The sequence below is a fragment of the Aquarana catesbeiana genome, linkage group LG05 (assembly GCF_042186555.1).
Source record: "Aquarana catesbeiana isolate 2022-GZ linkage group LG05, ASM4218655v1, whole genome shotgun sequence".
Classification (NCBI taxonomy): Eukaryota; Metazoa; Chordata; class Amphibia; order Anura; family Ranidae; genus Aquarana; species Aquarana catesbeiana.
The window spans coordinates 22,626,826-22,698,914 of NC_133328.1; positions in this window are offsets into that span (position 1 = coordinate 22,626,826).

Genomic DNA, 72,089 nt, shown 5'->3' on the forward strand with positions numbered 1-72,089 from the left:
TGATGTTGGATGAGAAGGCCTGGCTCGTAGTCTCTGCTCTAATTCATCTAAAAGGTGTTCTATCGGGTTGAAGTCAGGACTCTGTGCAGGCTAGTCAAGTTCCTACACCCCAAACTCACTCATCCATGTCCTTATGGACCTTGCTTCGTTCACTGGTGCGCAGACATGTTGGAACAGGAAGAGGCCATCCCCCAATGTCTTGGTGTGCTGACGCCTTAAGAGTTCCCTTCACTCTTACTAAGGGGCCAAGCCCAACCCCCTGAAAAACAACCCCCACACCATAATCCCCCCTCCAGCAAATGATTTGGAGGGGTGGCCCAATACTTTTAGCAATATAGCGTGGATGAGTGAGGAACTTGACTGGCCTGCACGGAGTCCTGACCTCAACCCGATAGAACACCTTTGGGATGAATTAGAGCGCAGACTGTGAGCCAGGCCTTCTCGTCCAATATCAGTGCCTGACCTCACAAATGCGATTCTGGAAGAATGGTCAAACATTGCCATAGACACACTCCTAAACCTTGTGGACAGCCTTCCCAGAAGAGTTGAAGCTGTTATAGCTGTAAAGGGTGGGCCAACTCAATATTGAACCCTACGGACTAAGACTGGGATGCCATGAAAGTTCATCTGCGTCAGGCATCCCTATACCTTTGGCAATATGGTGTATATGATCATCTTGTATAAATATATATATTGAAGTTGGGATGTCCAGAATGGAATGTTTATTTTTGCTCCGAAATTTCTGTTAAAGTTGAGTTTTGCCAATTTAGTGAAATGCATTGTAGTCGATAGGGAAGTCCAAATTAAAGGATAAGTTCACCTTTGGAACCGTATTTAGGGTGGACCATGTAACATGTTCCAGCTTCTGCCTCCTCTCCATCTGATCCCCCTCCCCCCATGACAGCAAGTAGGGGTTCTTCTCCCCGCACCTCCTGTCACTTTTTAAACACAGCGTGGCTTTGTGGGGCTCCACCCACATAGACGTGTCATTCATTCACAAATTCCTGTGAATAAATAAACTACAAGTACCATCTTGCACAGCATCCACAGCAGATGGCTTGTTATTCTTAATGGGCCGTGGGGGCGCTGATGAGTGCTCTTGTAGTACACTGACAGGTCCTCCAGCTTTCAAACAGAAAGCCCAACCAGAGGTCATGTCTGCAGGAGCCCACATTGCAAACGTTATCTACCGATCACGGCTGCAATGCTCTCCAGGCTCCTGTAGGGAAAAAAAAGTTGATCTTTTATCCCAAACTAGTAGTATATAAATATAGTTCATGCCTGGAATGGGGCTTTATGAAGATTTCTTTCTCTGGGCATCAAAATTTCCTGAAGGATCATGGCTTAATACCCGTGCCCTCACCAGAAAGGCAGGATTCCAGTTCATGCATGTGACCTCTAAAGTTCTCACACTACACACTACACAGGTAGATCCTTTCTTCTTTACAAACTCCACAGAACTCCTCCTTCATCCAGCAATCAGCAATCTTTCTACTGAATGGAGTAACCACCTTTCCTCCAATGATAGAACAAGACTTTATCCACACAATTGGGAGGCTGGGGAAAATGTGATGGGAAAGGGGCCAACAATCTGTAAGCACCTCTTACTTCCATAATAGTTTTTTGGCTCTGCCCAGGTGCTACAAATTAAATTGACCAGGTTAGGTTACAAACAATTCAAAGTCAAAGGTCTCTGCAAGAGAAGAGCTTCTAAAATAATTGTGAAAAGTTAAACTGAGGCTGCATGGAAGGATCAGTTTAACTTTTCGGCATTTGTCATTTCCTATCCTTAATGTGACCTGTGGTGACATAGGGGTGAGAGTATGAAGCCATAGTACCTGGCAGGATACCCAGTCTCCTAACATTCCTGGAAAGAAGTCAAGGGCCACTGGTAAAGGTGTGCGGACAGAGTGTGCCGAGTGTGCCTGGGCACACCCTGCTCACCCCGTGCGCTGCCGATTCCCTCTGCTTTCTGGCCAGTAGTGTATTTAGGTTTTGTGATGCCCTAGGCCTGACTAAACTCGCGCACCCCCTAATTAAAATACGACCCACCCCTTCCTGTCAAGGCCACACCCCTTGCTGTTTAAGACCTGCCCTGACATTTTCAAGTGGGGACACTAGTTCTGAGGGCCTGGGGGGGGGGGGTCAATGGATTCCCTTAATTTGCATAGATTTCCTCTCACTTCCTGTTTGGCTATGGGGCAGGAAGTGAAGGGCAATCTCTGCAATGGGACAGGGATGGTAAAAAAATAAACTGACAGGGGCTATAACCCTCCCTTATTCTATCCAAAATGAAAAAACAAAAGTGTTGCCCATAGTTCTACTTTAAGCACAAATTTCTGATAATTTTATGGAGAGGACTAAGAAGATATAACAATGCCAATGGTGCAGCAGAAAACATATAGCACAGTGAGGAAGGTTTGTGGTCCAGGATGATAGGACAGTCAAAATTAGAAGCGCCCCCCCCCACGCAGTTGCGGATTGCTGGCCACCCACATACTGGAAGTAGTGAGGCTGCTTTATGGGGGCACTAGACTAATTTGCCTCTCAGTCCAGTCCGCCCCATAAGACTGGCGCTGCATTAACAGCGCAAGCCGGCGGGAATTCTTTCTGTGCTGCCCCCCTGCAAAGTGCTGCCCTAGTCCTGGGCCTTGTCGGCCTAGGCCAGGATACAGTGTTGTTCCTGGTGCCCCCTGACACCCCTGCAATAATGCCAGCTTACCCCCTCTCCTCTCCCGCTAGCTTCCGTGGGGTATGTTTTAGGATGGAGAGCTGAGAAAAGGGGCTGGTAAATATTTCAATTACTGGCCCTTCCTTTTCTGAAAGAACACAGTGAGTGGTCTCTAACGATCTCTCTTGTGTTCATTCTTAACAAAAGCATAGTAAACTGTGTTTACTATGCTTCAGTTTGTGAATGAGCAGGAAGCCTCTCAGCACAGAGAACTTCCCATTCGTTCGCTGTCCAGTGCAGCTGAGGCTTCACAGAAAGGGCCTGGGGAATCTCTGTCCTCAGTGAGTCATCAAGGGTCTGTTTAGACCTGTGACATTTCACCATAGCCCCCCAACGGGGCTCCTAAAAAACTGTAGAAAAATAATATTGTAAAAAATGATTTAAAAAATAAAATAGTAACAAATTATAAAAAAATAATAAAAATAAAAAACTGCTGATGCCGTCCACTGCGCTACTGACACCAATTTCTGCTCTACTGACACCGTCCACTGCTTTGCTATTGCACTGCTAATGTAATAGGCTGTGCACTCCAATGCCCACTGGAGAGATGAGTATAACAGCTCTTCTATTACAAGGACCTTTCATCTTGATTTTTTTTTTAAATCTGTCACTTTAAAAATGTTGTCACGATCACTGATTTCAAAATGTAAAAAAAAAAAAAACAATTGGTAAAATTAAATATTTCCGCAATATTTACTTAAGACACCCCCCCCCCCAAAAAAAACTGCCTTTTATTTGTTCTTACCCAGACAATGAATGCAACAGTTATTTTTGGGGGAGAGGATATCCAGTCTCCGCTGTGTATATTCCTTGGCATTTTTGCTCTTTGCACTGTTTGTTGATGTTGGATCATTTTATTCGACATTGTTATTGAGATCTGGCATAATTTAGTATAGGCCTCCAGCACTGACTCTTTTACTCCTGCCTCACGCTGACAGACGCTAGAGATAAGAGCGCTAACTATATTTACACTATGTTGCCACCCTTCCCATAATCACCAATCTGTCCTAAAGCTGAATATAGGAGATATGTTACATAGTACATACAAAAATGCCAAGAAAATTATGCGTATCAGCTATGAACCTCAAGTGGAAGCTGAAAGATGGATAGAGAGACAGATAGAAGACCCAACACAGATTGATCTGTGTTAGGTATAGAGATAGATAGATAGATAGATAGATAGATAGATAGATAGATAGATAGATAGATAGATAGATAGATAGATAGATAGATAGATAGATAGATAGATAGATAGATAAGAAGATGAGAGAGAAAGATAGATGGATGGATGGTTTGACCAGGAGAACATTTGTGAGGTCAGGTATTGATGTTGGTTGAGAAGATCTGGCTCACAGTATGCTTTATAATGCATCCCAAAGATGTTCAGCAGGGTTGAGGTCAGGGATCTATGAAGGCCATTGGAGTTCCTCCATATCAAACTGGTCAAACCAAGTCCATATGGAGCTGACATTGTGCACAGGGGCACAGCCATGCTGGAGAGAAAAGGACCTTCTCCAAACTATTACAATCAGAAGGCTGGAGGCACACAATTGTCTAAAATGTCTTTCTATATTGTTGGAGTAACTGTACCCTTCACGGGAAACACCTGAATTCAGTAATTTGGAGGGGAGTGGCCATAGACATAGATTTGATGGTTAGGTGACAACAAACGTTTGACCATATACAGTAATCTCACAAAAGTGATTACACCCTTCACATTTTTGTAAATATTTATTCTATCTTTTCATGTGACAACACTGAAGAAATTACACTTTGCTACAATGTAAAGTAGTGAGTGTACAGCTTGTATAACAGTGTAAATTTGCTGTCCCCTCAAGATAACTCAACACACAGCCATTAATGTCAAAACTGCTGGTAACAAAAGTAATTACACCCCTAAGTGAAAATGTCCAACTTGGCCCCAAAGTGTCAATAGTTTGTGTAGCCACCATTATTGTCCAGCACTGCCTTAACCCTCTTGGGCATGGAGTTCACCAGAGCTTCACAGGTTGCCACTGGAGTCCTCTTCTACTCCTCTATGACAACATCACGGAGCTGGTGGATGTTAGAGACCTTGAGCTCCTCCACCTTCTATTTGAGGATGCCCCACAGATGATCAATAGGGTTTAGGTCTGGAGACATGCTTGGCCAGTCCATCACCTTTACCCTCAGCTTCTTTAGCAAGGCAGTGGTCGTCTTGGAGGTATGTTTGGGATCGTTATCATGTTGGAATACTGCCCTATGGCCCAGTTTCCAAAGAGAGGGGATCATGCTCTGCTTCAGTATGTCACAGTACATGTTGGAATTCATGGTTCCCTCAATGAACTGTAGCTCCCCAGTGCTGGCAGCACTTATGCAGCCCCAGACCATGACACTCCCACCACCATGCTTGACTGTAGGTAAGACACACTTGTCTTTGTACTCCTCATCTGGTTGCTGCCCCGCGCACTTGACACCATCTGAACCAAATAAGTTTATCTTGGTCTCATCAGACCACAGGACATGGTTCCAGTAATCCATGTCCTTAGTCTGCTTGTCTTCAACAAACTGTTTGCGGGCTTTCTTGTGCATCATCTTTAGAAGAGGCTTCCTTATGAGACGACAGCCATGCAGACCAATTTGATGCAGTGTGCGATGTATGGTCTGAGCACTGACAGGCTGACCCCCACCCCTTCAACCTCTGCAGCAATGCTGGCAGCACTCATATGTCTGTTTCCCAAAGACAACCTCTGAGCACATGCACTCAACTTCTTTGGTCGACCATTGCAAGGCCTGTTCTGAGTGGAACCTGTCCTGTTCACCGTGCTGCAGCTCAGTTTCAGGGTCTTGTTGGCAATCTTCTTGTAGCCTAGGCCATCTTTATGTAGAACAACAATTCTTTTTTTCAGATCCTCAGAGAGTTATTTGCCATGAGGTGCCATGTTGAACTTCCAGTGACCAGTATGAGAGAGTGAGAGTGATAACACCAAGTTTAACACACCTGCTCCCCATTCACACCTGAGACCTTGTAACACTAATGAGTCACATGACACCAGGGAGGGAAAATGGCTTAGGGGTGTACTCACTTTTGTTGCCAGCGGTTTAGACATTAATGGTTGTGTGTTGAGTTATTTTGAGGGGACAGCAAATTTACACTGTTATACAAGCTGTACACTCACTAATTTACATTGTAGCAAAGTGTCATTTCTTCAGTGTTGTCACATGAAAACATAGAAAAAAAATATTTACAAAAATGTGAGGGGTTTACTTACTTTTGTGGGATACTGTAGTTTATATATACACCCACCCAATAAATATACATATTCTCTTTTCTTTCTCCGGTCACCTGAGGAATAAGCACAGATGCAAGGTTGAGCAAAACATACATGTGTATGGCAGCATCAGATCTTACCAGCATGCCTGACCACTATATATGTCCAAACCCTCCAGGAGAGTTACCTAGCATTCTAGGACAGTGGTTCTTAAGTTCACAGTTCCTCCCAGCTACCATAGTTCCCCCAACCACCCATAGAAGACTGCAGTGCCCTTCAGCCTCCACAGTGCCCCCAACACCCACAGTAATATCCAAACTCCCACAGTGTCCCCTTCACCTCCCTGCAGTGCTTCCTAGCCTACTGCAAAGCCTCCAGTTCCCCATAGTCTCCCCCAATCTCCAACAGTGTCCAAAACTGCCCCCCAACCTCCCACAATGCCAGCTAGTTCCTGCCGAAACCTCCAGTTCCCAAAGTGCCCCTGCAAATTCCCCAGACTCTTGGAGAGAACCCTAGTCCCTACAGAAACGCCATCCTCTACATTTTTTGAGCCCCCTCCAGAAACCTCATTCACTACAAGACTACCAAGTCTGCTACAGAGTCCCTTAACCCCCTCCAAATACCCCATCTCCCCCACAGTGACACCCAGCCCCATCCAGAGCTTTCCAGCATTTCAAGACATATTTTTTATTCCTATACTTTTATTGTGTTTTGGAAGAATTTACCGGGTCCTGGTTCAAATAAGGTTGATAACTACTGTACTGCTCTAGGAAGTCAGGAGACGTTTACCTTTTAAGAGTATTATATCCTTACTATCTCATACCTCCCAACTTTTTGAGATGGGAAAGAAGAACACATTGAGGTGTGAGCGGGGCCTGGAAGTGGGGTGCCCAGAGAGGAGTGAAGGCATGTGGAGACCAGATAATGCAGTGACGTATATTTAAAGAACAGTTCAGACAAGATGGTAACAGAGTCACTGTAACACGGCCAGACTGGCCCAGCAGCACTTATCAGGAATTACAGATGTTTCCCTTAACAATAATAATGCCAACAGCATCTGACAGAGGAGATGGCTGGAAGGCAGCATGGCAAGAAGGTGCCTGAAGATGGAGAAGCTCCTAGCTGATGACACAGTAGAGGGGACCCTACTCTGTCCCTCCTTCATCTGAACCTTTCCCTGCACTAGACATACTGTACCTAGCTACCAGGTTACTATCCCTGACCTAACCACTTTGCAAATACATGCCAACTGAAGGGAGATGGTGCTATTTATTAGCACTGCCCATCCTTTAAATGGCCGAAGAGGTCAACCAATGCGACAGCATAGTTAATACCTACAGAAGCCTTATGCCGCGTACACACAACCGGTTTTGCCGCCGGAATAAACTCCAAAGGTTTCTCCGACGGAACTCCAACAGAATTCCATTCAAGTGGTCTTGCCTAGACACGGTCAAACCAAAGTCCGACCAAAGTCCGACCGTCCAGAACGTGATGTACAGCACGTACGACGGGACTGGAAAAAGGAAGTTCAATAGCCAGTAGCCAATAGCTTCCGTCTCGTACTTGCTTCAGAGCATGCGTCGTTTTTGGTCCGTCAGAACAGCATACAGACGAGCGTTTTTTCCGATAGGAATTGGTTCCGTTGGAAATATTTAGAACATGTTCTATTTCTAGGTCCGTCAGAATTTTCGAAAAGGAAAGTCCGATGAGGCCCACACACAGGATCGGAATATACGATGAAAAGCTTCCGTCTGACTTTTTCTTTCTGACATTCCGCTCGTGTGTACGCGGCTTTATTGGAACACCGATACCCCTTGCCCTACCACCGATGCAGGGAGGCCAAACTACACCTGCCTACAGGGGGGATTTACTGAACCTGGAGAGTGCAAAATTTGGTGCAGCTCTGCATAGAAACCTGAACTCAGAAGAAGATTGGCTACCATGCACAGCTGGACCAGATTCTGAGTGCTCCAGTTTTAGTAAATCTCCCCAATTATAGCACCAACTAAGTAGGCAAAGGGCACGCCCCTGCCATGCCTCCAGTAACACGAACCTTGAAGATTAATGTTGAAAAAAATGATTAGATTACCCCAAAACTGTTTTTTTTTTCTTCCATCATTACTTAATTTATTTTGGCTTAAAAAAAAACCTGAATGGAACATTTTAAAGAATAGATAAAATGGTTAGTGAAGTAAAAACACTTTCAATATTAAAAAAGTACACTTATGCCGCGTACACACGACTGGACTTTACGGCATACTTGGTCCTGTGGACCGGAGTCCGTCGGACAATTCGATCATGTGTGGGCTCCAGCTGACTTTTTTTCCCCAAAAGTTTGACAGACCTAGAAATGAAACATGTTTCAAATCTTTTCAACGGGCTCGAGTCCGGTCGAAAAGTCCGCTCGTCTGTATGCTAGTCCGACAGACAAAAAATTACGCTAGGGCAGCTATTGGCTACTGGCTATCAACTTCCTTGTTTTAGTCTGGTCGTATGTCATCATGTACGAATCTGTCGGACTTTGGTTGATCGTGTGTAGGCAAATCCGTTCATTCAGAAAGTCCGTCGTAAGGCCGTTGAAAAGTCTGCAGGACAAAGTCTGCCGTAAAATCCGGTCATGTGTACGCGGCATTAGAGATTTATACATCAGACCAAAGAGAGGGACAACTGAGGAAGAAAAATGAAAACAGATAAATTTGGTTCCAAATGATGGAAAGTCCCTCTAAATGAAGGACAGTTGGGAGCTATGCTTTCTGTATAGTCAGACAAGAGATAAGAACCTCTGACAGTAATAAAACTTGATAGACGCCCTAACCCTTTTCCACCCTATCCAAAACTAAAAAAAATCATTTTTGGCTGAGGTTCCACTTTAAGACACTTAAGCCTCGTACACATGATCGTATTTTCCGACGGGAAATGTTCGATGACAGGCTGTTGGCGGAAAATCCAACCGCGTGTACATTCCATCAGACGATTGTTGTTGGAATTTCCACAGACAAATGTTGGATGGCAGGTTTTAAAATTTTCCGCGGACAAATGTCTGTTGTCGGATTTTCTGAGCGTGTGTACACAAGTCCGTCGGACAAAAGTCCAAAGTACAAACACGCATGCTCGGAAGCAAGGACGAGCCGGAAGCAGTCGGTCTTGTAATGGAGAATTAATATTCGTGACGCAGCAAATTATGAAATCTGGAAATGCAGCGCACAATTCTCTTCTTATTTAATGGGATAATAATGAAACTGCTTTGCTGGTGATACTGATGGAGTTATTGCAAACTAATTTTCAAAGGCTTTTTTTTTCTAGTGATATCAAGAATAATATTATTATGTTTTTTTTTATTTGGGCAAGTTACCACAACACCATTATCCCGTAGTTTTTAGGATCAAAGATACAACTATGTTGGTGTCCCTTCTCAATTTTACATTGTATTTTTTAAATGTAACTGCCGACTCCCAAACTGTCATTTGAAGTAAAACACATCGCCAAGTATTATTCTACACAATTTTTTTTTATTGTGCATTAAAAAAAAAAAACAAATAAAATTAGACATGCTATCTGCCAATAGAACTTAACCAAAAAGTGCATTCTATGCATCCAAAAATATAGAAAATATACCAAATCAAATCATTATTATTCAACCCAAAAAAATAATGTCAAAGCAATAACTCCAAGGCCAATAATAAATAACACGTTATCTCCTCCGATTCCGCAACATGGCTGGTTGACGAACGGCCGTTCAGAAACGAACTGAGAAGCACGAAATGAAAAGCGCGAAATGAAAAGCGCGAAATGAAAAGCGCGAATCAACACTCACCAAACTTCTACTAACACGAAATTAGCAGAAGGAGCCCAAAGGGTGGCGCTAAAGAGCTGAAAAACCATGTAGTATTTGTGTGCCGTGTGTATGCAAGACAAGTTTGGGCCAACACCCTTCGGACAAAAGTCCACGGTTTTGTTGGCCAACAATCCGATCGCCTGTACGAGGCTTTAAACAACAGACCAGTCTGAAGGATAGTGGTCATTGAATGCCTAAACTTGTTCTATTACCGTTTTTTTTTTTTAAACTTTCATATATGTATAAGGTTTGGTATCGTTCTCGTCTGCCCAACTTATATATCTTATCAGAGCTAATCCTGTTTTTAATCATTTCCAACCAGTAAATTAGAAGCAGCTGTTGGCCATGCCATTTTTTATGAATTTATTTATTTTGCTTGGTTTATAGAGCAAATCCCGGCATTCAGAGGGGAGTGTGTTTCCATTTGTTCAATCATTCTCAGTTTGGCTGCTGCAACGCGATGAAAAGTGAACATTTTATGGGCAATGATGCAGTTTGGCTTGGTATTGGTACTTTTTCATATATCCTGTTCTGTGCAGCTGTGTGAACGCGGGAGATACTATGCAGATTACAAATGATTGATGGAATCTGATTGATGACTGAGAGCAACTTTGTCACCCCTTGTTAAAGGTGCTTCTCTACTTGAGATGCTGCATAGTTTTCTATCCATAGCATAGAAGGGTGGAAAAAGACTGTAGTGAACCTATTTTAATACCGCTGTAATACCAGTGATCAGGAAAAACGGCAGCTGCCAAGCAGTCCTAAAATGAGAGAAAGAAATAAACCTTTTTGGCCCCAACAGTTGCAGGCAGATTATTTCCCTGGATCAAAAACTCTGCTGGTGAATTCTACTAATTTAGCATTTAAAATGTAACCCGAGCCATTTTTTTTATTTCCTTTTGGATAGGGTAAGGAAGCTATTTTATTGCTGTCTGTGTCCCCGCTGTCACCTTTAAAGAATTCTAGCTATAGATATTCCTATATAGTTACATTGTTCCAGCTTGGACCAATGTAACTATGTATAGGATCCCTTTGGAACTTGAACATCACAGTAGTAGACACTTCTACTACAGTGATCTCCACTTCCCATGCCTACTGCTACTACAGTAATCTCTACTCCCAGTGCTAGTGCTACTACAGCTATCTCCACTGCCAGTGTCTACTTCTACTACAGTAATCTCCACTCCTGGTGCCTACTACTACTACTACAGTGTTCTCCACTCCCGGTGCCTATTACTACTACTACAGTTATCTCCACTTCCAGTGTCTACTTCTACTACAGTGATCTCCACTTCTGGTGCCTACTACTACTACTACAGTTATCTCCACTTCCAGTGTCTACTTCTACTACAGTGATCTCCACTTCTGGTGCCTACTACTACTACTACTACAGTTATCTCCAATCCCAGTGTCTACTTCTACTACAGTGATCTCCACTCCTGGTGCCTACTACTACTACAGTTATCTCCACTCCCAGTGTCTACTTCTACTACAGTGATCTCCACTTCTGGTGCCTACTACTACTACTACTGTTATCTCCACTCCCAGTGTCTACTTCTACTACAGTGATCTCCACTCCTGGTGCCTACTACTATTACAGTGATCTCTACTCGCAGTGTTACTGCTACTAAAGTTAGGACTATAGGATCCCTTTGGAACTTGAACATCACAGTAGTAGACACTTCTACTACAGTGATCTCCACTTCCCATGCCTACTGCTACTACAGTAATCTCTACTCCCAGTGCTAGTGCTACTACAACTATCTCCACTCCCAGTGTCTACTTCTACTACAGTGATCTCCACTCACGGTGCCTACTACTACTACTACTACAGTGATCTCCACTCCTGGTGCCTACTACTACTACAGTGATCCCTACTCCCAGTGCCTACTGCTACTACAGTGATCTCCACTCCCAGTGCCTACTACTACTACTACAGTTATCTCCACTCCCAGTGTCTACTTCTACTACAGTGATCTCCATTCCCAGTGCCTACTACTACTACTACATTGATCGCCACTCCAGGTGCCTACTGCTACCACAGTGATCTCCACTCCCAGTGTCAACATCTATTACAGTGATCTCCACTCCCAGTGCCTACTGCTACTACAGTTATCTCCATTCCCAGTGTATACTTCTACTACAGTGATCTCTACTCCCAGTGTCTACTTCTACTACAGTGATCTCTACTCCCTGTGCCTACTGCTACTACAGTTATCCCCATTCCCAGTGCATACTCCTACTACAGTGATCTCCACTCCCAGTGCCTACTCCTACTACAATTATCTCCACTAACTTCTGGGTCCTGTACCGAGTGGCTGTCCTGCTGCATTTTGGACATGGGAGGTCAGCCACTGGGCATGGATGCCACTCAGAGATGGTAAAATATAAACAGATTACATTTTTCCTTTAAAGCCCAACTCCAGTAATAAGACAAAATATACCCTTGCAGTACCCCCCCCCCCCTCCCATGCTATGTACCTGGTGATAGATAGATAGATAGATAGATAGATAGATAGATAGATAGATAGATAGATAGATAGATAGATAGATAGATAGATAGATAGATAGATAGATAGATAGATAGATAGATAGATAGATAGATAGATAGATAGATAGATAGATAGATGGAAAAAAAAACACATTAAAAAAAAGTTATAAATTGATTTGCATTTTAATGATTGAAATAATAAATAAGTACTTGATCTCCTATTAAATTAGCAAAATTTCTGGATCCCAGGTGTCTTCTATACAGGTAACGAGCTGAGATTAGGAGCACTCTCTTAAAGGGAGTGCTCCTAATCTCAGCTTGATACCTTTATAAAAGACATTGTCCACAGAAGCAATCAATCAATCAGGTTCCAATCTCTCCACCATGGCCATGACCAAAGAGATGTCCAAGGATGTCAGGGACAAGATTGTAGACCTACACAAGGCTGTAATGGAGTACAAGACCATAGCCAAGCAGCTTGGTGAGAGGGTGGCAACAGTTGGTGCGATTATTTGCAAATGGGAGAAATGAAAAGAAAATAACTGTCAATTTCCCTCGCTCTGGGCATCAATGCAAGATCTCACCTGGTGGAGTTTCAATGATCATGAGAACGGTGAGGAATCAGCCCAGAACTATACGGGAGAATCTTAAAAATCTCAAGGCAGCTGGGACCATAGTCACGAAGAAAACAATTGGTAACACACTACACCGTGAAGGACTGAAATCCTGCAGCCCCTGCAAGGTCCCCCTGTTTAAGAAAGCACATGTACAGGACCGTCTGAAGTTTGCTAATATACACTAATTAAAAATCTGAATGATTTAAAGGAGAACTGGGTGAAAGTGTTGTGGTCAGATGAGACCAAAATCAAACTCTTTGGCATCAACTCAACTCCCCGTTTTTGGAGGAGGAGGAATGCTGCCTATGACTCCAATAACACCCTCCCCACCGTCAAACATGGAGGTGGAAACATTATGCTTTCGGGGTGTTTTCTGCTAAGAGGACAGGACAACTTCACCGCATCAAAGGGACGATGGACAGGGCCATGTACCATCAAATCTTGGGGGAGAACCTCCTTCCCTCAGCCAGGGCATTGAAAATGGGTCCTGGATGGGTATTCCATCATGACAATGACCCAAAACACACAGGCAAGACAACAAAGGATTGGCTCAAGAAAAAGCAAATTAAGGTCCTGGAGTGGCCTAGCCAGTCTCCAGACCTTAATCCCATAGAAAATATGTGGAGGGAGCTGAAAATCCGAGTTACCAAATGCAGCCTCAAAACCTTAAGGACTTGGAGAGGATCTACAAAGAGGAGTGGGAAAAAAAAAATCCCTCCTGAGATGTGTGCAAACCTGGTGGCCAACTACAAGAAACAACTTACCTCTGTGATTGCCAACAAGGGTTTTGCGAAGGGGTCAAATGCTTATTTCACTCATTAAAATGCTGAGCTCGGCTTTATATTCTAAAGGCTGAAGTTACCACTTTGCAATGTTTATGTCCTTAAAGCATATCTAACCATTAACCTTTCTGCTGCAGACTGTCCCTATCTATTGTATGGTTATTCTTTCTTTTTGGTTATTCTTTCTTTCTTTTTTCTTTTTTTATTTCCTCAATTATCTTTTTGGCTTTTGAAGTCCAGTGTTGCGCCAAGGCACTTCTGATCTTTGCACCCAATCTGTACATGCAGGTGCACCTCCCTCCTGGATGACACTGACAACCCATGACGCATTGCGCTCTCTGTGGACTCCAAGCTGTGCAGCTGCTTTAGCTTGAGGTCTACGGGGGGTGGGGGGTTTGTAGAATGACAACACTGCCCCCCTTCTTATGAAGCTTAGGACCCAGTTATCTAAAAACCAATAGCATCTGCTGGTGTAAAAAATGCATATTGAAAAAAAAGAAGACTTGAAGAATGACACTGCTGGAATGACTGAAGGGTAAGCTACTATCCATAGGTGTGCGCAGCCCATTGCATTAGGGTGTGCACCCCAAAGCTCAAACATACATGTCTTTCTCCGCTATATCAGCTGCACATGGCAGTGAATGAATGGGAAGTGCTCTGTGCTGAGCGGCTTTCTGTTCATTCACAATCGGAATCATAGTATACACAGTTTACTATGCTTCAGGTATGTATGAGCACAGTGTGTATTCAATGTGTTCATTTACAACAGGAAGGGGACGGTGAATGACATATTCACCAGCCCCTTCTCTCCATCCTGAAACATCCCCTGCAGCAGCTGAGGGAGACGAGTGAAGCCAGCAGCCATGCGGGGGGTCGGCAACACAGGGGAATATGCATAGCACAGAGTGATTAGGGTGTGCCCAGGCACACCGGGAAACACCACCTATGCACACCTATGCTACTATTGTATTATTTTTTTAGGTTTGGTTACACTTTAAACAAATTCAATGGTAATGTAAAAAAAATACATTTCATTACATGTACAGTATCTGACAAAAGTGAGTACACCCCTTACATTTTTGTAAATATTTTATTCTATCTTTTCATGTGACAACACTGAAGAAATGACACTTTGCTACAATGTAAAGTAGTGAGTGTACAGCTTGTATAACAGTGTAAATTTGCTGTCCCCTCAAAATAACTCAACACACAGCCATTAATGTCTAAACCGCTGGCAACAAAAGTGAGTACACCCCTAAGTGAAAATGTCCAAATTGGGCCCAATTAGCCATTTTCCCTCCCCGGTGTCATGTGACTTGTTATTGTTACAAGGTCTCAGGTGTGAATGGGGAGCAGGTGTGTTAAATTTGGTGTTATCACTCTCACTCTCTCATACTGGTCACTGAAAGTTCAACATGGCACCTCATAGCAAAGAACTCTCTGAGGATCTGAAAAAAAGAATTGTTGCTCTACATAAAGATGGCCTAGGCCAGTGATGGCGAACCTTGGCACCCCAGATGTTTTGGAACTACATTTCCCATGACGCTCAACTACACTGCAGAGTGCATAAGCATCATGGGAAATGTAGTTCTAAAACATCTGGGGTGCCAAGGTTTGCCATCACTGGCCTAGGCTATAAGAAGATAGAAGAAGAAGAAGGTAGACTGGTTGCAATCGAGGGAAAGATGAATGCGGCCAAGTACAGGGATATCCTGGATGAAAACCTTCTCCAGGGTGCTCAGGACCTCAGACTGGGCCGAAGGTTTACCTTCCAACAAGACAATGACCCTAAGCACACAGCTAAAATAACAAAGGAGTGGCTTCACAACAACTCAGTTGCTGTTCTTGAATGGCCCAGCCAGAGCCCTGACTTAAACCCAATTGAGCATCTCCGGAAAGACCTAAAAATGGCCGTCCACCAACGTTTACCATCCAACCTGACAGAACTGGAGAGGATCTGCAAGGAGGAATGGCAGAGGATCCCCAAATCCAGGTGTGAAATACTTGTTGCATCTTTCCCAAAAAGACTCATGGCTGTATTAGATCAAAAGGAGCTTCTACTAAATACTGAGCAAAGGGTCTGAATACTTAGGACCATGTGATATTTCAGTTTTTCTTTTTTAATAAATCTGCGAAAATGTCAACAATTCTGTGTTTTTCTGTCAATATGGGGTGCTGTGTGTACATTAATGAGGAAAAAAAATGAACTTAAATGATTTTAGCAAATGGCTGCAATATAACAAAAAGTGAAAAATTTAAGGGGGTCTGAATACTTTCCGTCCCCACTGTATATCTATATCTAGATTTATATCTATATCTAGATATAGATATATATACACCTGTGTGTGTGTATATATATATATATATCTATCTATCTATCTATCTATCTATCTATCTATCTATCTATCTATCTATCTATCTATCTATCTATCTATCTATCTATCTATCTATCTATCTATCTATCGATAGATATACTGTATATATATATATATCTCTATCTATCTATCTATCTATCTATCTATCTATCTATCTATCTATCTATCTATCTATCTATCGATAGATATACTGTATATATATATATATATCTCTATCTATCTATCTATCTATCTATCTATCTATCTATCTATCTATCTATCTATCTATCTATCTATCTATCGATAGATATACTGTATATATATATACTGTATATATATATATATATATATATATATTTAGTATGTATACCTGTGTGTATGTATGTATGTATATATATATCTATATATATATAGATAGATATATATATATCTATCTATATATATATTATAAAATTACATTTTTTTAAAAGATATTTACAAAACCGCTATTGTTGTCATTTTACAATTTATAACAATAACTTAAAATATGTGCTCACTGAAATGCCCGATTGTCTACTTTTAAGAAGGGAATGTTTGCAAGCCTGGAGGAACCGTCCGTTTCCAGAGCGGCTCGGTGATGCTATCCATTACAAATGACTGAGAGGGTACAATGACTAGAACATTTCAGCTTCCTGCTTTGCACTACACAATGCATTGCACGATGTCAGCATTCCTACAGGCAGGGATGGAATTTATCAATAAACACCACAACGTTACTTGGAGCCCCTCCAACATTTCGCACTGGCCATCTTTCCCACAGGACCCCGAATGAAATAAAATCCAGGAAAATGGCGGTTATATATGGGCTGTCATAGTGAGGTTTTTCTGTATACTAAAATCATTTTATGACAGTCTGGTAATATCATGTATCACACACATCAGATGTCAGAAATATCTGCTTTTGGAAAAAAATGTGAAAAATGTAGAGTTTAAGGGTCATTCCACCCTAAAGTAATGTTATTATTTCGAGTGGAGCGGTCAGCAGGGTTGCACTAATGCATTCTGCTCACCTACTGTGTACTCCAGGCCAGATTTCTGGGGGCCCCCAGTTTTTTTTTTTTTTATTCAAGGGCCCATACCTAATATCCATAGTCTAGGACAGTGATGGCGAACCTTGGCACCCTAGATGTTTTGGAACTATATTTCCCATGATGCTTAACTACAGTACAAAGTGCCTGAGCATCATGGGAAATGTAGTTCTAAAACATCTGGGGTGCCAAGGTTCACCATCACTGGTCTAGGAGATTGACATACTATAAATGCTCTTAAATGTTTCAAGTATATGTATAGGCATTTATTACAACATATTTAGCTTTGGATGGATAAAACTTCTGTGAGTTTTTTATTGCTGTCCAGCTAGGTAGATCCACCCTCTTTATTTGTCCCAGTGACCATTGTCAACAAGAGTGATGGGAAAACCCAAATGCTTAAGTTGTCACCAGAACATGAATAGAAGAGAAATCTTCCACAGGGGACACTTGTGACAGTGATAACTTAGAGGGAACTTCCCTCACTTTAGAGAGATTTCTTCTTACTTCCTGTTGTGTCTACAGGACAGGAAGTGAAGGGAAATCTTCCCAGCAGGACACAGGCAGCAAAAATAACCTCAGAAAAAGGAAATTCTCCCCCAGGAGAAAGGGGTTTTCTAGGCAGCAAACAACGTGTACGGAAGACACTAAATTTAAAAGGATAATTTTGTGAGAGCATATGACAATAGAGTAAAAAACATGAGCTGTGTACAAAAAATATAAAACACGCAGGAGCACATATAAAACTACACACAAAATATGCAATAATCAAGCGCTTGGATAGTCCTGATGCGTTTCGACCCCATCGGGTCTTCGTCAGAGGAAATGTATGAGCTGTAGAAAGGATTTACATGCATAAAAATTGCATCAATGCGATTATGCAAAGTTATATATAGTAAATATAAAAATGCAAAAACAATTTGAAGCATAGTTACCAATTATGTGTGTATAGCCATATCTCCTGAACCTAAGGCTTTCAAAAGACCTCCACCATCCGGTCCCGGCCCGGATCCCCCCCGGCCTGCCAGGACCCCAAGGGAGGAGGCCAAGCAGAGACTGCGCAACTTACGGTGGATTACACTTGTGGAATGCCCTGTAATTGGCAAGGGGCGCGTGGGCCAGCGGCACCTGTGATCTGGACATCAAGCAATGGCACCAATTAGTGCATATAGGGAAATGTAATTATGAATTCTAATTATGAATACTTATATGAATCAAATAATAATGATCAAGGTTTTACAAAATTTGGGCTGTTTTGTCTAGTTGTAACAACAATTAAAGTTATATGTAAATAGTCAAAAATTATTAACATATGTATAAATATACCCAGGATGATAGAAGGCAAGAATGAAATGGATGAGAAAAAAGGAAAAGGGGAAAGAGAGAAAGAAGAAAAGGAGAATGAAGGGGTGTGGAGGGGAATGGAACATGTAAAGACCAGTGGGGGATTCATTATTTGTTTACTTGGTTGGTTAATGTCATAATTTTCTAACAAATAATTTAAGCACAATTTAATAATTTTGCTATTGGTAATCCCTAAAATTATACTTAGTTTACTAAATTACATAGTTGTCACCATCAGGAAATGTCACAGAGCCGGTCCCGGCTTTGCAGGGATCCTGACAATGTCGAGATCCACCCAGATGCCTTACAGGCAGCTGGCTCAGGCTCTCAGCACACCGCTGAGAGCCTGAGCCAGCTGCTTCCACCCCCTCCACAGCTCAGCGCTCCAGTGGCTGACAGTCACCGCTCTCTGCTCACAGCGGACCTAGAACTGAGCAATCAACGGTGACGTGATCGCTTAGTTCTCGGCCTTAGAGCCAGTGGTGGACAGCTGTAGCATCGGATTGTTGCTGCAGCAGATAGGTAAATACACTATATTGACAAAAGTATTGGGACGCCTGCCTTTACACACACATGAACTTTAATGGCATCCCATTCTTAGTCCGTAGGGTTCAATATTGAGTTGGCCCACCCTTTGCAGCTATAACAGCTTCAACTCTTCTGGGAAGGCTGTCCACAAGGTTTAGGAGTGTGTCTATGGGAATGTTTGACCATTCTTCCAGAAGCGCATTTGTGAGGTCAGGCACTGATGTTGGATGAGAAGGCCTGGCTCACAGTCTCCGCTCTAATTAATCCCAAAGGTGCTCTATCAGGTTGAGGTCAGGACTCAGGCCAGCCAAGTTCCTCCACCCCAAACTCGCTCATCCATGTCTTTATGGACCTTGCTTTGTGCACTGGTCCAAATCATTTGGTGGAGGGGGGATTATGGTGTGGGGGGTTGTTTTTCAATTGTTGGGCTTGGTCCCTTAGTTCCAGTATAGGGAACTCTTAAGGCATCAGCGTACCAAGACATTTTGGACAATTTCATGCTTCCAACTTTGTGGGAATAGTTTGGGGATGTCCCCTTCCTGTTCTTACATGATTGCGCACCAGTGCACAAAACAAGGTCCATAAAGACATGGATGAGTGAGCTTGAGGTGGAGGAACTTGACTGGCCTGCACAGAGTCCTGACCTCAGCCCAACAGAACACCTTTGGGAATTAATAAGAGGCTGCAATACTCACCAGTACTTGTTTTTCATCACAGGATGTCCTCAGCCTTCTAGGCTGAATGAACCCCCATTGCTCAACCTGGAAGATTGTGAGAGCAGAACATCAGGGACCTTCTCAGCACACTTCATATACAGCCCTCACTGCTCTCTGCATGATACAGGGCCACCCACTACTGGGGGAAGATCTGAAGAAGAATAGGACCCAGAATCAGGTGACCTGCCTGAAAAAAATCAGTAAAGGGTAAGTAAGAAAAAAACTTCCACAATGCGGGGCATCTACAGATGAGGGAGGTTGATTGGGGGGCTTATTCCAGAATCCTCATGCATTCTCTTCCTTTAATCATTTAGTGCTTTGTCCATTTCTTCCAGATCTGTGCAGTAATCCAGTATGAGACTTCCCCTCTGTTCAGAAGCTTCCTGTAATAAAGACCGCTCACTGCTGCTCTCTCTCCTTATGCAGGGTGACTGGTCTTGTCTCCGCCCCCTCCTCCTGTAGGTTTTTGCAGGCAGCTTGTAGTGGGTGGAGCCTAATGGGCTCCTCCCACATCTCTGCTCTTTTTACAGGCTATGTACAGCACAATGATAATGTCACTGCTACGTTTGGAAGGTAATGTCTGGGTTGGAAAGGCATCTGGTGGTCATAAAGTGGATCCGTATACTTTGTGGCTATTGAGGAACTTATTGTAGTGACAGTTTTTAGGCCCAGAGTTCAGCTTTAATAGTTTGCATGTTGTAATATATTTAATAAATAAAAGGTATAATTTGTACTGCATTGTTTTTGCAGTGATTTCGAGCCGTGATGTACGGCTTTTATTTTCTGTTTATAAGACTTGATAAAATGTGTTATTTTCCAAAACGTCTCTTGGTGCTGATTATCTGTGGAAATCAGGATTGCCTTATGGAAACGATTACTCAAACTGTCTGCAAATCTGTCTTTCCTACAAGATAAACTAAAAATTACGGGTGAGTTAAAAAAGGTCAAGAAAGGAATTTGATGATAACAAAAAACTTGTGTGATATCGCTCTTGTCTTCATTTTTACATCGGTCCATCCACATGTGAATACAGTTCACTGCATAGACAGTCAAACTGTGACCCACCTGGGAGATTTTCCTGCACTTTGTGCATGGAAACCCAACTGGAAGAGAAAGGAACTCTTTAAAACTCTTAGACAGTTGTCACCAGAACAGGTGTCCCCACTGGGGGCCTGGTTCCTGTTCTGGGAACAACCACAAATTTTGTATTCCCAATTGTGGTGGACCGCTTGGCACCCTGCCAGAGTGTCTCTGCCAAGATACAGCTTCCTCCACTCTGGAACCAGGAACAAGGTATCATAGCTGGGAATTGCACCCAAGAACTAGACGACACTAGCTTAGGTGCAAGCAGAAACTCTCTTTATTGTAAATCCACACAGAATATACTGTACCACAAAAAAAAAAACAGGTAAGAACTTGATCACATTATCCTAAACAATGCAAACTGTAAACAGTAATATCATTAGTACATCTAATTAACAGCCAACAGCTAACAGTGATCTAATTAACAGTAAGCTAATCAACAGCCAGGCATCCAGACAATGCTTTGATTAATTAATTAGGGAGTCCACCACAAGCAGTCTGGCAACAAGCCCAACCCTGAATACACAAAGTACATTACACAAGCTTTCTTTGAGTTACTTGTGTAATCTGTCCACTTGAAAAGTCATAAGAAAAGGTGGAATCAATGTATCCTCATAGATTTCTTGAGGGAGATTGTTGATAAACATTTCTGTCCCAAGTGGAGGAGCTTCTCCAACCCAGTGTAGCAATAACTCACGGTGGAGCTGCTGGTTTAAAGAGGGCTGTTACCATCACCTTTGTTACTCCAATTTCACCAGAACCGGGTCTAGGGTCCCGTTGAGCTTAATACCAGACAGTGTAGGCACCAGACACTTGAGTATCTTTTCCAATGCTTTAATAAAGAGTAACTGAAGGAAGTAGCAGGAAAGAGGCAGAAGAAGAGTTGCAGGGAAGTTCAAAAACCTTTTCTTGATGTAGCATTAAGAATTGCAATCTTGTAGGTGAATGTACTTTCCTTTTAGAGCTGAATCTTTGCCCGCCCGGATAGGTTTCTCTCACTGACCTAGCAGCCGGTACACAGCACGAACAAAAGTGTCTACCACAGACTTGAATGGAACAGAAACCCGTACGATCCTCTGCCACAGGATGTAATGGTTTACAATGGAGAGCAAACACAGCACTAGAACCTTTAAGCCGACCCGGCAGTACTATGCGGTAGGTTAGCTTTAGGATACGTCCTCCAACTGAGTCACCAGGCCCCTCTCCAGACTAGCACTCTGCGTGATCCTTCCATGACGGGTCCTGCCCTGGGATCTTCTCAGTTGTCCAGCTTCTTCCCGTAGGACAGACAGCACAGGACCATTCCCTCACCGCTGTGGTAGGCCCCAGACAGGCTTCTAGGCCCACCCACACGCTGCAGCAACGTAGTCCTCCCGGTCGGAGGACCACGCGGTAGTACTCCTAACACATACCTGCCGGCCAGGAGGGCCAGCAGGTGGAACGAAAGACCCTAAAACATGGCGTCTGTCCCATAAATACCCTCTCCCAGAATGCAACTCGGAGGACCACCTCCACTGAGTTATCTCCGGGACAGAGGAGCACTCATACACTTTAATGTGTTGCCTTTCCAACACCGACCCATGGCGACAACGACACCCACAGGCACAGTGTGAAACTACATGCAACACAACCAAACTGGAACAGAGGCTAAATCTGACTATGTATGAACAGATAACCCACTAAATTTACCTATAAGCGGTAGATTAAAAATCTACCAACACTACACCAGTCTGCAGGAGGGCCCCCATATTTCCTCTGACCATTAACCTGTGCAAGATTATTATTACATCTTTAAATCCACTTCAGCAGGGAAGCTTTATTGTCCTTCGGAGAATTAATCCAAGCCTCTCTCTCAGCGCTCATCATGTTGTTGTCCATCATTAGAAAACGATCTACGCTCTGCATGGGATCAGAGGCTGAAATGAGCTCTTTATCATGCTCTGACCAGGAAAAGCAGACAAAATACCCGGTCTCCTCCATGGGCCATAATCAGTGGGTAGAAGGCTAGCCCCTAGTACCCTCCAAAAGCCCCGGTAGGGTCTGTCACACCCAGCAATGTCCTGTCCAATAAAATTAACTTAAAATAGTCCACACTGGTATCCAAACTATTCTATTCAAGCTGCCCCCACCCCCATAAATACAGTTCTTATTAACGTTTCAAAGTGTAAACTGCAGCCCTAAAAGTGAGACTGTGACTTCCATTATACGCTTTCAAAAGTAATAACAGGAAGCAACCTCCAGTCGTGTTGAGAGCTTGGAACTTGGAACAGGGGTGTCAAACTCAATTGCTCAAAAACTCAACAGCTGCAACGGCGCTTTGCGGGCGCTTTTGACCCTTTTTCTTAACCCTAGCGGGGGTTAAAAGCGCCGAATAGCGCCGTTAAAACGACTGTAAAGCGACGACCACCCGCCCCAGTAGCTTTAAACCCTTTGCACCAAAGGGTAAAACAAATCCTAATGCCTAAGCACAATTTTGCAATGTTGACATGTCTTAGTAAAACTGTACATATCGTCACAACTACTTTGTGCATCCAGGTGGATTATACCGCGGTTTTTTTTTCAGAGCAAATTGGGCTTTCATTTGGCGGTAAATGGTAACAGATATCTCCTGATTTTGTTTTTGTTATCAAAGAAAAACTGGCCAAAATAGTAAAAAAAATATATATTTTTTAAATTTAGCTGTATATTTCTTGTTACTACCATAACCTACCAAAGAGCAACAAAAAATTCTCTTGCTCCTACGATCGCAGTGATACCACATATATGTATGTTAGTTGTTGTATGTAGCCGTAGTACAGCCCAGAAACATTAATGCACATTTTTCTTTTTTTTATTTTGTCCTACCTAAAACACACTGACTGACATTGATACTAATGAAATAAAAAAATCCTGCCCAAAATATACTGACTGTGACCTTTGACCCACACACTAACCCTGGCACTGACATAGATCAAACATTGATCTAGGTATTTTTTCTTTAATTTTTTTGTTATTATTATTCTTAAATTATTTTAATTTTTTTTTACACACGCTTTTTTTTCTCTCTGCAAGGAGAGAGAAAGATACAATGTATCTTTCCTCTCCATTCACAGAGAGAGAAACATAGGGGCGGGCTTCACAGTGACTGGTCACTGTGGTAGCCAATCAGAGGCTACCACAGCAATCAGGTGACCCAGAATTGGGAGTTTTGGCTACCGATAGCTAGTACAGGAACCGGGGCTGTCGGTGAGACCCCGTCCTCTGTGTTGGGAGTGTGCTGTGCGGCGCACTCCCAGCACAAAGACAAATACGCATATATGCGGCCCCACGGCAAAAAGCCCTGTCCGGCGAGGTCACATATATGTGTTATGTCGTCATGAAGGGGTTAATAAAGCACTACTATTGGGTACTAATGCTGGCCATACACTATATGAAAAATTGGCCGAACCCATTTTCGAAAAAACGAACATTTGGCTATGAGAGCAAACGATTGTGCCATCATGTAATGACCGATAAATCTTTCACTGGACATAAATTAATACATTTTTTGTTTGTTTCTTTACTTATACCTAGTGCAAACAGTTTGGACGGGAAACGGAACGGGAAACACATTAACCTTTCAATTTATCATTCGTTCGACAGAAAATTTCCAAACTTGTCCTTTTTTCGGCTCAAAAACGTCCCAACGATTATCGATTATGTGCCCATTAACTTGCCGAAAAACAAACGAACTGTCTAAATGACCAAATCTCGGCCGATTTTTTCGTATCGTGTATGGCCAGCAAAAGTATTAATTTCAATGAATTCCTGTTATCTCGAATGTTTGTACACCCAATCTGGTGTCCCAGAGGGGCTGAGGTTCTTGAGAAGGTCAAGGCAAATAACAAAAGACCCATCTTATCCAGCGGCTCTGACATACAGAAATATATATTCTTCTAGATTGTAAGCTCTAACGAGCAAGGCCCTCTGATCCTTCCTGTATTGATTTGTATTGTAAGTGTACTGTCTGCCCCCATGTTGTAAAGAGCTGCGCAAACTGTTGGCGCTATATAAATCCTGTATAATAATAATAATATAAAAATTACACATGTCACTGATCGCCACCTGCTGGTGAAATCCGGCATGATGATATAATCTAAAAATAAAATTTCTCATCAAATCATTGTTTTTTGTCCTTGGACTTCATTTCACCAAGAAGTTCAGATACAGCTGGGGGGGGGGGGGCACATGTTTAAAGTTTGGAAGCTGACCTTTGGAATTAAAAGTAGGTAACTAGAATTGCCTGTCTATACCTACTTTTATCCTCCAGTGCAGCTTGGAAACTGTAAAATGGTCAGGGTTCTTACTGTATATCTACTTCCAGCCTTGAGTCAGAGCCCTGGTATGGCCTCTAGTGGTGTGTGCCTTTCTTTAGGTCACAAAGGCCCAGGGTATTGCATTCACGGATGCAGAGGGTGTACTTAGGGTTACCACCTGTCCGGGATTCACCGGACAGTCCGGGGTTTGAATCATGTGTCCGGGTATCAGTCCACCTGACACCCGGACACATTATTCAGACAGGAATATGGCCCGGAACAGGGCCTGACAGGTGGGTGAGGGGGGCACTATGTGTGCTGCATTACTATTCTTTTTTGAGTGCCCAAAGGTGTCCCAGGTCTGTTACAATCCTATAGTGTATACTAAAAAAAGTAAACTAGTAAAATTACTGTGCGCTGCTAAACTGTTCAGGTTTGGCTCTAAGAAAAAGTGGCAACCCTAGGTGTACTAGAATAGAATTTTAGCTTTTGGACTTCAGCCTTCCATATAGCATTGTAGTTCATAATAACATCCGTGGGCCAGTGGCAGCAGGGTTACAGGAGGAAGCACCAAGCTCTAAAATGTAATAATCTTGTAAGTATCGCAGAAGGACACACCCCTTTTATGCTCTCCTAACCTGGGTAAAGGGCCACAAGTTATACATTGGCTTTCTTGTTGAAAAAAACCTGCTATTTTGGAAATAGATTGTCATTTAAAGCGGAGCTCCACCCAAAAGGGGAAGCTCCGCTCGTTCACCCCCCCCCCCCTCCTTCACTGCCACATTTGGCACTTTTTTTTGGGGGGGGGGAGCGGGTACCTGTTTTTGACAGGTACCCACTCTCTCTTCTGGGTAAGATTGGCGAGCTACAACATTTCCGGCCCCTCCTTCCAACCTCTGCCTTCTGGGACACACACAGGTCCCAGAATACAGCGGGACCATTCAGAAAGAGGAGCACAACTAGCGCCTGAAGGCTTCACTGCCAATTTCCCTTATTTACAATGCTGGTGCCTGCACCCAAAGCCGATTGACGAAGCGGCTCAGGGTGCCGACATTGCGGGATTCCTGGACAGGTAAGTGTCCTTATATTAACAGTCAGCAGCTACAGTATTTGTGGCTGCTGACTTTTAATTTTTTTTTTCCAGACTGGAGCTCCTCTTTAAGTACACTGCAACAAAAACATATGTGATAATATTGACAAAATAAAGAAAAACATATAAAAAAAAGAATAAATATAAATCAAACAATATACAAATAATAATAATAATAATTGCTATTATTATTATTATTATTAATTACCATACAATTTATTATTATATCTGAGATTAAAACATTTGATATTTGTTACCTGCAAATAACTTTATTATTTTCATTTAAACGGGAGGTTAAAATATTTCATATTTGCTACTAGCATCCAGTGGTATACCCCAAGCAAAGAGCTGTGGTTTTCTTGAGGCTCATTTAACAGCTGTCAGAAAAGTGGACCTGAACAGCAGGGAGATCAGATTACAAAGACTGAAGCAGGAACCGGATGAATTTTGGTACATGTGTTCCTCTGTCGGTCCTGTCGAATGGTCCTGCTGGAAAAACCACAACTGCATTTTGTCAGAATACAATAGCGAAGTGGGAGAGATTCCTGCATCAACATCCCTTATGTTGATGTGGGGGATCAGTCATTTTTATTTTTTTTTTAACCTACTGGATGAAGGAATAAAAAAACTGTACAGTATACCCAGCTTTAGTCATACCGGAGGTACTGTACACACCTTTTTTTCGATCTCACAGCCTAGGAATAGGGCCATAAGCTATACATCCCGCTACTTTGAAAACTGAGTATCGTGTTTGTTCTCTGAGACGAACATATACCTGATAAATGAAGAGTTTGAACAGTTATTAAAAGAAAAAAATGTAAATGTAAAAACATAATAATAATAACAACAAAATAAAAATAAATAAAACAGGAAAAAAAAATAAACTTGTACATTTTCAATATTATAGGAATGACCAAAAACCCTAATATATTTTTCTCTATACTGACAGGAGATTTGGAGCATACCTGCCCTAGTTTACCTTTAGGCATTCATCTGATAAATAAAGATCGTGAAAAAAACTTAAAGTATAACTAAAGGAAAAACTTTTTTTCAGTTTTGGATAGAGTGGAGAGGGATTAGAACACCTGTCAGGTATTATTGATGTCTATGCCCCCCCCCCCCCCTCCCCCTCCGTTAAGGAGATACACCGTCTCTATTTGTCCTGTTTACCATTATCATTGAAAGTGGAAGTAAAAAAAATCCCAAATTGGGGTTTCCCCAGAAACGTAATAGAAGGAAAATCTTCCAATAGGGGCACTAGTTCTGGTGACCTGGGGGTCCCCATGGAATTCCCTTAATTTCCAGGGATTTCCTCTCACTTCCTGTTTGGCTATGGTACAGGAAGTGAAGGGAAATATCCCCAATGGAACACAGATAGCAAAAAAAAAAAAAAAATCTGACAGGGGTTATAACCCTCCCTTGCTCTTTCCAAAATGAATACAAATGTTTTGCCTATAGTTTTACTTAAAAAAAAAAAAAAAATCTTAAAAATGAATATACATTAAACTTGTAAACTTTCAATAATATGGATATGGCTATACCTTCTCTAGTTAACCTTGAGGCATTCATCTGATAAATAAAGATTGTGAACAAAAATGTAAAAAAAAATTCTTAAAAATAAATTAAAAATAAAAAAATAATACATTCAACGTGTAAACTTTCAACAATATGGAAATTACCAAAAACCCTAATTCTCCTTTATACTGACAGGAGACATGATCCCTACCTGCTCTGGTTTACCTTTCAGGCATTTATGTGCACTTGGCTGCTAACTAAAACTGCATAATTTCAGCTACCCTTGTATTTAGAAATTTGGAATTTTACTTATGTAGATACAGACGTATGTTCCCTGATTCAATACTCCATATAAAGCATTACAGGAAGATTGGGAGCTTACACAACACATTATGGTAAATGCACCAACAAGAAACAAAGCGTTACTAGACCTACTGATTACTAGCAATACAGACCTGATCGCGGATGTGGAAATAAGGGGCAATTTAAGAAACAGCGATCACAGGTCACTTTGTTTCAGCATAAATCACACAAATAGGAAACACAAGGGTAATACAAAGACACTGAATTTCGAAAGAGCCAACTTCCCTAAACAGCCCTTTCTAGAAGATATTAAATGGGGTAAAATCCTAGGAACAAAGAACACAGAGGAAAAATGGGAGTGCTTTAAGCGTATATTAAATAAAGGTATTGGCCAGTGCATCCCAATACGAAATAATTTTTAAAAGAGCTAATAAAAGTCCTGAGTGGCTTAACTCAAAAGTAAAAATGCATATAAAAGCAAACTAGAAGGCCTTTAAACAATGCAAGGCTGAGGGGTCATCATCAGCATTCCAAATTTACAAAGAATGTAATAAGAAATGTAAGGGTGTAATCAGGACAGCTAAGATAGAACACCAAAGGCACATAGCAGAGGAGAATAAAAAAAAACCCAAGAAATTCTTTAAGTATATAAATAGTAAGAAAGGAAGGTCAGAACATATTGGCCCCATAAACAATGATGAAGGCAATCTGGTTACAAAGGATGGAGAGACGGCGAAGGTTTTGAATTTATTTTTCTCCTCAGTCTTCACGAGGGAATCGGGGGGATTCAGTAACCAAGACTGCAATGTTTATCCTCGTGACAGATCACAGGAAGCACCCTCATGGCTAACAGAGGACAGAATTAGAAATAGACTTGAGAAACTTAACATTAATAAGTCACCGGGACCAGAAGGCTTACACCCGAGGGTCCTTAACCACTTGCTGCCCACTCACCGCCAAATGACGGAGGGGCGGTACGGCTCTCGTTCTGGGACGACGTCATATGATGTCGTCCTGGAACGGCCGCTCTTGAGCGACCGCGGGGGCCGCGCAGCATTGCGATCGCGGGCGCGCCGTGTTGCTAGGATGCGGCGCGACCCTGATCTCTTTAATCACGTGATCGGCTGTGTCCAATCACGGAGATGCCGGTAATCGGCTCTCATCGTCTCACACTGACAGAGTGTGTGGCAAGGAGAGCCAATCAGTGGCATATCTTCGGAGGGGACATCCAGACATGTAATCTGGGCACTGATTGTCAGTGCCCTGATTACAATAACACACCATATGACGTCCGATCAGGATAAGACAACCACTTTGCCACCGTCATTTTGCTATACGGCGGGCAGCAAGTGGTTAAACTGCATAGAGGGTTCTTTATTGTTAGAGTGGTAAGGATGTGGAATTCCCTTCCACAGGCGGTGGTCTCAGGGGGAAGAGGCACTCGAGAGGGAATATGATTTCAATTTATAAATACCGTACTGTGACCCCACAAGGCAGAAGGGAGTTTAACAAGACTCGTGGCCACTCATTAAAATTAGAAGAAAAGAGGTTTAACCTTAAACTTCGTAGAGGGTTCTTTACTGTAAGAGCGGCAAGCATGTGGAATTCCCTTCCACAGGCGGTGGTCTCAGCGGGGGGCATTGATAGTTTCAAAAAACTATTAGATAAGCACCTGAACGACCACAACATACAGGGATATACAATGTAATGTAATAATGTAATATAATGTAATATTAACATAAAAGCACACACACAGGTTGGACTTGTGTCTTTTTTCAACCTTACCAACTATGTAACATTATCATGTGACAGGAGCTTGCAGTACCACCCAGGAGCAGTATAGAAAGCCTGCTGAATCTGCCTGCCCTGGATTTTATAAAACTTAGATCATATTTACGCAGAGGGGGCATTCTGACCTTCCTGAGTATCATTTGTAGTTCACCGATTTATTTCACTTGTGTATAAAAATACACAAGAAGTACATTTCCGAGGCAAGATCTACTCAACCTCCTATTAATTTTAACACTAGCAAGTCTTCCTTATTTTTCCTTTAAATAATTTGTGTTCTCTGAATTAGCCAGAAAATCCCAAATGACCGCCCAATTATAGAATTAATTCCTATCTCTGCCCCATTACATTGTACAAATATACAGTTTAAGGATGCAAAACCCTTTTTAATTGAGTGAGTAAATCTTGTGCTCTTTATTTATTTGGAAAGTGCCAAAACAACTCCGGCATTCTGGAAGGGGAGACGTATTACAAAATATTTGTGTAAAATAAAATCGCAGCAATCAGTGAGATAATAAACCGTGCGCAAATTTATCCCAAAACACATTGTTTATGAAGGAAGGTCTTTGAAGGAATTAATCAATGCTGCTGCCATTAACCATGGGAAGAACTAAAGCTGAACTCCAGTCTGATATAAAGATACGATTCAATGCAGCTCTGTATTCATTCATCATTAAATGTATTTTATTAAATGCACGCAGTGTGAGTGCCTCGATTCGAATTGGTATCAGCTCTGTAGCAGAGCTTAGAAAGGGGGAGGGAGAAGCAGCACAAGGAGCTGGCCACACACATTATAATCTATATGAGCAATCTCTTCACCTACTTTAGATTTACCACCAGGAATGTGGTGCTGGTTTCTCTCCATCTATACCAGACCCTTATCCTAGATAAGGGTCTGGTATAGATGTTAATTGGTATGGGATTCCCCCCCCCATAGTTCATACCAGACCCTGCAGGTCTGGTATGAACTTGAAGGGGGACCCCATGCAAAATTGGGGTCCCCCTCAAACTCCATACCAGACCCTTCGGTAAGACTGGAGCAGACAGAATCTGAATCAGCTGTGCATGGCAACTAATCAGCTTCTAGATTTCATTTTAAAGCCAAATTGAACAGACTGAAGGCAGAAGCTGATTGGTTACTATTCACTGCTACTCCAGATTCATTCTGCTTCAGTTTTAGTAAATTCCCCCTACAAGAATGCAAGAATATGGGATATATATATAGATGTAGCACCCTGATGTTTAGGCAGGGTTGCTCCTAAATTTACCTGCCAGGGTATAGAAGGTTTTTTATGAACACGAACACACCAATTGATTTTTAGCGCCACATCCCAGAATTAGATTATGGAAAAGCAAAGGAATTGGGACTTCATAGGTGCAAATAAATTGAAAAAGATATCAAATATAGTACATAAAAAATTATTTTATTTTGAAGAGCAAAATAAGAATTCATTCATTAAAAGCTGCGGGAACCAAGGGACACATGCACGCCGCTCTCTCTCATTCAGATACCCCCAAAGTGACTAGAGTATCTGGAGGTGTGCAGCCCTTGGCATCAAGCTAGCTGCAGAACCTGGTCTTTGTCTGCCATCTATGGTCACTTGCAACGCATGGTTCCTCTGATGCAGCTAAACATCTAGCCATCCCGGCAGTTTCTGCCCCTGCTTTTTAGGAGATATAGAAGGCGTTGTACTTTGCAAACGGCCAGCATCCCCTGAGGAAGCCCGACATATGGGCGAAAAATGTTGGGAAGTCCATCATATATTGCTGTGTTGTTGAAGATGTAATCAATTGTACTAGCCATCACTGTATCTCCCCTTCCCCCCCCCCCCCCTTTTAATGAATTAATTCTTATTTTGCTCTTCAAAATAAAAGATTTTTTATATACTATATTTGATATCTTTTTCAATTTTTTTGCACCTATAAAGTCCCAATTCCTTTGCTTTTCCATGACCTGCCAGGTATAGTTGCCTTGGCTCATTGTTAGGGATCAATTGAGTTCACCTTAAGTTTGGAATTGCTGCACCTCTCTCTTCTGCCGCTAGGTGGCCGGGTACCTGGTGACATTAGATAAGACAAGGGCAAAACAAGGACAGATTAGGAGTATATGGGGTATCTCAGCCAACAGGGGTTTGGTTTTCTTGGACCCCTTGGCCTGCTGTGAGAACCTATATATTTGGGTGGAGTCAGGTGATCGGGGTTCGGTGCCACCTGGACGGCTATCTGGGTGGATGTGTGTTGTACTGCCCGGGCTGCTAGGCCGGAGTTTGGGCCTATCCTGGGCACATCTGGTTGCTAGGCTATCTGAGGGTCTATCCAGAAGCAAGAGAGCAGCGTAGGGTTGGGATTGCGGCTTGCAGTACAACCAAAAGTGACAGTTCTGCCGGCCGGAGAATCTGTCGTGGTCGGAGGTAGAGGGGAAGCTGTTGCCACTAAGTGACCAATTACCTTATCACCAGGGACCACAGTGAGTAGCTGAAGCATTTAACAGAACAATATTCTCACCAACCTGGGGTGGTGAAGAATTGGGAAACTTCAGCAGGTATCAAGCCAGGGACCCAACCAGCGGAGGTGACGCTTGCAGAGCAGCCTTGTGTGCCAAGCCAGAGACCGAGCAGGCCAGTGGGGTGAAGCTTGAGAAGTATCTGGAGTGCCAGGCTAGGGACCCAGCAGAGAAGCGGGGGGTGACGCTTGAAGAAGATACTTAAGTGAAGATTGGAAGAGCTCAAGGGTCTTGCAGTGGATCAGTCAGTCTAGTGAGAGAGACTGGGAGCTCAGTGGGTTGAGAGCCTACAAGAAGTGACTGTAGAGAAAGTAAAGGAGTTCATTACAACTTGTGTTAGGAACTGTTCTAAGACTGTTGCCATAGGAGACAGCATTCCTACGCATTCAGATGTGGTGTTTTGCTGGATGCCTTTCCCTGCATGGCTGTCTACCTGTAGAAGTCTCGGAGTCTGCTAATTCACATTGCAACTATCTAAGGGTGTCCTGGCCCTAAACCCTCTCTCCCAAAGTTCTGTTCAAGAGAAATAAAATCTCTTTGCATTCAAGAATTGTCTGGCGCCCATGAATCTATCTTGCATTACACCCACTATGCCTTACAACCCACTCTATACAGAAGGATGTCAGCAGCTCTTGGCTCTGGAGGATCTCATTAGATTAAAGGAGGCCTGGGATCTTGCTACATATATATATATATATATATATATATATATATATATATATATATATATATATATATATATATATATAAATATTATATTATATTACCAAAAGTATTGGGACGCCTGCCTTTACACGCACATGAACTTTAATGGCATCCCAGTCTTAGTCCGTAGGATTCAATATTACATTGGTCCACTCTTTGCAACAACGTTTAGGAGTGTGTCTATGCGAATGTTTGACCATTCTTCCAGAAGCACATTTGTGAGGTCAGGAATTGATGTTGGACAAGAAGGCCTGGCTCGCAGTCTCCGCTCTAACTCATCCCAAAGGTGTTCTTTTGGGTTGAGGTCAGGACTCTGTCCAGGCCAGTCAAGTTCCTCCACCCCAAACTTCGCTCATCTGTGTCTTTATGGACCTTGCTTTGTGTACTGGTGCGCAGTCATGTTGGAACAGGAAGGGGCCATCCCCAAACTGTTCCCACAAAGTTAGGAGCATTAAATTGTCCAAAATGTCTTGGTATGCTGACCCTTACGAGTTCCCTTCACTGGAACTAAGGGGCCGAGCCCAACCCCCGAAAAACAACAGCCCCCCACCATAATCCCCCCTCCACCAAATGATTTGGACCAGTGCACAAAGCAAGGTCCATGAAGAATGGATGAGCAAGTTTGGTGTGGAGGAACTTGACTGGCCTGCACAGAGTCCTGACCTCAACCCGATAGAACACCTTCGGGATAAATTAGAGCGGAGACTGCAAGCCAGGCCTTCTCATCCATCGTCAGAGCCCGACCTCACAAATGCCCTTCTGGAAGAATGGTCAGACATTCCCATAGACACACTCCTAAACCTTGTGGACAGCCTTCCCAGAAGAGTTGAAGCTATTATAGCTGCAAAGAGTGGGCCAACTCAAGGGTGGGAAATCTTCAGCAAAAGTCCCCTGTGCAGGAACTATTTTTAATGTGTATCAGGGGGACCGAGAGGAAATCATGAAGAATGCCTCCTGCTTCTGGACTGCCGTAGAAGTGTATAGTGTCCAGGTCTATATAGCATCAGTAGAGGGTACCAGAAACTGCCCAACCCACATCTCATGCAAAAATGGGCCCTTATATACCAGAGGGCCCCAATGCAAAACATTTTTTTTGCTTCCAATTCAATTAGGGGGACTGAGAGGGAATTATGATAAATGCCCCCTGCTTCTGAGTACCCACTAAGCGTGTAGTGTTCTGGTCTACGTAGCGGCAGTACGGGGTATCAGCACCTGCCAAACCCACATCTCATAGAAAAAGGGCCCCCATACCCCAGAGGGCCCCAGTGCATCTGCAAAGTCTGAATACTTTGAGAGCAGACTACGTTCAGTACAGAAGACGGTAGACATTTCGAGGGACAAGCCCGTCAAACCTGGCAGTGAGGACATGCTGAGACTTACAATCCTCCAGTGACTCCGCCAGCCGCCCGGGACAAACAATGTAAAATCTGCACTGCAGGTAGTAAATTAAAGCCAGGCCTGAAATTTGTTGCAGATAATCTATCGATGACCCGGCTGCATCCACAAACATCACACTTTCTTAAATGCGGGCGTTTTAGTGCCTGAAATCTCTGCTTTTTATAACGTGTCACTGTAATTCTTTACAACTTAAAAAACAGATGTCTGAGAGGCGAGGTTTTATTGGGCACTTCCAGCTCCATTGTGTAAAACACACACAAGACAAGCAGATGACTGATGCGAGCAATTCCCCTGAAACTGCAAACGCTTCGGCTTGTATAACCCCGACGGGAAGCCAGGCAGAACACAATGGATTCCTAGAGAATTCTGCCTGCCCTGGAGACCGGTCGGAGGAATGAGAAGACAACACCACCTAAACAGAACACAGAGACTAAACAGCACATGGATCCTTCTTAAAGAGAAACTGGTTTCTAAAATTCGAGGCCCGTATCGTAAAGTCATGCAAAAGTGGTCATAACTTTTTTGTTACCGGACATAGGTCATTCAAATTCCACACGTTGGTAGCGTAACTCTTCCTCTATACTAACTGTTCTTCATCTTTTTTTCATTGCAGTTAAATAATGGATTCCAAGCAGTAGCAACATGCCATCATTGAGATCTTGATGAAGGAGAGGTGGAGAATGTCCGACATCCACAGAAGACTAAAGAATGTTTACAGAAATGACACCACTGACAAGAGTCACCAATGATAAGACTCTTGTCAATGGTGTTATCTCTGTAAACATTCTTTAGCCTTCTGGGCAGCCATGCACCCCTCCAGTATCAGGAACTCAATGATGGCACATTGCTTCTGCTTGTAATCTCTTATTTACCTGCAATTAAAAAGAAGAAGAGGAATTACTAAAGAGATGGGAGAGACCAGGGGCGTTGCTAAGTCTGCAAAAGATCTGGGATAGAGCCCATAGCAGCGGTCACCAACCTTTTTTATAGGCCCGCGGGGGGGGGGGGGGGGGGGGGGGGGGGGGGGGTTAGGCACACCAGTGGTAAGTAAGTGGTTCAACTCACCATACTGCAGAATCAGTGGGAGCCCTGGGCGTGTCACTTGCCACATCTCCTGCCACCAGATGCAGTGTGTCACTTGCCACCATCGCCTGTCACCAGATGCAGCTTGTTACTTGCCACCGTCACCTGCCACTAGATGTGGATTGTCACTTGCCATTGGCACCAGATGTGGATAGTCACTTGCCACGTCACCTGCCACCATTTGCAGATTGTCACCTGCCACCATTTGCAGATTGTCACTTGCCACATCACCTGCCACCATTTGCAGATTGTCACTTGCAACATCACCTGCCACCATTTATAGATTGCCACATCACCTGCCACCATTTGCAGATTGTCACTTGCCATGTCACCTGGCACCAGATGTGAATTGTCACTTGGCAACCGATGTGGATTGTAACTTGACATGCCAGCCAGTGCCTCCAAATGTGCATTGTCGCTGAATTGGTGGTAGGCTGGTAGCACTGGTCCATTTAGTGAGGGCAGGAGAGCGGTGATGCGGGGCGGGCAGTGAGAGATGATGTCATCTCGCTGCTCCCTGCCACACCTCTGACATTAAAGCAAAGGGTTCTGGCTGCAAAGTGGAGCTCCACCGATGATAGGAAGCACGTGACCTCCACTCCACCGTGCTGTGAGGGCGGAAGAGCACAGATGTGTGGCGGGCAGTGAGAGATGATGTCATCTCTCTGCACCTTGCTCCCACATTGAAGAGGACCGGCTGTGATGAGCGCTGATGTGGAGCGGTCGGAGAGAGATGGCGTCATCTATGCTCGTTTGCCCGCTCGCTTCTCTCCTCTCTTCTGCCTCTCTCATGCAGCCAGCTTGCTCGCCGCAGCCACGGCCCGCTAGTTAGGCAGGGGCCCTGCGGCAAGAGACTCGGGGCTATGGGCTCCAGATTCGTGGCTATAGCCCCAATAGCCACCCCCTAGTGACACCTCTGGGAGAGACACATGAACACGAGTGATATAGATGCTGCCGCTCCAAAATTAGTTACAATATGGAAAAAGTCTCCCCCAGTGGGATTTTTTCGCAACAGAAATAAAAGCATTAAGAAAAATGTATGTGTATTTTTAAAAAAGTATTTTTATTGAAAAAATGGCAACATAGCCTAGGCACATGACATTTAAAATATGAGCTCTGGTCGAAGATATATACAACACCATTCAAAACCTCCAGAAATGTACAAACATACAACAGTACGTGATATTTAATCAAACATCTGGTATGCAAAATTCCAACGCGTTTCAACATACGTGGTCAAAGTCTTCCTCAGGGGATTAATTTGCTGTCAAAAAATGTATATATATAATTTACACATATCTACATGATTACATCGAATGTACACAAACAGAATTCCTTTATATTATCAAGAAAAAGTGGAATTGACATAAAATATAGTTACCAATGAAGGGTGTGGATGGACAATCTCCTGACCAGAGTTCCCCTAAAATCGATCAGATAATCCTGTGCAAATGATAAACAACGAGAAACCATATGGTGACACCCATAATAGGAATTAGAGCTAATGTAACGTGTGTGTAAAATATAAGTGAAAAAAATAAAAAAAATATCAAATTAAGTGACAGAGTGTTGAAACAGTTCTTATTGACTGTGAAACTAGTGCTCAGCAAATATGTATTAAAAAGAATATATGTAGAAATTAATTAATTATTATATACCTTATGATCTGGATAGTGGCAACCAATATTCAAAGCATTTTGGTTGGTACCCCCCACTGGGGGAGACTTTTTCCATAGAGTTACTATAGAGAGGTGGTTCCCAAACTGCAGCCTGGGAGCTGAATGCGGCCCTTTGCTTGTTTTTGTCCTGCCATTGGGGCACTATTCCATCCGCTGACACCAACAATGGGGCATAATTCATGTCGCTGATATCAATGGGGCATAATTCCTTCCATTGATAGCAACGATGGGCTACTATTCCTCCCATTGACACCAACGATGGGGCAGAATTCCTTCCCTTGATTCCAACGATGGGCTACTATTCCTCCCACTGACACCAACAATGGGGCAAAATTCCTTCCATTGACATCAGCGGTGGGCCACTATAACTCCAAGTGACGCCAACAATTGAGTACCATTCCTTTCGCTGATATCAACAATGGTGCACTAGTCCTCCCACTGACACCAAAGATTGAGCATTGTTTACCCCCCAGTGGACATTCCACTAGCCCTAGTCAGGTCCCTCCAAAGTTTGAAGGATGGTAAACTGGCCCTTGGTTTAGAAAGTTTGGAGACCCTTGCTATAGATGAAGAGTTACTCTCCCAACATGTGAAATTTGTACGACCTGTGTAGGTTACGAAAAAAGTTATATGCACTTTTGCATTACTTTCAGTACAGACCTTGTATGTCTTATACAATGTATATAGATGAAAAAGTAGAATACTTGTATGTAAAACTTAAACCCAAATAGAATATTTCCATCGCACACATTCCCGGAGATGCTTTGAAGCAAGTTGGTCCTGTAGCAACTACCGAATAAACCAGTATCAACACATCGCAAGTCAATCAAGTCAACACCTACATCTCCTGCGCACCGTGATCTTTCAAAATAGCATCCAAAAATGTATTAAAGCGATCACATCAATGCAGTAAATTGCAACGCTTCGGGGACACACACGACCCCTTCATCAGGTATATGATTTACTGCTCTGATGTGATCAATTTAAAAATAATTTAGACAACTATTTTGAACCTTCATGGTGTGCTGGGGATAAATGCTTTAAATTTAAAACCTAACACCAGGACAATGGACTGCCTGTCCAATGCAATAAAACTATTTCAGGATACATGATTTTCTCTGCTTGTATTCTGGCAAATCATGTGATGCCCTGGCGTCCAACCCCTTCTCCTCTAATGGTGGCCGTGGGGTGTCCTCGATGCTTCAAAGAGTTGTATTCATGGTTTGACATCAGTTCTGTTCTCTGCAGCATCAACCTAGAAGAGGGCCATTGGTGGAGGAACCCAAAGGGCAAGGTTAAGCATGAAGAAGATGATTAGTCCCTGTGAAGTCCAACTCCAGGATAAAAGACGGCCCCTTAAAGTCTGTATCCCCTCATTTTAATCTTGCTTGCCCAATACAATAAAACATTTTAGGATACAAACGTTTCTCCAGTTGACTTCTGGCCAGTCACATGATGTCCCAGGGTTCTTTGTCTTCTCTGTTAGCGGCAGCCATGGATTATCCTCAAAGTTGCAAGACCTGTATTCATGTTATGATGCCAGTCCTGTTCTCTGCAGCATTGTACTATGAGGTCAGGTGCTGGGCGGTAGTCAGCCCAGAAGAGGATCAGTGGTGGAGGAAGACGCAAAGAGCAATGTTGGAACATGGGGAGAGTGAGTAGTACTCTGTGCAACCCAGCTCCAGGATAAAAAAAACTGCCCCCTAAAACTTGTAACCCCACCCTGTACTTCTGTCTGTTCAATGCATTAAAACATTTTCAGGATACTGTGCATACTTTTCTCTAGTTGACTTCCCAGGGTCTCTAGTTGATGTCCCAGGGTCCTTCCGCAGGTCCCCCAAAGCTGGCAGTGGGGTGTTCTAAGTGCTACAGAGAGCTGTATTGATATTATGATGTCAGTTCTGTTCTCTGTTGTCTTGAGAGAAGAGGTGCTGGGGGTCTTTCCCCCCGGAAGAGGATTGGTGGTAGAGGGAGACCCAAAAGACAATGTTGAAACATGGGAAGGAGGAGTAGTACCCTGTGTTGCCTTGCTCATAGCTGCATAGCCTTGTGTTTGAAAGCGTACATGGTGGGTGATCCTTTTCTCCTTACCCATTTCTGCAGTGTTCCAATTTATTTACATGGGGAGCTGTACACATGGTGGACTCCAGTGGTCCTGCAGAGTATAGCTCTCTCCATAAGAAAGAACAGGGCGAGTAGTATGTAGCGGTATGTAGTATGAACAGGGTGAGTAGTTCACTGTGAGGCCTTATTCAGTACTGCACATCCTTGCTTTAAAAAGCATCCACGGCAGGTTCTCTTTATTCTGTGCATGTGTGCCAAAGCTTCTTTTATTTGTATGGGGGAGGGGGAATGTACTCATGGTGGCCTCCAGCAGTCCTGCGGAGTATGACACCCCCCCCCCCATAGGAATGAACAGAACCACAGCACACATGAGCAAAATAAAGAGGACCCGGCAGGGGTGCTTTCTGAAGCAATCCCAAGGAGAGATGAAAACGAGGTTGTCGATATAGATCCCCTTTATATAAGAATGACATCCTTATAAAACCAAACGGCTTGTTTTTGGCAGCTCTACACAAAACAGGGGCACCTCTCAAAAGACCGAGGTCACCCAATTTCAGATGTCCGTATGCATTTCAACCCAAGAGGGTGCCAAACAAAAGTTTTTATGGTCAAAATGGTATTTTATTGATTCTGCAAATGACCGCAGGAAAAGCACCATTCAGCCAACACGTTTCTGGGCTCAGAATTTCTCCTTCATTAGGGCTCTAAAACCAACCAGATATCAATTGGATCAAAAGAAAAATTCTAAACTAGGAGGATAATCTTTAAAAAAAAGGTGCCCATGTCTGCAGTAGAGCACCATGCTGAGTAGCTGTGGACGTTAGAGGTTTTTGAAGCTACTCTTGCCAGGTCTTCACAGTGAAGATTGCTGGATCAAGGACAAAGGTAAGTATTTCTCCAGGTGAGGTGTACTCAAGGGGGTAGGGACATGCCTTAAAGGATACCTTGTACCAAGGGTACAGTATATCTTTTTTTTTTAGGAAAGTTTTATCCTGCAGGTCTGAACATGTGATAGCACACATCTCCATTTTAGCTCCCCCCCTAGATTTCAACGTCACTTCTGAGCTGCCATAAAATAATACAAATTAGATCACCTCTCCTCTTCCCTATAGGGAAACTATAATGGTTTGAAGTTTTTTTTTAATTGACATAAAATCTTTTGACCAAATATTAAATATTAAAGTGTCACTAAACCAACATCATAAAAAACTGTCAATAGATATTCTATTACAGGCTGTTCATATATACTCAGCCACTATGAGATTCGTTCTCTGTATTCTGCAAAAAAGCCTGGTTGATCCTGCTGCTCCCTATCGCCCCCTTCTGCCCATGTCTCCAATTCAGCTAGGGATATTGCAGCTGTGGTGGCAACTCTGCACATCCTCAGTTTTCTGTGAGTTTCCATGCTGAGTATTTCCTCCCCATCACATCTGAGCAGCCCATGTGATTATAGAGTCACACATAGGGGCGTATATATGCAGTGGTAAATGAGAGAGGGGGGTGAGAGAGAGAGAGGGGGGGTAAGAGAGAGAGAGAGAGGGGTAAGAGAGAGAGAGGGGTCAGTATGTCTGCTACTCACAATTATGGCTGCTCTCTTGTAGGCTCTGGCAGCTAGGATCCAGAGCTGCAGCTGTACGCTGTATATTTTAGACATGTTCAATTAGTTTAGTTCCGAATTAGTTTTTTAACAAATTTCGACAGATTCATTAATTTGGAAATATCCAAATTAACGAAAACCCATTTAACAAAATTTTCCGAATATTTGTAAATTTTTAATATTCGAAAATTCGTAAATTTGTCAATTCGAAAATCCGTAAATTTGAAAATCCCAAAAATTAGAAAATCTGAAATTATAACTAACTGATATAAACTTAACTATTACTAACTATTAAACTATAGGTATTGGAATTTCCTTTCAAATTTGGCTGTTATTGAACGTAACGAATACGAATTTATCTGAAGTTACGAATTATCCGAAATAACGAATGCCGCATTCCACAAATGGAACGTAACAAATTAATAATAATAAATAACAATAATAATAATAATAATAAAAAAAATTATTATTATTATTTATTAATAATTTGTTCCGTTCCATTTGTTTAGAAGCGACATTCGTTATTTCAGATAAATCGTAACTTCAGATAAATTCGTATTCGTTATGTTCAATAACAGCAAAATTTTAAAGGAAATTCCAATTCATTTATTAGTTAGTTAGTTATTATTTAGAATTTTTGGATTTTCTTTCTCATTTTCAGATTTTCAAATTTTTCGGATTTTCGAATTCACAAATTTTCAAATTTACGAATTGCGAACATAACGAATGACCCAAAAAAAACGAAAAAAACAAAGAAACAAACAAAAAACTAATGAAACTAAAACAAACAATTTTTTGGCAGTGCACATGTCTAGCATATTTAAATCTGTTGTCTCCCAGATGCAGATTTTCACAGGACTGTGTGAAGATCATCCTCCATCAAGTTGGGGCAGTGATCCTGGAGGACGGTGAGTGGCCGCTGGCCGGGCTGCAGAGGAGGGGCGGGGCTTGTCATGCATGGCTCTCCTCCCTCTTCTGTGGCTGGACACAGGGCTCTTCTCTGTCTCCGTCCTGTCCTCATGTAAGGGGGTCCGATCGCATGTCACCGATCTAGGAAATTGGACAGCTGAGGAGAGCACTGTGTACAGAGACCACTCTGCAGGAAATTATGATTGGTGCACCTCAACAAGTAGGGATGCAGTGCCCCCTACTGGCCTCGTCCCTTGGGCAGTGCTGGTCGGTCCCCCCTGTTAAGTGATGGGGCCCGGGCCCCCTACAGGAGGACCAGTGGTATCCCCTTTTTGCCCGTATGCTTCCACCGACACATGGCATACGGCGGTGCCGGTTAAAAGGGTTAATGGCAGGATCACTCTCTGCAGCATTCCTTGCCAGAAATCACAACTTATGGGAACAGCAAGTAGATTGGGATTGCCACTTCATGGTCTAAACAGCCAAATGTGCAATGTTTGCAAATTTCAGTTATACAATGTGCAATGTTGTTGGTACTATTCTTATGATGTTTTGTACCATTAACATGAGATCTTTTTAATACAATTTTTTTCTACATTAACCACTTCAGCCCTTAGAGATTTTACCCCCTTCCTGACCAGAGCACTTTTTGCGATTTGGCACTGCGTCGCTTTAAGTGACAATTGCGCGGTCGTGCGACGTTCCACCCAAACAAAATTTACGTCCTTTTTATCTCACAAATAGAGCTTTCTTTTGGTTGTATTTGATCACCTCTGCGATTTTTATTTTCGGCGCTATAATCAAAAAAAGAGCGACAATTTTGAAAAAAAAGCAATATTTTTTACTTTTTGCTATAATAAATATCCCCCAAAAATATATAAAAAGATATGTTTTTCCTCAGTTTAGGCCGATATGTATTCTACATATTTTTGGTAAAAAAAAAAATCACAATAAGAGCATATTTGCGCAAAAGTTATAGCGTCTACAAAATAGGGGATAGATTTATGGCATTTTATTATGATTTTTTTTTTTATTAGTAATGGCGGCGATCTGTGATTTTTATTGTGACTGCGACATTATGGCGGACACATCGGACACTTTTGACACTATTTTGGGACCATTGTCATTTATACAGCGATCAGTGCTCTAAAAATGCACTGATTACTGTGTAAATGACACTGACAGGGAAGGGGTTAAACACTGGGGGGCGATCAAGGGGTTAAGTGTGTCTTAGGGAGGTGTTCTAAATGTAGGGGGGATGGGCTACCACTGACATGACAGCGATCACTGCTCCCGATGACAGGGAAATGGGGAAATGCCTTGTTTACATAGGCATCTCCCCGTTCTACCTCTCCACACCGCAATCGCGGGCCGCCGGCAAACATCGAGTTCCCAGGACCCACGGCGGGCGCGCGCGGGCCCGATAGGCGGCAAATTTAAAGGGACGTACAAGTACGCCCATTTGCCTGCCTGTGCCATTCTGCCGACGTACATCTGTGTGCGGCGGTCGGCAAGCGGATAAATGACATCTTCTATATGTGAAGTTTTCTATATGTATATTTTTTATTGCCCATAAAATCCCACCTTTTGAGGTTTATCTTATGCAATGGCAGGATCACCACGTGAAAATGTAAAGGAAAAATGTCTGTAAAAAGAAAACTAAATGGGCGACACATATAAGGACAGGTAATCTGCAATATATTACATTTTTGTTCTTGGGTTTAGATACGCTTTTATGCCAGGCTTGGCAGATCACAGCTACAGAATGGGTTGGAGGAGATTTCCCTTTCTGTGGGCCAGTGGCGTCGCTAGGGGGTGGCTTTTGGGGCTATAGCCCCGAATCTGGGGCCCATAGCCCAGAGTCTCTGCAGGGGTCCCCAAGGGGAGGGGAGGTTCTCTGGGGACCCTGATGTAAGTGGGAGGCTCTCTGGGGACCCTGATTTAAGGGGGAGGCTCTCTGGGGACCCTGATGCAAGGGGGAGGCTCTCTGGGGACCCTGATTTAAGGGGGAGGCTCTCTGGGAACTCTGATGTAAGGAGGGGCTCTCTGGGGACCCTGATGTAAGGGGGGCTCTCTGGGGATATATAGACACACACACATGTATATTACTGTATATACATGTGTATGCCCACCCAAGCATATGACTTTCTTTACTACGCTGCTATGGGCTCTAGCCCCAGATCTTTTGTAGACCTAGCAACGCCCTAGCCCAGAGTCTCTGCAGGGGTCCCCAAAGGGAGGGGAGGCTCTCTGGGGACCCTGATGTAAGTGGGAGGCTCTCTGGTGACCCTGATGCAGGGTGGAGGCTCTCTGGGGACCCTGATTTAATGGGGAGGCTCTCTGGGGACCCTAATGTAAGTGGGGGGCTCTCTGGGGACCCTGATTCAAGGGAGAGGCTCTCTGGGGACCCTGATTTAAGGGGGAGGCTCTCTGGGTACCCTGATTTAAGGGGGGGCTCTCTGGGGACCCTAATGTAAGTGGGGGGCTCTCTGGGGACCCTGATGCAAGGGAGAGGCTCTCTGGGGACTCTGATGTAAGGAGGGGCTCTCTGGGGATATATACACACACGTATACTACTGTATATACATGTGTATGCCCACCCAAGCATATGACTTTCTTTACTACGCTGCTATGGGCTCTAGCCCCAGATCTTTTGTAGACCTAGCAATGCCCTTGCTGTGGGCACTTGTAAATAGTACAGAATACTAAAACCCTGCACCACTCTGCCATAAAGAAAAATCCATTTCGGGCCACGATCGTCACATTGCTTGTTTAATTAGTAGAAGCTGAGAAGTTCCCTAGTCGGGTCCAAACTGCATCGGATTGATCTGTTCACTCCTAGAAAGGAACGGCCGGATTTAGAACGCGGATTCTGCATTTGTGAACCAATTAACCTTTCACATCAAGAAACAGCCATGCATATAATACATTTTAAACAGCGGAGTAATGGGCCGCAGAACCTCCAAAAATAATGATTTAAACTCGAGACAGCAGAGAAGAGATCCAGGCCGCCTGTTAATCACCGAAGTGAAGTGTTAGACTTGCCTGTCTATTCCACTGGGCAATAGAGAAGACAGAAAATCAGCGCTCAGAGATAAAAAAATTTTGAAGTGGAGAGACAAGATACGAGGACTGTTCGTGCCGCAAGGGACCATAATCATCATCCGTGAATTAAAAAAATCCTACAAGGGGTGGAAGAGGGCAATTAGAAGAGCTTGAAATTGAAAATACGTAACTGCAGAGGAAAAATGTGAGCCACGATAACGTACTTCTCACAAGGAAACACAGAAAAGTGATGATTGCTTGGAGACTAAAAGGTGTATAGTCTGAAATGTGAAAACAATATGAATGTAATTGATTCAGTCAGTATTTTGCGGGGGGTCTTAATGTTATAGTTCATTAACGTCAAGATATTCGTTACACGGGGGAAAATCGATTCGCTACTGTATTTTTATTTTTTTATTTTTATATTAACATGGAAATCCAGTTTTTAGCTAAAGGGTCCTTTACACCCCCTCTGACACCCCAAAGAAAAAAAAATCAGGAAATCACCCCCGGGGACTTTAAATGAGGTGAATGCGACCATTGACAGAGTGAATGCAGTCTCAAAATGTATTAAAATAGTCATGCAAACATAAACATGAATCATAGCCAAGCCACTGAAATGATACATACAGTAGAAAATGTCATCACACGTATCATGGTATAAAATGTAAATCGCAGAGTACACAGGCATAAAAAGTATCCCAACGCGTTTCGCCAGACCATGCTCGCTTCATCAGGGGTAGATGCGTGTGTAGTACATCTGTAGGGGGTATAATAAACCCAATAAGTATCAACACAGACATGGTATCATGACAATTAGTCAAGAGGGTCCAAAAACGCACGGCCCTATATTCACCAGGGGCTGGATCAGACTACCAATTGCTTGATTCCCAGAGGCGGCAGTAATGAGCGTCCGGCTCGGGAGCTGAGGTGTAATCGGGAGCGGTGATCATTGACGTGTCAGTCGTAGCCACGCCCCCCCACAGTTAAAATATTCCCTAGGACACACTTAACCCCTTCCTAGCCAGCTAGTGGTTAACCCCTTCCCTGCCAGTGTAATTTTTACAGTAATCAGTGCAATTTTATAGCACTGATCGCTGTAAAAATGACAATGATCCCAAAAATGTGTCAAAATTGTCCGATGTGTCCGCCATAATGTCGAAGTCACAATAAAAATCTCAGATCGCCGCCATTACTAGTAAAAAAAAAAAACTAATAAAAATGCCATAAAACTATCCCCTATTTTGTAGACGCTATAACTTTTGCGCAAACCAATCAATAAACGCTTATTGCGATTTTTTTTAACAAAAATATGCAGAAGAATACGTATCGGCCTAAACTGAGGAAAAAAAAAATTTTTAATATATTTTTTTGGGGATATTTATTATAGCAAAAAGTAAAAAATAATGCATTTTTCTTCTAAATTGTCACTATTTTTTTGTTTATAGCGCAAAAAATAAAAACCGCAGAGGTGATCAAATACCACCAAAAGAAAGCTCTATTTGTGGGAAAAAAGGACGTTAATTTTGTTTGGGAGCAACGTCGCACGACCGCGCAATTGACAGTTAAAGCAACGCAGTGCCGAATCGCAAAAAGTGCTCTGGTCTTTGGCCAGCCAAATGGTCTGGGGCTTATGTGGTTAAGTGCACTAGTGCACTAGTGTGCCGGACACAGTGCACTATGGGAAGCGCCTCGTCTATGCAAACACGAGATTGCAGACGAGGCGCTTCATTTGCAGGCTTTTGTGCCGCCTTGCGGCGCATTCCATCGAGACGAACAGCTTCCACCCGGCGCCCATAGTATGTATTACTACGCCCGGTGATTTGATTGATATCCGAGTTATGGTGTCACTTCCTGTGCCAGTGCGCCTGAGCGGAGGAAGCATGAGGAGCGGACTCCTCCACCGCCGCTGCTGCCCACTGAAGGAGACGCAGCAGGAGGAAAGAACACCACAGCAAGGTAAGTGCCGGACCTCCCACGGAGAACGGGGGGGAGGGAGGTTTGATGGGACAGCGAGGCTGCATTTGATGGGCACAGTGGCTGCATGAGATGGGCACAGTGGCTGCATGAGATGGGCACAGTGGCTGCATAAGATGGGCACAGTAGCTGTATTTGATGGCGCACAGTGACAGCATTTGATGGCATAGTGGGAGCGTTTGATATGGCACAGTGGCTGCGTTTGATGGACACAGTGGCTGCGTTTGATGGACACAGTGGCTGCGTTTGATGGCACAGTGGTGGCAATTGATGGGCACAGTGGTTGCGTTTGATGGGCACAATGGTTGCGTTTGATGGGCACAGTGGCTGCATTTGATGGGCACAGTGACTGCGTTTAATGGCACAGTGGTGGCAATTGATAGGCACAGTGGTTGTGTTTGATGGGCACAGTGGCTGCGTTTGATGGGCACAGTGGCTGCAAATAATGTTTTTTTTTCTCAGAAATTTTCAGTTTGTTTGCGCCACCCCCCCCCCCCCCCCCAAAAAAAAAAATTTCAGCACCAGCCGCCACTGTCATTGGTAATGCACTAGGTGTGCGTGCCTTCCATTTTGTCTTTTTTGTAGTATAACACGCATGCTTTACTGCATATACAGTCTGATTTTACTGTTGTGGGTTTAGTAACACTTTAAGTCCAGGTCGTGATTACATGCTTCTTAGCCCCCCACCCTGAAGACCTCAAGAATGGTGAAGCCATAAAGCCAGCTAGGGCAAAACATGTCAAAGCCGCTACTTGAAGCCGCTATTGTATTAAATATTTATCTGTAGATTAATTAATGAATATTGTTAAATACAAATACATTGATTTGATATATTATAGTGGTGTAATGTTTTGGCGCTTTTAAAATCCCACTTTCTTTGTATTTCTATTTTCCACTGCCAGACTTTACTCTCTTGAGGAGCTTTGCCTATGAACTATAAAGTTTGTTGGATGCAGACGATTCTTCGGATAGCATGGCTCTTCAAGAGATTGAACTCTTAACCCAAACTCCAGACAAAGGAAAAATTACTAGCCCAGTTAAAGATAATAAATGAGCTTTTGCTTCAGTCCTCACCTTCAGTCTGGAGCTTCTATCAAAAGAACATTCTTTCCGCCACTAGATGTCCTCACTATTCCATTTTGAATGACTGTCAGTTTTATTTTACCCACTTCCTCTGCACCCAGACTGCCATGTACCTGGCCCAAGCTTGTGACTGGACAGTGAAAGGAGAAGCAGCACAGAGATCAGTGGCGGCTGGTGCTCAAATTTTTTTTTGGGGGGCGCAAAAAAATTTGAAAAAAATAATCAATTGCAGCCACTGTGCCTATCAAACGCTGCCACTGTGCCCATCAAACGCTGCCATTGTGCCAAACGCTACCACTGTGCCACCAAACGCTGCCACTGTGCCATCAATTGCAGTCACTGTGCCAGACGCTGCCACTGTGCCCATCAAACACAGCCACTGTTGCAAATGCTGCCACTGTGCCCACTAAATGCTGCCACTGTGCCATCAAATGCTGCCACTGTGCCCATCAAATGCTGCCACTGTGCCATCAATTGCAGCTACTGTGCCAAACACAGCCACTGTGCCAAACACTGCCACTGTGCCCATCAAACACTGCCACTGTGCCATCAAACGCTGCCACTGTGCCATCAAATGCTGCCAGTGTGCCCATCAAATGCTGCCAGTGTGCATATCAAATGCTGTCAGTGTGCCCATCATATGCTGCCAGTGTGCCCATCAAATGCTACCAGTGTGCATATCAAATGCTGTCAGGGTGCCCATCATATGCTGCCAGTGTGCCCATTAAATTCTGCCAGTGTGCCCTTCAATGCCCCTAGTGTGACCCTGCCCGCTCGTCGTCTGCTCGGCACTAACCCTGTCTTGGTGGGTCAGCGGGTGACGGCGTCGAGCGGGGTCCTCCATGTGTCTCCTGCCGCACTCATCTCCCATCCTCTCCTCCTGATAGGTGTCCAATAGTGGCGCCTGTTGTTTCAGCCAATCAGGTGACAGGTAACACACCTGAGCACCTGATTGGCAGAGAGGCGGTTTAGGGTTAGGAAAGTGAATAGTCATTCACTTTTCTAACACAGCTGAGTGACCTGCGAGCGCTCTGCATGGTGCTAGCAGATCACTTTTTTTAAGCCTATTAGAACCTATGGCTCTAATCAGGTGCTTCAAAAACACCCCCCACCGCTGTAATTCAGACGCCCTGCGCTTGAAAAGGGGCTGGGCGCCTGAATAGGGGGTGGCACCGGCGGCCATAGATAGATTCATGCAATGCATGAATCTATCTGTTGGTGATAGAGGGGTGGCAGGAGAGAGGGGGCGGCGCCCGTGCGCCCTTAATGCACGGGCCGCCACTGAAGAGATGATATCATTGTTATATCACTCTGCCTTCTCCTCCCCATCAGATTGTTCATTGTTAACAAAGCTAATTGGCTCCTTATGCTGCTTCTTTATCTCACAGTCGGAGCTCAGGTATTTACATTGCTTGTATTTAAAGATGCATTAAATGATGTATTAATGATTACAGAGGTGCATTATTTGCATCTTTTATGTGTGTCTGAAGTTCAGCTTTAACAGTTTTTGGGGGAAAGGAGTAAAAGAGGTTTATAGTACAGTGTTGTTCAACTTTAAATGCAGAGTCGGAATCCCACTTTTTTTTAGATTCTTGTTTCACAAACCCATCATACATCGTCTGGCTTTTCAGATTTAAAGTGCTTACCGCTTTGAGTATCGAAGGTGGGAAATTCTTTGTTTGGATCCTCACAGCTATAATGTGGAGCATCTGCTGTATAATGGGGAACTTGCTGCCTCAATACAACGATTTGTGTATTTCTTTAAAAAAGAGAAAGATCTGAAGCTGGTTCATGTTTTAATACAGAAAATCTGGTCTGAACATTTTCCAGAACTGAAGGCTCTCTTATGGATAGAGTTACATCGGCTACCAGTGAAATGATATTGTGTTATTTATTACCCGTTCAGCTTAATAACGTCGAGGAGCCTTTGAGGGATGGATGATATGTGTTTTAGCATTATACAAAATGTAAAAAATTTGGAATTTATTGTTTAAACTATTGAGTCATGCGATTCTAAATCATGGCCTTGGAAAGTTAAAGCAGGCCTACACTCCAAACTCAAGTCTAAGCTGTAGTAACAATATTGCTCTGTTAGTAAACCTTTCATTAGTAAAAAGCATGTACAGCACTACTATGTATAAACTTTTGGCACCCCCAACATCTTTATAAATGCCCAATGAGCCCAAGAATCTGGTGCTTCCTAAAATTAAAATGTCAATGTGTCAGTTGGACCCTCACCCTTCCACATTTTGCCATTGGTTCCTAAACATGATTGGTGGTCTCAGTGACCAATGGGGAAGCAAAACAGGTGCAGAGGAGTGTGACAGTGCTTGATTTTGCTCCCTAAAGTCTACACTTGCATATTAAAGGCTTACAAATTTTCGTGAGAGCTATAGTTGGTGAGCCATTTCATTAGTAAAAAAGCAAGTACAGCACTACTATGTAATATTTTTTTGGCACCCTAAAGGTCTTTCCAAGCACCGAAGGATCTCTTGTTACATAGTTACATAGTAGGTGAGGTCGAAAAAAGACACAAGTCCATCAAGTCCAACCTATGTGTGTGATTATATGTCAGTATTACATTGTATATCCCTGTACGTTGCGGTCATTCAGGTGCTTATCTAATAGTTTCTTGAAACTATCGATGCCCCCGCTGAGACCACCGCATGTGGAAGAGAATTCCACATCCTTGCCTCTCTTACAGTAAAGAACCCTCTACGTAGTTTAAGGTTAAACCTCTTTTATTCTAATTTTAATGAGTGGAAGTGTCTTGTTAAACTCCCTTCTGCAAAAAAGTTTTATCCCTATTGTGGGGTCACCAGTACGGTATTTGTAAATTGAAATCATATCCCCTCTCAAGCGTCTCTTCTCCAGAGAGAATAAGTTCAGTGCTCGCAACCTTTCCTCATAACTAATATCCTCCAGACCCTTTATTAGCTTTGTTGCCCTTCTTTGTACTCGCTCCATTTCCAGTACATCCTTCCTGAGGACTGGTGCCCAGAACTGGACAGCATACTCTAGTACCACTCTTGTACCACATCAAGTTCAGGCTCTTGGGAACAATTTAAAATCTGCACCTTGACGCTTAAATATTTGGGAATTAGAATTCCTTCTGATCTCACCAAACTGTATATGGAAAACTATCATCCTCTTATGCAGTATACAATACAAGATCTCAAGAAGTACGATTGAGCCCAATATTTATGGTTTGGGAGGATCCACGTCTTAAAAATGTACCATATTTTCTTTATCACTTTCAAACTATACCTATTGTTTTCTTTTTTTTTTTTTTTTTTTTTTTTAATTATTTTACAATCTGCTTTTACAAGGTTTATCTGGGGATGTAATAAACCTAGACTACAGAGGAGAATTCTATCCCTCCCTAAAGGAGAAAGAGTTGCAGGGGCACCGGACTTATATTATTAAGCTGCAGAGGTTTTAACTAGGCTAGTGAACTGGTTCCATCATTCCCATTCTAAACAATGTGTTCACATAGAGCAGTCGATTGCTCCTCATGATCTCCAGGCGCTTCCCTGGTTAGACGTATCCGCCCTTGGTCCACTTCCCTCTTTACCCTTCCTTACAGCTCACTTAGTGCGTGTCTGTGAGAAATTGCAAATCCAATTAGGATTTTCCCCCAAAGTGACTGGTGACTCCCCTGTTCGGCAATCCACGGTTCCCTCCGGAAGTGGCTCGAATATGTTTTTTGTCTTGGAATAAGGAGTCATTCCGCAGAATATCTCAAATCCTGTGTCAGGGAACTCTTCCGCCGTTGTTAAATCTGATTCCTACACAGCAGCAATCAATTACGCACTGGTTGGAATATTAGCAATTGTAATTTTTATCTTCCTTCTCCTCAAGGCATGTTTTTTATAGACAACCAGACACATTTGAGTCTTTTCTTTTACAGGGTAATATACTAGATCATATTCTTTCTGCGGTATAAGACTCTAATTTTGAAACTTCATCAGCACCCCCCCAAATTTACAAATTTATGGTCAATAGATTTGCATGTCCAAATTAAAACAGAGGAGTGGGAGAAAGGGTTTAGCCTCACTCGCTGTATGTCATTAGCAACTATGGCACATGAGATGAATTTCAAGCTTCTCTCTTGTTGGTACAGATGCCCGGCGCTGCTTCACCGGATATATCCGAATGTTTCGGCTCTATTCTGGCGTTGCCACTCTGTCGACGGTTCACTACTACATATCTGGTGGGAATGTCCACTTCTCCATGATTTCTGGGATGTGATTTTTCAGCTCTACACCAGGGTAACTGGGGCGATTGTCCCCAATACGCCACAAATTACTCTGCTGTCTATCCTACCCGACTCTTTTAAATGCATTAAAAAAGGTCTCCTTAGGCATTGGCTGACAGCAGCAAGAACAATTATACCACGCCATTGGCGAACGGCACATGCTCCACTTCTGATTGAGTGGATTGTAGGGACGGCCATATTGGGAGGATGCAGGCACTTCTGTCACGAGAATTGGACTCATACGAACAATGTTGTCAAAATTGTCTCCCTTGGAAGTTGTTCAGGGAGTCTCCTGAAATGCAAAATATCCTTGCGGGTTCGTCTTAAGACCTGAACCTGGTTTAGAGTTGGGATGAATGAGGTGAGGTGTGAATGCCTAATCCTGGTTGCTTTACTCTTATTATTCCCCTCCGTTCCCCCTTTCTAGGTTTTTCCTTGTTTTTTTTTTTTTTTTTGTGTTTTTGTTCTCTTCCTCTTTTTTTTTTTCTTTTTCTTTTCTTTTCCTTCTTCCCCACCCTTTCCGTGTGATGTACTTTATACCCTTGTGGGTGTTGAAGATGGGGAATAGTAAACCACGGACCACCAATCTTGTTGGTATTATGAGGATATGATATGGCTATTCCTCTTAAGGGCACAACAGTGGTCCGGTGTACCATTCTATTTCTTATTAGAGACAGGTTCTTGCACTGGTCTACTATACTCAATAATATCTATATTAGTTCATGCCACATATGGGTAAGTGTTTTTGAGGGGTGTTTATATGTTATATGTTATATGTTATATACTATGTACATTTATATATTGCAGTATGCTTTTATGATTGTCTTTGGCATATGTATACTATCAATTATTGCATAATTTTTTATGGAAATATTCCAATAAATTTAGATTGAAACAAGTACCCAAGGAGTCCAAACATCTGGAGTCTCCTAATATTAAAATGTCAATTTGTCAGTTGGGTCTTCCCTTCTTCCACATCTTGCTATTGGTTCCTAAACATGATTGGTGGCCTTAGTGACCAATAAGGAAGAAAAATAGGTGCAAAGGAGTGCGACAGCATTTGAGTTTGCTAAAGCTTACATTTTAATACCACCTACCAGCCCTTGGATCTATAAAAACACCAAATCTGCCGTATCCAAAATGCTAATGTAGCACTATCCCCGTAGGTGCCGCTTGAGTATTACCCAGATAGTCCTTACTTCTGCACTAGCAAAAGAGCAGAAGGTATTTTCCCAGCCAGGTACACACACTTTAGTTCGATGGAGTCAAAGATCAGTCTAGGGGTGTTGTTTAGTTTGTTTTATTTTAGAGGAACTTGGATAGGGTAGAGGATTTGTAGTAGGATACTCCAGAACAAACTATGCACAGATTGAGAACTTTAGCTGATCTAGAATTGAGCAGTAGGTGAAGTCCCTTGCTGGGATCAGATGGCAGACCTCTCAGGTATAGCAGTGTAGATATAAAGGGTATAGGCAAAGTCTCTTGTAGTTAGTGACAGGTAGACAAAGCTCCTCAGATCACTAGCCAGTGATCTATTTATTTGGAATAGTCCTTGGCTGACTGTCTTAGCACAAAGTTGTAGCCAAAAGAGCCAGGCTCCTAGATCTTTGGTCTGTACTCACAGGAGTCTCAAACAGATCCTCTCAGACATGGTTCTCCTTCAGTCAGCTCTTCAGAAGTACCAGGGCCACTCTTCTATTTCAGCTTCAGGCCCTCAGGTTGCCCACCTGAGGCCGCATGGCAGCTGGTGCCAGGGGTGGCAAGCCTGCCCCACGCCTGGCTGGTGCAATCCACTATCTGGGAAGGACCCAGAGCTCACCTGTTCCCTGAATATTTAGGCAAGTCCCAGCATTCTAAGGGGCACATCCCCTGTAATTGGCCAAGACTGCATACATATTCATGCTGCCTATTTGCCTACCTCCCACCCATGTTCCAGAAAGCTCTGCTAGTTTATAGAAGATGGTATAGAATCTATCACAGTGTGAATGTAGACTGCTCTACCATACACAGACTTCCCTTTATTGATGGAGAGAGGGAGAGCCGGGACCCCAGGCACATAGATATACACACACACAGGTTACGCTTTGCCAGAGGGACAAGGCTGTCCCTCTAATAGATCAAGGGATGAACACATGGAGCAGTCACCAGAGACATCACTAGTCCCACATAGAAAGGAAAAGTATATTTTCAACTGTTTTACACTATCGGAGCATCTTTTTCCTTTTTATACTGCCATTAGAGTTTGGGGGGGAGGAACTTGACTAGCCTGCACAGAGTACTGACCTCAACCTGATAGAACGCCTTTGGTATGAATTAGAGTGGAGACTGCGAGCCAGGCCTTCTCGTCCAACATCAGTTCCTGACCTCACAAATGTGCTTCTGGAAGAATGGTCAAACATTCCCATAGACACACTCCTAAACCTTGTTGACAGCCTTCCCAAAAAGAGTTGAAGCTGTTATAGCTGCAAAGGGTGGGCCAACTCAATATGGAACCCTACGGACTAAGACTGGGATGCCATTAAAGTTCATGTGTGTGTAAAGGCAGGCGTCCCAATACTTTTGACAATATAGTGACACTCATATATTTATATTTAACGCAGGTGCTGTCCATTTCTTCTGATCATCCTTGAGATGATTCTACACCTTCATTTGAGTCCAGCTGTGTTTGATTATACTGATTGGACTTGATTAGGAAAGCCACACACCTGTCTATATAAGACCTTACAGCTCACAGTGCATGTCAGAGCAAATGAGAATCATGAGGTCAAAGGAACTGCCTGAAGAGCTCAGAGACAGAAATGTGGCAAAGCACAGATCTGGCCAAGGTTACAAAAAAAAATTCTGCTGCACTTAAGGTTCCTAAGAACACAGTGACCTCCATAATCCATGGAAGATGTTTGTGACGACCAGAACCCTTCCTAGAGCTGGCCATCTAGCCAAACTGAGTTATCGGGGGAGAAGAGCCTTGGTGAGAGAGGTAAAGAAGAACCCAAAGATCACTGTGGCTGAGCTCCAGAGATGTAGTCGGGAGATGGGAGAAAGTTGTAGAAAGTCAACCATCACTGCAGCCCTCCACCAGTCGGGGTTTTATGGCAGAGTGGCCCGACGGAAACCTCTCCTCAGTGCAAGACACATGAAAGCCCACATGGAGTTTGCTAAAAAAACACCAAGATAGTGAGAAATAAGATTCTCTGGTCTGATGAGACCAAGATAGAACTTTTTGGCCTTAATTCTAAGCGGTATGTGTGGAGAAAACCAGGCACTGCTCATCACCTGTCCAATACAGTCCCAACAGTGAAGCATGGTGGTGGCAGCATCATGCTGTGGGGGTGTTTTTCAGCTGCAGGGACAGGACGATTGGTTGCAATTGAGGAAAAGATGAATGCGGCCAAGTACAGGGATATCCTGGACGAAAACCTTCTCCAGAGTGTTCAGGACCTCAGACTGGGCCGAAGGTTTACCTTCCAACAAGACAATGACCCTAAGCACACAGCTAAAATAATGAAGGAGTGGCTTCACAACAACTCCGTGACTGTTCTTGAATGGCCCAGCCAGAGCCCTGACTTAAACCCAATTGACCATCTCTGGAGAGACCTAAAAATGGCCGTCCACCAACATTTACCATCCAACCTGACAGAACTGCAAGGAGGAATGGCAGAGGATCCCCAAATCCAGGTGTGAAAAACTTGTTGCATCTTTCCAAAAAAGACTCATGGCTGTATTAGATCAAAAGGGGCTTCTACTAAATACTGAGCAAAGGGTCTGAATACTTAGGACCATGTGATATTTCAGTTTTTCTTTTTTAATAAATCTGCAAAAATGTCAACAATTCTGTGTTTTTCTGTCAATATGGGGTGCTGTGTGTACATTAATGAGGAAAAAAATGAACTTAAATGATTTTAGCAAATGGCTGCAATATAACAGAGTGAAAAATTTAAGGGGGTCTGAATACTTTCCATCCCCACTGTATATATATATACACACACACACACACACATAGGTGCCTCTTTTCTTTCTTTAATTACTTTCATGTATATGTTAGGATAATAACTTAAACTGTGAGCTCATTGAAAACATCTCATATTTCCCTTTGAAAGACAATTTTGCTTAGTAGACTCTGCGTCCTTAATAGATGAATAAACTGATAAAATGAATCCCACAAATAATGTTTATACATAATAATCCACAATAATTCAAAGCTTCAATTGTTTGTCAGTCTCAATGGTGCAATGCCTGATCTCAGCAAGGTGAGAATGGTTATTGGCATAATTAGTATTTCATATGTATTCCGCTGTGAGTTCAATATAAAACAGAGCAGCTAATTAAAGCCTGGACGCCCTCCAATTCTTATTTAGATGACCCAGTGCTGTCGGTACTATTCCCCCGTGTACACTGCACACAGAGATCTCTCTCCAATCAAGACGTACAGAATGTTCCGAGGTGTCTAAGTGGATATAACACAATCCAGCGCCCGTGGGGCCAACCCGCCATTCTTACCAGCCAAGGGAGCCAAAGAAAATACCTCTCATGATTTTATTATTTCATCCACAAATGTACTTTAGATACAGATAATAATACACAGGCAAGGGTGTGTGATTCTGGTAGATAGATAGATAGATAGATAGATAGATAGATAGATAGATAGATAGATAGATAGATAGATAGATAGATAGATAGATAGATAGAAAGAAAAATGATGCATCGATAGAAGTGTAGCACTACCCCCGTAGGAGCTGCTGGATAGGATGGGTTCTTTGCCACAACCTTCTCAAGAACCTCAGCCCCTCTGACACACCAGGTTGAGTGTACAAACATACAACATCACAGGAAATCAATGAAAGTAATGCTTAGTACCCAATAGTAGTGCTATATCAAAGAAAACAGGCACCAAACCAGGTACTACAGATAAACTTCACATATTGTCACCCAACACAATTGGTAACTAGGTATGCATAGAATGGATTAACAATGGTAATAACACAACTCAGCATACAAAGAGATAAACATTAAAAGGGTTGTAAACCATCGTGTTTTTTTACCTTAATGCATCCCCAGCCCCCCTCCCGTGTTACTTACCTGAACCCTCGAACGTGACCCGGCGGGGACGTGCTGTCTCCCTACCCTGGGGTTCTCGGCTCTTGATTTGATAGATTGATAGCAGTGCAGCCATTGGCTCCCGCTGCTTTTAATCAAATCCAATGACAGGAGTGCCGGGGGGGCGGGGCCTAGTCCTGCATTCGGCCTCTATGGACGCCGAAGGCTGGACTCAGGAGCCCGCCCGCAAGGTAACCCCCTGGGGAAGTGCTTCTCCGAGGGGGTTATCAGATGTGGGGAGGAGCCGCAAGAGCCACCGGGGGACCACAGAACAGCAGGTTTGAGGCCACTCTATGCAAAACGAGCTGCACAGTGGAGGTAAGTATGATATGTTTGTTTTTTCAAAAAAAAAATTACCTTTACAATCACTTTAAGGACTAGGCATAGGATGAAGTCCAGTGTCCAGATCAGCATAAACAGTAGCAAGGCCACCTCAAGTGCAGCAGTGAGCAGTAGTAAATTTTACAGAGTGCTGGAACTATACTGCCAAAAGGCATTTACGGTGGCAATGTTACTACTGTAGACCGACTGGGTATGCACTGTCCAAAGGAAAAGGAGTATGGTAGTGGATGAGTCAGGGGAACAAAGGGGGCTTGCAGAATAATTATTACCGGAGGGGCTGTCCTTTGAGACTTTCGGCTGCCGGCTATTGTTGTGGTCCTTTAAGAGCATTGGTGCGCTTAACGACAGTCCCAGTGCCTGAATGCAGTATAGGTACAGTACAGTCTCAGTACAGGTGCAAGGTAGATGTGGATCAGATGCGGTAAAGGTTCAGTATAATTCTGTATAGGGTTGGTATAGGTGCAGTCTAGGTTTGGAATAAGTGTAATACAGAGTGGTGCCCAGCTCTCAGTGGCTCAGTCTCTGCTAGCAGTGTCAATAGTGGGCAGATACCAGTTCCCAGGATGCTGCTGTGGACGCTCGCTGTAGAAGGGGGCCCCCTCGGTCCCTCCCTGAAAGCCTCTGGTAATCAGAGGTGGGAAACAGAGGTTGAGTGGACGCTCCAGCCTCTCTGCGGCAGCGGTGTAGGATCTGTGATGTGGGCAGTGCTATGCTGCCCCCGGGTGTCCTTAATCTCAGTCTCAGGTTCACATCCCTGCTGGCAGGCAATTACCCAGTTAGAGATACTCTGCTTTCCCCCTCTCTTTGGGAACCTTCCCTGGGCAATTTAATAAAATTCCTCTCTCCACCCTCCTACTCCAGTGTCCATTGGGATCTGTAGTTCAAAGAGTCTATGGGTCCCATTATATGGCTGCTGTCCCAAACTACATCTCCCAGGATTCTTCGTGCCCTGCAGAGAAAAACAGAATATACCCTAATGGCAGCTCTGACCTCATTCTTCTTTTCAAAATATCTCAAGCTCTTTCAGATTGGATGGAGATAGCATCTGTGAACAGCAATTTTCAAGTCTTGCCACAGATTCTCAATTGGATTTAGGTCTGGACTTTGACTGGGCCATTCTAACACATGAATATGCTTTGATCTAAACCATTCCATTGTAGCTCTGGCTGTATGTTTAGGGTGGTTGTGCTTCTGGAAGGAGAACCTCCGCCCCAGTCTCAAATCTTTTGCAGACTCTAACAGGTTTTCTTCTAAGATTTTCCTGTATTTGGCTCCATCCATCTTCACATCAACTCTGACCAGCTTCCCTGTCCCTGCAGAAGATAAGCATCCCCACAACATAATGCTGTGTTCCGGTTGATGTTCAGTGTTAGTTTTCCACCACACATAGCGTTTTGCTTTAGGGCCAAAAAGTTAAATTATGGTCTCATCTGACCAGAGCATCTTCTTCCACATGTTTGCTGTGTCCTCCACATGGCTTCTCGCAAACTGCAAACAGGACTTCTTATGGCTTTCTTTCAACAATGTCTTTCTTCTTGCCACTCTTCCATAAAGGCCAGATTTGTGAAGAGCACAACTAATAGTTGTCCTGTGGACAGATTCTACCACCTGAGCTGTGGATCTCTGCAGCTCCTCCAGAGTTACCATGGACCTCTTGGCTGCTTCTCTGATGAATGTTCTCCTTGCCCGGCCTGTCAGTTTAGGTGGACGGCCATGTCTTGTTAGGTTTGTAGTTGTGCCATACTCTTTCCATTTTCGAATGATGGATTGAACAGAGCTCCGTGAGATGTTCAAAGTTTGGGATATTTTTTTACAAGTTTTTACAAGTGCTAATCGGACCAAAGTGCTCAGCTGAAATAATCAACCTGTAAAAGGATGTTCACAAAAGTTCATAAAGGCAGACAATATAGGCTTTTTGGAGATAATAAAAAGTATAATCCTTCTTATAAGCCAAAATAACAGTTGAACATCATGTAGGCGACTTCACACATAGCATTCTGGAATGTGCATAATAAGGGTGACTTCACACATAACACTCTGGGATGTGCATCAAACATCAAGGGAGGGGAATGGGTACTCTTACCCCAAAGCATGGACACACACGCCGTACGGCGGTGGGTCAATCACTCCTGGAATTATCCTCCAAAACGGATCCTCCAAACCGAACCTCCGCAAGCAGATCAGTGCACACCGGCATCAACATCCAAGGGGGTCCGTGATGAAAAGTCACAATAGGAAATCCAGAAGGAAGATGTTTGTAGTCATCCCACCAGGAAGCATGGATCATGGGAGAAAAGAGGAAACATAAAAAGGCCTCCACATAGAGCAGATAAATCCAATAAAAAAAGGTTTATTCAGATAAAAAATGGATAAAAATCTTACAGAACATCACTCACGATGCGTGCAGACGTAATCACAAAATAAGATAAAAAAAGCGTGGTATATCGAGCCTAGCAGGCTATGTACCCGACGTGTTTCGTACTTGAAGTACTTCTACTGGGGCATGTTACTGTTATAAGCAAGCATTTTTTTCCAGAATGAAGCCTATTCATTCAGTGTTTACTGTTGTGATTAACTGTGATTGGCCAAAGCTAATCACATGGTACAGATAGGCTGTGATTGGCCCTGTCTGTACCATGTGATCACCATGACAAGTCACAATCAATCAACAAAATACTACGCAATGAGTGGCATAAATAGAAGCCATCCATTGTGTAGCAGTGATTGGTCACAGCAATCACATGGTACCGGCACACTAATCTGTCATCTGCTGTGTCTGGTGGACACAACTAAATGCTCTCATTCAACATTGACTATTTTTAATTTGTATGCTGCTAGCATTAGTAAATAGATAGGAAGGTATATTATATTCACTTGTTTTAAGAATTTTTTTTTTTAACATTACTTCAGTTATTTCCTGGTTTCTGGCCTAGGCCAAAAAGATGGCAAACATCCTAGGATTCTTCAGGAGCGGGGGAGGGGCTTTGCAAACTGTTGGCGCGATACAAATCCTGTATAATAATAATAATAATATGATAAGACGCAAACCCACCTGTCTGCACGCCTGAGCTAAGGGCAGATGGATTCCAGGAAGCAGGGTGGATAACAATCAATGATTTAAAAAATAAAAAAATTAAAAAAAATAAGATATGTTTTATTTAAATCTGATTTTTTATTTTTTTTTATTTTTATCAAATTTATTTTAATAAAATGCTTTTGGAGTAAAAATCTATCTAAAGATAGTTTTCTATTTAAGATACATTAAAAATTTAGTTTATTCAGCATGAAATGGAGCTTAGTTATGTAGCAGGAGGCTGTATATTCTGCAATATTTACATTTTTAGTAAACTCATTCAATGAATCCAAGCTCTGCAAGCTGAGATAACATGTACTGCGTTGATGCAGTCACACAATGTCACAGTAACCAATGAGATTAAACAAAGTTCAAGAATATTCCTTTATCCCTTTGTTTTGCAAATCTATGTACACTACAAACTGTATGATTGAATCGGTTCTAATATCGCTGTTTTACTAACCCGACCGCTTATTATTCTAAATAGGAAACCTTCATTTTGTTTGCAAATATTAAAGATTCTAACTACCAGCAAGAATGAGTCCTTACATTTAAAGAGCACCTGTCATTTCAGATCCATCATGGCAGCGCCTGTTAGCGGGTGTCCACCCACCTTCTGCCGCCACATCCCTCACCTTGTTGTGTCCCTGCCGCATCACCAGACGTCTCATTAAAGTGAATGGGACTGTCGGTGAGTCAATAGCGGGTCAGAGGAGGAGTTCTTGCAGGACAGAGATGACAGTTGCTCTTTAACCATCTCAATACAGGTCACTTTCACCCCCCTCCTGCCCAGGCCATTTTTCAGCTTTCAGCGCTCTCACACTTTGAATGACAATTGCGCGGTCATGTAACACTGTACCCAAATGAAATTTTTATTATTTTTTCCCCACAAATAGAGCTTTCTTTTAGTGGTGTTTGATCACCTCTGCGGTTTTTATTTTTTGCGCTATAAACAAAAGAAGAGCGACAAGTTTAAAAAAAAACACAATATTTTTTACTTTTTGCCATTATAAATATCCATTTTTTTTTTTTTTTTTCCTTGTCAAAAGAAGTTTATTGAGTATACAATGTTATAAAGATACATAAAGTAAGTTTACAAGGATCTATAAAGTAAGCTCATTGTTTTACAGTAGGGTTTATATAGGTAAATATCATGAAATTTCAAATATTAAACATTGGGTTCACGTAAACCTAAATTAAAGATATATATCATTTCCTTAGTTACTTTTGTAGGTATTTAGATGATTTATATCTACTATACATATTGTTTACAGGTAGAGTGTATATAGGTCAAATAAATTCTGATAATGAGCTTTAATCGTAAGGTGGAGAAAAGGAAAGAGAAAGAAGAAAAAGGGTAGAAAGGCAGAGGTATGGTTCACAAGGTTGTCCCGCTTTTTTTTTTTTTTTTTTAAACAAATTTTTTCCTCAGTTTAGGCCGATACGTATTCTTCTACATATTTTTGGTAAAAAAAAATCGCAATAAGCGTATATTGATTGGTGTGCGCAAAAGTTATAGTGTCTACAAAATAGTGGATAGATTTATAGCATTTTTATTTATTTATTTATTTTTTCACTAGTAATGGCGGCGATCCGCGATTTTTATCGGGACTGCAACATTATGGCGGACAGATCGGACACTTTTGACACATTTTTGGGACCATTCACATTTATACAGCGATCCGTGCTATAAAAATGCACCGATTACTGTATAAATGTGACTGGCAGGGAAGGGGCTAACATAAGGGGGTGATCGAGGGGTTAACTATGTTCCTAGGGAGTGATTCTAACTGAAGGGGGAGGGGACTCACAAGGGGAGGAGACCGATCGGTATTGCTCTGTACTGAGAACACACCATCGGTCTCCTCTCCTCTGACAGGACGTGGATCTGTGTGTTTACACACAGATCCACGGTCCCGCCGTGTTACCGGGCAATTGCGGGTGCCCGGCGGACATCACGGCCGCTGGGCACGCGCATCGGGTGCCCAGTGACACAGCGGGCGGGCGTGATTGCCGCCGCCGGTGCGCCCCCTGGTTGGCCCGGGAAGGTGAGGGCGTCATATGGCGCCCTCCCAGAACGAGAGCCGCGCCGCCTGGCCGTCATACGACAGCCGCCGGACGGCTAAAATTGATGATTTAAATCAAATCCATCCTTCCAGGAAGTAAATGTTACAGGAATCATTTGCCTTTACTCAAGATGGCTGTGGCCAGAAATACCGAGGGGGGGGGGGGCATTTTTGAAAGTGAATTTTCAGGAAAATAAAGCTTTGAATACTAAAAATGAATGAAATAGCGTTTTTGGTTTGTGGCGCTCTGATGCAGTATAGTTCCGTTTTAACTTTTACTGAGCGTTTTTTTTTTTTTTTTCCACGGAGTTGGGGGCCACAAGATAAGCTGACCTCTAAGAGCCCTTTCACACTGGGGCAGGGGGCGGCGTCGGCGGTAAAACGCTTTTACCCCCCGCTAGCGGCCGAGAAAGGGTTAAATACCACCGCAAAGCGCCTCTGCAGAGGCGCTTTGCCGGCGGTATAGCCGCGCCGTCCCATTGATTTCAATGGGCAGGAGCGGTGAAGGAGCGGTATACACACCGCTCCTTCACCGCTCCGAAGATGCTGCTAGCAGGACTTTTTTTTACCGTCCTGCCAGCGCATCGCTCCAGTGTGGAAGCCCTCGGGGCTTTCACACTGGATACACAGGAGCGGCACTTTCGGGTCGGTTTGCAGGCGCTATCATTAGCGCAATAGCGCCTGCAAACCGCCCCAGTGTGAAAGGGCTCTAATTTTCATGCAAAGTTTGCTTAAAAAAAAAACAAAAAACAAACAAAAAAAAAACCTCATTGTTATGCAATGCACTTGGCACATGAATCCACTTTGAATTGACCTCTGATACTTTTGTAGCGCTGAATACAGAACAATGTGTTTCTCGTTAGCAAAATTATAAATTCATTCATATTCATTTTTTAATGGAGAGAGAAGGACTTGGCCATCTTTTGGAAACTTTGGTTTCATTACAAAGGTTTTTTTTTTTTTTTTTATGATCTAAACGTTGAACAGACTTTGATAAACCCGCATGCCTGCCAAATAAACAGGACATCACAGCAATGTATGTAAATGTTCTCTGGGTTTTCATGTGTCCTGATTCCCAGATCCGTCCTTCCAACGAAGAATGTTTTCTTCTACCTGTCAGAAGTAGCACCGAATCATCAGAATTCCGCTCTTCCTTCCCTACTCTGCCGGAGGATTCACTTTTAATTTAAGAAAATAAACAAGACAGAAAGATAAGATCTATAACATGCAATGAAAGGAGATCGGAGTCATTCACACCTACTGCTTGTATCATATATACAACCATCTACTTGTAACAATTAAAGTCTTGCTGGTTTACCACTATGGAGAGATGACCCCAGAGGATTGTTAATAGATGTTCCTTTTTTTTTTTTCTTGTTTGAATTTGGCAGATACATTTCAAGATGGTGTATACTAGTCGTCGACGAATCTTAACCTATTCTGCACTGCGCTGCTTTAATCACTTGACCTCCAGAAGGTTTACCCCCTTCCTGCCCAGGCCAATTTTCAGTTTTCAGCACTGTCACACTTTGAATGACAATTGCGCGGTCATATAACACTGTACCCAAAGTAAATTGTAATGAAATTATTACATGAATTCATTATTTTATTAATCAGTTTTTGTTTTGTTTTTTTTGCTAAAAAGACCCAAAATTTTGAAAAAAACTATTTTTTCTTAGTTTCTGTTTAACATTTTGTAAATAAGTAATTTTTCTTCTTCGTTGATGTGCGCTGATGAGGCTGCAGTGCCTGACGGGCATTGATAGACTGCACTAATGGGCACTAACATGCAGCACTGATAGGCACCGATAGGCGGCACTGATAGGTGGCACTGATGGACAGCCTTTATGGGCACTGATAGGCGGCAATGATGGGCACTGATAGGCAGTACTGATAGGTGGCACTGATGGGCAGCCTTTATGGGCACTGATAGGCGACACTGATGTGCACTGATAGGTGGCTAGGATGGGCAATTATGGGGACTGATAGACGGCACTGATGAGGAGGCACTGACAGGCATCACTGGTGGGCAGGGGCGTTGCTAGGGGGTGGCTATTGGGGCTACAGCCCCGGATCTTGGGTCCATAGCCCCGAGTCTCTTGCTGCAGGGTCCCTGCCTAACCAGCGGGTTGCAGGCTGGCTGCATGAGAGAGGCTGGAGGAGAAGAGAGAAGCGAGCGGGCGGACGAGCAGAGATGACATCTCTCTCTGCCTGCTCCACATCAGCGCTCTTCACAGCCGGGCCTCTTCAATTTGGGAGCAAGGTGCGGTGAGCAGCAGAGAGATGACATCATCTCTCACTGCCCGTCACACATCAGCGCTCTTCCACCCTCACAGCACGGTGGAGTGGAGGTCACATGCTTCCTGTCATCGTGGAGCTCCACTTTGCAGCCAGACCCCCTTGCTTCAATGTCGGAGGTGTAGCAGGGAGCAGCGAGATGACATCATCTCTCACTGCCCGCCCTGCATCACCGCTCTCCTGCTCACTAAATGGACCAGTGCTGTCAGCCTGCCACCAATGCAGCGTCAATGCACATTTGGTAGCACTGGCTGGCATGGCAAGTTACAATCTACATCAGGTGGCAAGTGACAATCTGCAAATGGTGGCAGGAGATGTGGCAATCTGCAAATTGAGCCAGGAGACATGACAAGTGACAATCTGCAAATGGTGGCAGGTGACGTGGCAAGTGACAATCTGCAAATGATGGCAAGAGATGTGGCAAGTGACAATCTGCAAATGATGGCAGGAGACGTGGCAAGTGATAATCTGCAAATGGTGGTAGGAGATGTGGCAAGTGACAATATGCAAATGGTGGAAGGAGATGTGGCAATCTGCAAATGGTGGTAGGAGATGTGGTAAGTGACACACCCAGGGCCCCCACTGATTCTGCAGTATGGTGAGTTGAACCACTTCATTATATATTAGAATGTAACAATAGAAATAATGCACTTTAATCACCCTGACACCATATCAACCATGGTGCCATGATGATTGAAGCGCCAACACCAGCCATCACCCGTAAAAAATTGCTTAGGTCTCCCAAACCCCCCCCCCCCCACGGGCATGCAAAAACTTGGTGACCGCTGCTATGGGCTCTAGCCCCAGATCTTTTGCAGATCTAGCAACGCCCCTGCTGGTGGGCATTACTGGTGGGCACCAGTGGGCAATTGCTAATGGGGCTGCACTGATAACCACTGCACTGATTATCAGTGCAGACCCCCCCCTGTCGGGAGAGCCACTTATCGGCTCTCCTCTACTGATAGGTGGCACTGGTGGGCAGCCTTTATGGGCACTGATAGGTGACACTGATGTGCACTGATAGCTCTGTCAGCGTGGGTAGAGGAATGCTAACAACCGGAACATGTTAGTTACGCTGTGATTGGACACAGCTGATCACATGGTAAAGAGCCTACGTCACAGCTGTCAGTCCCAAACCAACTATGTTAAATCAATTAAATAACAAAACAGTCTTGTGGAGAAAAGTCCAAAGTGCTAACTTAGTGGCAGCCACTGTGGAGGAATTAGAAGTAACTCTGTAGGGGGGAAGACAAGAAAAAAAGACTGCACCATTTAAGAGTAGCGGTGTGAGAGTTTAAAGCAGAGGTCCGCCCCCAAAAAAAAGGATTAAAACCAGCAGCTACACATACAGGCAGCTGCTTGCTTTTAACAATCGGACACTTACCTGTCCTGGAGTCCAGCGATGTTGGCACGGCAGCCAATGTTTCCATCAGCTGTCGGGTGCTGCCGCCGCCATTGCAGGTAAGGGTACCCGGCAGTGTAGCCTTTCGGCTTCATACCAGGAACCCTACTGCACATGTGCGAGGTCCCACTCCTCTCTCCTACTGGCCCCGCGACAGGGGGAGGAGGAGGGAGGAGGAGGGAGCCCCAGCCCTGACGTCAATATCCGCGGCTGAGGCTCCCGGAAGTGGAATAGGATACCTGTCAAAGACAGGTATCCTGTCCCCCCTCCCCCCCGAAAGGTGCCAATTGTGACACCGGAGGGGGAGAGGAATCAGATGAGCTGAAGTTCCACTTTTGGGTGGAACTCCGCTTTAATAGCCACAATAAGTAAACAACTCACAGGATCATAGTGGATAATGCTTGTCAAGTAGATAAAAGTCCCCGCTGTGGGCGGCCGGATGGCTGGCGTTCCTCGCCAGAGGAGACCAGAGGGAGTCCTCAGCAGTGCGCGTGAGCAGCAACACTTCCTGGAACTGGTCCAAGAATCCTGGGTAGACGGAGGTCGAGCCGGCGTCACTAGCGATAGGCGTGGCACGTGTTTGGAGCATGCATGCTCCTTCAGGCCAGTCTCCTTTGACGAGCAATGCCGGCCATCTGGCCACTCACAGCGGGGGGGCTTCTGTCTACTTGACAAGCATTATCCACTATGATCCTGTGAGTTGTTTACTTATTGTAGCTATTAAAGTCTCATACCGCTACTTTTAGATGGAGCTCCCTTTTTTCTTGTCCAAACTATTTATGTGATCCCCCAACCTCCCTCTAGACACCCTCACCCATTGATTGCCTGTAGAGGCATAACTAGAACCTTCAGGGCCCCACTGCTAGAAATCATGAAGGCCCCCCCCCATCTTCCATCCGCGCCCCAGGCTTCCAGTTCTGGGAGGGCGTCCATGGACATCCATGGGGGGAACCTGGGGTGGTATCCATTGCACTCTGTGACCGTGGGACATGTTAAGCTAAGCAGCTGAATTTAATCATTCAGCAGCTGTGCTTCACACTTCCTTCTGTGCACACACAGGAGGAGAGGGGCAGGAGGACAAGGAACAGATCGGCTTTCTCCTCTCCCATCCATGGGAGGGAGGGGAACTGTCAGTGCAGACTCTCTTTCTCTGTGCTGCATGAAAGAGATGCTCTCAGCCCAGAGCCCTGTGGCCAGCAACCCCTCTGGGTCCCCAGACAGTGGCGGAAAGCCAGGGCCCGGTCACGAGTGCGAACTTTGCGACCCTGGTAGTTCCGCTACTGATTGGCTGGGACCACATAAATATTCAGGCTGCTTGTTTTGGCTCACCCACCCACCATATTCTGGAAGCCTCCAGAAGACAGGGGCAAGCAATCAAACCTGCAGCAAGCAGAGCCCCAGAGCATCCCAAAGTAATCACAAGCTGCTCTACTGGTTACAGGAGATCTGCAAGAACTAAATTGACCTAACCTAGCTAGCAACCTAACCGGGAGGGTGCTTCCCATACATTAGTCATTCAGTATGGCACGTTTAGAAAATTGATAGACTCCCATAGGTTGGCGTGTAAATTGCCATCATCCCTGAAAGAATTGAAAATAAAAAAACCTCAAAGTGGGATTTTAAAGGCAATTTTAGAAAAAATAAGGAAAATTATATATATAAAAATAATTTTATTAATACACAAATAATCATAAAACTCTTATGGATTTATGGATGAAAATTCTTCTTGTGGTTTTTTTCCATAAGAATTTTATGATTAATTGTGTATTAATAAAATGATTTATATATATATATATATATATATATATATATATATATATATATATATATATATATATATATATATATAATTTTCCTTATTTTTTCTAAAATTGCCTTTAAAATTCCACTTTGAGGTTTTTTTTATCTTCAATTCAGTATGGCTCGTAATCCACCTTCACTCTATTGGATATGAGGGTACAGGTGACTGGTGCTATAATAGTTTGTATCAACTGTTGGATCTCAAACTTTTTTAAAATGGAATTCTACGTTTGCCAAGTTGCTAATATTTTTTTTTCCTTTTCTGTCCCTATAACCACAGCAATCCTGCGGTTTTCCCTGCCAATCACAATCAGCTCGTTCACGTCCCATGCGGCTTTCTCACCGTGTCAGAGAACAGCCCAGAGCCTTCCTCTTCAACATGATAAAATGTATTCCTTTATTTAATTACAGAAAACCCAATCTGCTATCAGCCCCACTTACCTGACTGCAATTAATCAAACGGTTCCACAAACTGCACAGTACGCCCGGGGTATTGGAAAATTCTTTTGCAATTAACATAATAATTTGCACTTTAGTAGATTAATTTACTTTACAAAGAGAAGGCTGGTTTGCATGAAACCTTTTTATTAGTTTCTTAAGGTGGAGCTCTTTAGATCTCTTTGACCTATTTCTTTTATTTTCAGTGTTTATATAGCATTGAATTAGAACTTTATCTGGTGTAGAACCATTTATACAAGTCCATGTCTCAATGTCTAGTCATTTTTTTACATACTTATTTCATACTGTATGCATCTATTTGTTCTGTTGCAAATGCTTTTATATGCAATGACATGCCTCCTAGGCTCAGTCTGTGTTGATAGTATGGCCACTTGCTGACTTTGCATCATCCACAGGCAGCTTAACTCTTCAATAGCGTAAACCATAGAAATACAGAAAGGTGCTGATCAACAACTGCTTTTAAGTTGTTACTCCATGTGGAAAGTACTTAAAGAGGAGCTCCAGTCTTCTGTGTAAAAAGTAGGTCAGCAGCTACAAAAACTGTAACTTTTAACCACTTGACCACCGGAAGATTTACCCCCTTCATGATCAGGCAATATTTTGCAATACAGCATTGCATTACAGTGGAACCTTGGATTACAAGCATAATCCGTTCCAGGAGAATGCTTGTAATCCAAAGCACTCGCATATCAAAGCGAGTTTCCCCATAGAAGTGAATGGAAACAAAGATAATCTGTTCCGCATTCACTTCTATTGCATGCAATACCGCATGTGACCAGAGGTGGGGGGGTGCTGGAGAGCCCTTGGAAATACTTGGGGACAGCTCAGCTCAGCTGAACTTGGAAAGGCTCGGAAACACTCGGGAACTGAGTATTTCCGAGTGTTTCCGAGTATTTACGAGTGATTCCGAGTATTTACAAAAAGCTCTGAACCGTTCCGAGTGTTCGCGGCACCCCCGCACCTCTTGCCAAATGCGGTACTGCACACCCCATTAGCTTGAATTCTGCTCGTTTTGCGAGACAACACTGTCAGCTTCTGCTGTAAAGATTCACAGCAGAAGTGGCCCAGCATCGGCACGCACGCACCCCCTGCAGGCGGAGATGCAGAATCACATATATATATACACGTGGTCCTGCACAGAGCTGCTGTCCTATAGCAGTCGTCAAGTGTATAATAAACAGCCACTTACCTGTCTCATATTCCAACGCTGTGCTCAGCCCATCCATTTTCATCTTGTGTCCTCTGTCCCCGGCATCTTTACTATGGGCACCCAGCTGTGACAGCTTTCGGCTTCACAGCCAGGTGTCTACTATGTATTGTGAATGGTCCCGCAGGCTTCTGGGACCTGTCACGTGTCCCAGAAGACTGCAGGAGGGAGGAGGGGAGGAGAACTTCGGCCTAGGTGATCGGATTGGAAGTGAGAGCAGGTACCTGTCAAAATCAGGTACCTGCTCCCCCCCTCCCCAAGAGCTTCATTTCACAAACAGGAGCGGGGGGAGAAGGCCTTAAAGCGGAACTTCCCCTTTTGTCCAGAGTCCCCAAGATTGAGGGGAGGAGATGGCTAAGCTGTTTAAAGAGTGTAAAGGGTGGGATTACTGCCTTCTTGGAACCTGACCAAAAAGTCTGGACCTGCCCACCTGCTCTCCCTATTAAGAGTTAGTCAGAGCTTTGTTGGTGGTTTTACCTTGCCAGCTTTGAATGGTTCCAACATTAAGCCCTATGAGGTCCTTGGTTTGTTGGGCGCCTGTCTTGAACTTATGGTGAAGACCAGTGTTTGGATGGTGTCATCATTTTATGGTTATTGGGGGCTTACACTGTGACCGGCATGGATTTATGTTGGATTTAATAAAGAGTTGTTTACTTAATATGCAGTTTTTAATCCAATAAAGTTGTTTTCTGGTAGTTTATTTGGGACAGGGATCACATATGAGGCTGAAGGACCAGCTTTGGGGTTTAAAGCTATGATTCATAACAGTCAAGTTCTTGATCGGGTCGTAATGCATAGTTTTTATCAGGCATTTGCTTAAGTGTGTTATCACACCGACAGTGAAAACTCCAAATCCTGGGTAAATTTGATACCAGCTAAGCATTATTTTTTGGAAGCTTTCTGTGTCTGTTTTTGAAGAATGGCAATGTTGATTTCATTTGCATAGCTCAGACTTTGGAATCCATCTACTGCACTGGCTTTTTATATCACTGGTGCTTTGTATCTGTTTATTGGATTAAAGATGGTGACGTACCTGGAAGGAGTGGCTGATATTGGTGAACAGCACCACGGTGGTCATCATCTCCAGTGACCACAACACACATGGCTTGGCAACAACCATCTCATGTTTTTGGGTACTTTTGGTTGCCTTGCCCTAAGGTGGACTTTGGGTTGGACACCATCAAGCAGATATTCAGAAGTATACTGAGGCTATTTTTTTACTTTCAGTTGAACATGACCCAAGTTAGGGCCAAGTGAAAGAAGACTTTATTGTTTCTTTGTTACACATTCTTCATACCATACATATCCTTCTTGTTCTGTACCTGTTTATTGGATTACAATCAAAGGTGGATGCACATGGAAGCAGTGGCTAATATTGGTGAAGAGCGTCACAGTGGCCATCTGCTCCAGTGACCACAACACACAAATTTTGGGCTGAATTAGGACCTGAAATGGACCAAAAGACGCACAGGACTCCTGTGCAATTCGCACTGGAGCCGCTGAGGAGATGTGTGAACCGGCTCCATAAAGAGCCGGTCACAGTCTCCTGCTATGGGAATTGGATGCATCCAATTCGCAAAAGTGTGAACCCAGCCTCGCAGCGGGCATCGTCTCCAGTAATCACAATACACATGGCATTGGCTTGGCAACAACCATCTCATGATTTTGGGTACTTTTGGTTGCCTTGCCCTAAGGTGTACTTGTCCTCTGGTTTCAAAATCAAGCAGACTTTCAGAAGTATACTAATGCCCCATACACTCGGTCGGATTTTCCGATGGAAAATGTGTGATAGGACCTTGTTGTCGGAAATTCCGACCGTGTGTGGGCTCCATCACACATTTTCCATCGGATTTTCCGACACACAAAGTTTGAGAGCAGGATGTAACATTTTCCGACAACAAAATCCGTTGTCGGAAATTCCGATCGTGTGTTCACAAATCCGACGGACAAAGTGCCACGCATGCTCAGAATAAATAAAGAGATGAAAGCTATTGGCCACTGCCCCGTTTATAGCCCCAACGTACGTGTTTTACGTCACCGCGTTCAGAATGATCGGATTTTCCGACAACTTTGTGTGACCGTGTGTATGCAAGACAAGTTTGAGCCAACATCCGTCGGAAAAAATCCTAGGATTTTGTTGTCGGAATGTCCGAACAAAGTCCGACCGTGTGTACGGGGCTTAAGGGCTATTTTTTCAGTCCTTTTGCACATGACCCAAGTTAGGTCCAAAAGAAAGAAGACTTTATTCTCTCTTTGTTCTATATCCTTCATACCAAAC